The sequence below is a fragment of the Sorex araneus genome, chromosome 2 (assembly GCF_027595985.1).
Source record: "Sorex araneus isolate mSorAra2 chromosome 2, mSorAra2.pri, whole genome shotgun sequence".
Classification (NCBI taxonomy): Eukaryota; Metazoa; Chordata; class Mammalia; order Eulipotyphla; family Soricidae; genus Sorex; species Sorex araneus.
In genome coordinates, this window is record NC_073303.1 from 63,191,615 (window position 1) to 63,263,703 (window position 72,089).

General features: G+C 37.2%; 1 non-coding gene across 1 annotated transcript; it reads right to left on the bottom strand.

Annotated features, from left to right (window-relative positions):
- Positions 1 to 32,436: 32,436 nt before the first annotated feature.
- Positions 32,437 to 32,578, bottom strand: LOC129402965 (small nucleolar RNA SNORA72). Its single transcript, XR_008628974.1, has one exon. It is a non-coding gene; the product is annotated as a small nucleolar RNA SNORA72 (small nucleolar RNA).
- Between the last annotated feature and the right edge of the window lie 39,511 nt (positions 32,579 to 72,089).

Here is a 72,089-nt window from a genome sequence, read left to right on the forward strand (position 1 = left end):
ATGTGGTTCTTTAATATTTATATTGTACTTATTATTTAAAAAAAATTGTACCATACCTGCCAATGTTGAAGGCTTACTCTTGCTTTTGTGAATTGGGGTCATTCATGGCAGTTTCCTTGGGACCATATGGAGTTCCAGGGATCAAACCTGGGGTTGGGTACATGCATAAGGCAAGTGCTTTATCTGATGTACTCTCTCTCAGGTCTCTAATATATTTTTTTATAGAAAATTAGGTCTTTATTAAAATAAATCACAAGTAGAGTTATTTATAATTCATTACCCTTTCTGTTGTCCTCAGACCCATGAGTTCACCCTGGAGAACAATAAAGCTACTTTAGGAAAAATCATTTTCTTAGTTACAGTTGATTCCTTCCAATACATTTTCATGTGCTTACAACAAAAGGATGTCAAATGAATGACCAAGCCATGAGTGCAGTGACCTGTTTTGCACATCATTTTCCCGTGTTGTGTCGGGTTGTTACCTAAGGGTAGGAAGGCAGCAGTTTTGAGAAATTCTACACTATCGGGAGCACGTTCTGTCGGTGATTTCCATCTCTTCTGAAATCACTGCTTATCTCGGGCTTCACCAATGTCTTTCTGCAAGGCAGGATTCAAATGTCACAGGGGCCTGAGCTCAGCACACACAGGGAAAGTCACCTTGTAAATAGAACCACCAGGTGTGTTTGTTGTCAGAAAGCACAGGAAAGGGGCCGGAGCGATAGCACAGCGGGTAGGGTGTTTGCCTTGCACGCAGCCGACCCGGGTTCGATCCCCGGCATCCCATATGGTCCCCCAAGCACCGCCAGGAGTAATTCCTGAGTGCAGAGCCAGGAGTAACCCCTGAGCATCGCTGGGTGTGACCCAAAAAGAAAAAAAAAAAAAAAAAAAAGAAAGCACAGGAAAGTGTTGTACCTAGTGGGGTTCTAAAAGTTCTGAGATAATAGCAGTATATACCTGTACAGATCCTGTGAATCAATTCCTGGTTCTGATGTCAGGGCTCACAGCTGGCGGGGCCCCAGGGATCCTTGGGGGTGCTGGAAAGTAACACAGGACAGAATCTTACAAGGAAAGCACCCAAGTCATTGCATTATCCGTAAAGCCCATTTTTTTCTTTCAATAATCTTAATCGAAATGCTTAGTTTCAAGAAATTCTGTGGATAAATTACTCTGAATCAAGTTCTAGCAACTTGCCACTTCACTTGGGAAAAATTGTCACCATCTCAGTTAATTGATCCTAAAAAATAAGATGATAATTGCCATTTGCACACCTAAAATAATTATTTTTTAAAAAAGAAGAATGGTTGTTTCATTATTTATCTACACACATTCTGCTTCTACACATATTCCTCTTTCTATCATATTCTCTCTCTATTTACGGACTTGTGCAATGTATCTTTATTATTTTGTTTGTTTGAGGCCCACACCAAATGATACTCATGGAATGATATGTGGTGCCAGCAACCAAGTTTGTTTGGTGGTATACAAGACACTGTAATCCTCTACTATTTCTCCAGAAGGAATAAGAATCTCTAAAAAATAAACTATATGAAAAAGTGTTCCATGCTAATAACTCATTAGTCATTCTGAATAAAAAATGTGAGTCCCACAAATTTTCTGTAAACAGGCAGATGAATATGATCAATTATGGTTCATTTCAAGGAACTTATATTTCCCATATGGAAACCTTATAGCATATCTCCTAATATGCAGAAAAGTAAAGAAAACAACAGATTTATTTAATGTAGAAGTGTAGTAAGGCATAATAAGCCTTAGAAATAGAACTTTTTTTTTAATACCTTGTTAGAGCTTTGTGGTAATCGGACCAGGGTCATATATGTCTCTATAGTGCTTTCCACATAGTGATTGGATGTCGTATTAATAGCTATAGATATGAACTACTTGTAAAATAATAAATGGCAGGAATGTAAAGGTTATCTTGTCAAGGTAAACTTTCATTGCTATAGGTTGAAAGGAAGTCAGCGTTCACATGGAAAAACTCTATTTTTGTTGTTTTGTTTTTTGGGTCACACCTAGCAATTCACAGGGTTTACTCCTGGCTTTGCACTCAGGAGTTACCCCTGGCGGTGCTCAGGGGTCCATGTGGGATGCTGGGATTTGAACCTGGGTCGGCCGCGTGCAAGGCAAACACCCTACCAACTGTGCTATTGCTCCAGCCCCAAAAAACTCTATATTTCTTGTATTAATTTCTAATTACTACATTGATAATACTACAAACTTCTCTGCGAGCACTTGACTTTCACACAATCTCCGTACATACTGAGTTTGGTACATCCTAAATGACTCCTATGTTCAGAGAGTTACAGGCAATCAAAACCCCAGTCAGGCTACTTCTCTTAAAAGAACCAAAAAGAAAAGAAATTTCTTCCAAGCTCATTCATGCTATTGGCATACTCCAGTTTGGGACACTGGCTCTCTGTTATTACCACAAACGGATACTTACCAAGATGTAGGAATGCATCCTAAGAGCTTTGGAGGCTAAATATCTGAAATCAGGGGACAGACAAGGTCATACAACCTCTGGGAACTGTAAATGTGGACTATTTCCTTGCCTCTTTCATTACTGGTGGCTATGGGCTGTGCTTTGTTCATTCTTGACTTCCCACTTATTCCCAGTCTCTGCAGCCACAGTCACATTCCCTTAATTTCTTCTGTGGTCACTCAAGCTCTGCTAGATTTCTGTGGGAGATTGCCCTCAGATCCCAGAGGCCTTTATGGTTATGTTTGATTGGAGTCTTTCAACAAAAATCCTTCATCAAACCATCAACTCAAATCTCTACCATCAGTGTTGACGCTAAGCCAGGACATAAGGACGAGTCTCTAGATGCTGTCCTGCAAGCAGGAAGCAAACCAAGACCCCACTTTTCCATTAAGTAGGCAAGATAAAACTTGTGAGTCCGATGATCTGGAGAAGTACAGCATGCTCTCGTATGCCCTCCTGGTTATACATTATCTTAACAGTACAAGGCAGCAATTTTCCCCTATCTTACACATCCTTAAACTAGTTGACCTTCAAGTATCAGTATGAGCCTTCTTTTTGCCCTATGTATAACCAACCACAAGAATGTGGTTGTAGAACCACAATCTGTAGAACCTACATGTCCAGCTTCATATCTTCCATATCTTCCTCTGACATTTTAATCATGACAACATAGCTTTGACAAAACAATGTATACCCTGATGTTCTTTTGACAAATGCTCATTCTATAACTGTAATTAATTCTCTGTAATTAAGTCATTAGGATGTAACTGATAAAATATAGAATAAAAGGAGGCCTTTGGCAATTTCTCTTCACTATTGAGCCTTGGCCCTCCGTGCTCTCTACATTACTCTTGTGTGTCTTGTCTCTGTGCCTCCAACCAATTGATCAATCATTTCGTACAACATCAGTAAGATCCCTCTATATTTCTTGCATTCATATCATTTAGTTGGATTCACAAAGGGTGAATAAAAATAAATTGCAATAGGATGTCTCCCTGTACCTTAAATGGAGGAAATTCATAGTAGGAACTGTCTATCAGAGAATAAACTCCAAATAATCTCCATATTCTCTGCAGTAAACTTTCTTATCAAGAGCCAAAGAATTGATGATTTACTTTATGAATTACATACTTATTAACTTCATTTTTGCATCTCATAATGTTCTTTACCTTTGGAAGGTGAAATATACTTTAGCTGTCTCATTGGAGATGGAGAAGGATTTAAAATTTACCTAATTCTGTTCTGTCTCACACATAAAATAAAATTCCAAAATTTGGCTCCACAAAATTAATAGTATTTTGTGAATTTAAGCCAATATTTGAGTGCCTTTAGTGATTGTAAGATTTTGGTTGAATTAGGTACACTATTATGGATAGAAGAATAGTAGGAGATATGTTCAAAACCTTCTTGCGAATCAACTGAAATTTTTGTTCTTGAAAAACTAATCTTTCAAATTAAATCTAGGTAAGTAATATAGTTCTCCCAAAATCATGTCTAATTGTAACATCACAAGGTGGACTTAGATGGAAATTAGGTCTTTGAACATATAATTGGGTAATATGAAATATTTGGTTAAGTCCTGAGTGGAATATCTATTATCTTACTATAAAGGTCTCATGAAAACAAACTAGGAAGATGAACACGTAATACAAAAGGTAGAATCTGAAATAGTGTATTTCAAATACACTATTTTTGCTTCTTTCCCAGTTAGAAGATTTTTTAAAAACTGTCTCATTATTGAGTTTTGGAGTATATAACTTGCTTTCTAATTTTTCAGGTCAATAGATGGATAGAGACATTTCTCCCCACTAAGGATCAGATTCAGAGTCTCACTCATACATGATTTACATGGTGAAATTTGAAACTTCTGAGGTTGATATCTAGATAAGGTTTTGTATTTAAAGTTAATGGAATGTTATAGGAATTCAGGATAAGAAAAATGTGGAGTTTAGGGAGAGGAGAAAGTAGATATGCTTAGTTTGAATTGAGTCTCCATAAAAAGTCAACTTGTAACCTCAGAATGATATCATATTTATAATTCAGGTCCTTCTAGGTGTAAGTAACTGTACCTTCATTCTGGATTTGGTTGACCTTAAATCTAATGATTGGTGCTCTTATAAGTATATGTGAAGGCGCATAGAGAAGAATGTGTCATTTAATCACAAGACAGAGTAAACTAGTCCTTGATTTTAAAATTCTAGCCTTCTATGGCCCGAGTCATAAATAGTGGGCAGAGTACCTTGCCTTGCATGGGGCCAACATGGGTTGGATGACTGACATCCCATGCAGTTCCCTGAGCATGCCAGGAGTGATCCCTGAGCTCAAAGCTATGAGAAAAGCCAGTTGTGGCTCAAAAAATAAACAAACAGATAATAAAAGAAAATAAAATTAAATTCTAGCCCTTCAAAAAACTACGAGCTAATACTTATGTCAATCTGGGTTTCTGAAATTTTTTGTAGTACTTTCATTTTTTCCTTTTGCTTGTTTTTTGGGTCACATCTGGTGCTGTGCTCAGGGTTCACAACTACCTCAGGCTTCAGAGATCATTGCTGGTGTTGCTCAAGGGACCACATTGGGGTGCTGAGAATCAAGCCCTGGCTCGCTGCATGCAAGGCAAATGGTCTATGCTCTGCACTTTTAACTCCAGTCCCTGTTGTAACAGTTCCAGGAAATTAATAGTCAAACAAACAGGCAAGAATCTTTAAAAATCATTTACTTAGAGGCCAAAAAGACAGTCCAGCAGATAAGGTGCTTGCCTTGCATGCACCTGACGTGGGCTCAGTCTCTGGCACTCCCCTTTGATCTCCTGGGCCTGTCAGAAGTCATCCCTGAGTGCACAGTCAGGAGGAAGCCTGACACTGCCCTGTGAGGCCCCCAAACTTTAAAGTCAGGAAAACAAACTTTTATTAAAAATACAATATTATATGTGTATCCCTTTTGTTTTTAACAGTATATCCAATGCCTATTCTATTTTTTTTTTTCAGTTTGGCCTTCTCCAAATTAAAATCAACAGTTTCTTCAAACAATTTTGAAGCACTACAATTACACCCTTTTTTCTGCACCTCAAAGAATTACAGTTTGTAAAACCCCTATTAAAATATGACAACTGACACTAAACATATTGCATGTGTGAGATCTCCAAGGAAAATAAACCATGTCTGAATTTAATCTCCGAACAGAACAATTCTGTTATCCCCATGTAATACTTTTGTAAGCATTTTTTAAATGTCATGACAGCTTTGAAGCATATTAAGTTTATAATTTGCTAAAACTTACAAATATTTTCCTATGCACTTTATAAAATTCTCATTATTGAGTTTGATTAGCATAATTTTACCAAGAAAGAATGAAATGCATTTTCGTTGTTGTTGTTGTTGTTGCTGGGGTCTGTTAAGTCACTCTCAGCTGGGGTGATCCCAAGAAGCATAATAGTCCCAGAAGCTGCCAGGGGTGATCCTTGAGAGCAGAACAGGGGAAAGCCCTGAGCACCACCAGGTTTGACCTCATAAGGAAGAAAGAAACAAATAAATATTATGGGTATTTGACAAGCTTCACTGATTGCAATGAAAGTTTGGAAACTTGTTATTTAACATGACTGTTCTGTTTTTCTTTTTCAAATTCAGCCTTAATTTCTAAAATGAAGCTTTGTCTCTTGGAATGTTACCCCATCTTAAAGTTTCAACGAATCATAACTTTAATCTTCAGAAAATAACTGTAGGTTTGGTACAATCCTCACTTGCTGTTTTTGTTTTTGATTTGTTTGTTTTACTTTTTGATTAGTTTTGTTTTGTTTAGGTTACACCCAATGACTTAACCTGGCTCTGTTCAAGGATCACTGCTCTGGTGCTCTGGAATTATATGTGATTATAGATTTTTTATGGTATTATAAGCTTTTCAGTTTGTGAACCAATATCTGCCAAAGTGTAAATCACAATGAACAGGGATTAGATTTTACTGTTATGTTAACAATGTTTCGATTTCCTCTGAACAATTATCACCCCCTCCTCGTTTATTTTGCTATGAACAAAGCATGATGGAGATGGAGGTTAACCGAATTCTGATGATTTCAAGGACAATTTGCTTTCAGAATGACCTTTGACCCATATCTTCATAGCACCTAATCACTCTCTTGTATTAAAGCTTTCGATTTTCAGAAGTCACCTGAGAAATGTAAACTTGTGTTTTCTTGTACTTTTTCTTTTAGAGCAATATACTTTCTGAAACTACAGTGAATAGGTCTTTAGTGTCTTGAAATACAATGTTGAAGGAAATTAAAGCTTCTATACACAAACATATTTGCAAAATATCCTTCATAACTCTGATCTCAGTATCACATTTTGTATTACATTATATATCAAGAATAACAAATATAATATATTTCTATTTATAGGGCATAACATTTCATAGAATTACCTAAGTGCAAAACATTTCTCTCCTGAACATCTATTCATGGAATAAGTTTCAGAAAACTTTGAATGAAGCCCTATGCGCTTAGGACTTCAGTATAAATTACGTGATCGTATGATGGTGTTGTTGACATAGAAGTGGTTTCTTTAGGTCTCTTCTAATATGCAAACATATGCCCAGCTGTGGAGAAATCAGTCAACATAACTGCTATCACCTGGCATCTCCAGGAGCCATTGTGCAGGTTGGCGGGAGGCTGAGTGTGATGACTGCCTGGCACGGGATAAAATCACTGGACATTGTGGGCCCCCACACTGGTGCCTCTCTCTTACGGACCTCTTTTTCTACAGCTTCTCAGCAGGTTGGATAAAGCTTAATCTAACTTCAATCCGGTTCAAATCTTACTTTAGCTTTTGTCCTTACCTTTCTTTTTCCAAGTATTAGCCATACATGTTTGCTTCCCTCAAATCCATCTCAGCCTTTCTTTCTTAAAAACTTCTAGTGATAGTCAGAAAAAAAAAAAGTATATCCTAATGTTTTGAAACAGTACACTTTGGAGAAATCAGTTACAGTTAGAGGTTGGAGAAGGCAAAGCAAAGAGCAGAGGCAGTGTGGATGCAGAGCAGCTTAGAGGCATGACCCAATGTGAACTAAACATGTGAATAAAACCATAAAATATGGATGTGCTGAGGTTGAAGCAGGAAGGATAAAGTAAATAAAATGGCTGATTCCAAGGACCAGTAGAGTTATAATTTAACTAAATTCTTTCGGTTGACCTAATGATAGGTCTAAGCAGGCAAAGTTTATCTGGTCTTAGGGAGATGGGTGGAGCCAATCTTAGTTTTAAAGATGACTATGAATTAGGGTTTGGGCTAGATTGTCCATTCATCTTATTTTTTTTTTTGTCTAATCTCACAACTATACTGAAATTACCTTCATAACTAGCTGCAGGAAGTGGTGGTGCTGATTCAGCAGAAATATATTGGACTGAGATTTACATGAAGAGAAGCAGAAAAACATCTATTCAATTCAAGGGAAGATAAAAGAGTCCTAATCTAGTTGTTCTGATAAATAAAATCCTTATATTAGACCTCTGGATGAAGAAAGCAAATGTAAAACCTGACTGAACTGAATTAGTTTTAAAACTACTACCAAAATTAAAATGTAAAATTATTTCTAAAGCAGACATAGATTGATACTTTCACCATAGCATGTTTAGTTAATTCCATAATTCAGGAATTCAAGTATTCAAGATGTTCCAGGTTTTTCATAAAACCTTATTGACTATCAGAGAGTTTCCTTGAACTCATTGTAGAAGTTTTCAAAACAAAAACAGAAAACCCCAGAAACAAACACAAAACCCAGGTAATTTTATAATATTTGAAAATGTTACATGTTTAATTAGTCCTATAACTCAAGAGAGCAAATCTTTGGGGCAGGTATTTTAAAATTGAATGTACGTTGTCAATTCAGAATGTGGACAACTATGCTTTACTTCAAACACTGGGGCTATAATTAGTGGTCTCAGAACCCATGCTAAGTACAGTGGCTTAGCATGATCACCCACCAAGAATACGGTCATGTGATCAAATTGTTGGTATTACCACATGTGCTGAATGTGCTCCTGGCAGCTCTGCTGGTTGAGCCTAGTGGTCTATAATACCCGTCACTGTCCAGTTGCTTCCAATTGCACTATAAGCACGTGTGTGTGTGTGTGTGTGTGTGTGTGTGTGTGCAAACTCAACAAAGGGGTGTGATCCCCTCGTGAGCACTGCAACTAAAAACATAAGCAGTCACCAGTGCCAGGAAGCTTGGCCCTGGGTCAAGTGTGAGGGACACCACAGTGACTCCCACTAAGCACTACAACTGGACCTTGAAGCGAATCAACCAAAGAGTAACGTCTGGTAGGCACAGGTAGGAGCATCTCCACTCAAAGGAGTGTCAACCTTGGTGAGCACTGTGGATGCAAGCATTTTATATGATGGGGAACACCACAGAAAAAATGGCTGAGCACCACAGGCAGGCCTGGTTCTGACTCCCAGTCATCATAACAGCATCTCCAACAGTGAATGGAAGCTGTGGGGCAGAGGGGAGCAACAGAGGGAATTCAAAAATCAAAGCTAGAGAGAAAGCATAAAGGGTTGAGGCGGATGCTTTGCATGCTGGGTTCAGTCTCCGCCCTATATGATTCCCCAACTGCTTTTGAGAGTTACCTCCAAACTCTGAAGCAGAGTACCCCCTGAGCACTCTAGGTGTGGCCCCCTGAAAAACTATAGTGATCGTCTTCATATTTTTTTGAGTTAAGAATTCTTTTTTGCTAGTAGACATGAATTAACAGATAGCATTGAAGACTGGTGAAGTTTAATTATTTTTCTATTCACAAATTACAAGTTAAATGTATTCTTAAGGAAAATTAAACGGGTGTAATTTAATATGATTTCCTTCAAAAAGTTAAATTAATTTCCATTTCAAGTCTACTATCACTTTGCAGTTCATTCACCAAGGATTTCTGTGACTGCAGCCTATGAGAAGTCACTTAATGAAGCACTGTAGCACTGTAGCACAGTTGTCCCATTGTTCATCAATTTGCTTAAGGGGCACCAGTAAGGTCTCCATTGTGAGAATTGTTGTTACTGTTTTTGGCATATCGAATACGCCATGGGTAGCTTGCCAGACTCTGGCATGTGGGCAGTATACTCTTGGTAGCTTACCAGGCCCTCAGAGAGCGAGAAAAAAATTGAACCTGGGTCATTCCTATGCAAGGCAAATGCCCTACCCACTGTACTATTGCTACAGCCACTTAATGAAGACAGAGAATATTAGCTATTGGAGTAATATAGATATAGTAATGTAAGTAGGCTGTTTCCTTGCATGCAGCTCACTCGGGTTTGATCTCCAGCATTCTATTTGCTCAACTAAACACACTAGAAGTGAGCACAGGGCCATGAATAAACCCTGAACACCCTGGGTGTGGCCCAATGCACTCCCTCCATCCCCCCAAAATAAGTAAAACATCATTATCTACTGAGCTTACTTGTTTTTAAACTCAAATTCTGGTTCAGCTTCAGGAAAGACACCCTCCCCCTCTCGCCCCCCCCCCACCCCAGCCAGTATCAAAGTTTATATTTTCCTATGTCATATAACTGTTGCTTTAGATGTCTTGAGGTCAATAAATTCGGGGGAGATACTGAATCTTCAAGAACATATATGGCTTTTCTTAGGAATTGCTTATAAGAAGTAAAATTTTGCTCTGTTCATAAAGATGAATGAGATGTTTTTGTTATCATGACATGAACTGGAAATGAGAAGGAAATGAATCTGACTCTACTACCTCTAAGGCCTCTTCTAATATATGTGAGAATGTATTGTTCCAGTATCCTTATTTATTGCTGTCAAGTAAATATGTGATGAATACATTTGCGTTTGGATGAAAATTAAATCACATAATATTTACAAGAGCTTGCATGTAGTTTGGTTGTTGGTGGTAGTTTTTTTGTTTTGTTTTGTTTTGTTTTTTACTTTGTGGTTCCCTTCCTGGCTTTGCTTGGGACTTACTCCTGGCTCTGTGCTCAGGGATCACTCCTCGTGAGGCTCTGGTGCTGGAACTTGAGCTGTGGTCAGCATGTGCCAGAGAAGCATCTTATCTTTTGTAAAATCCCTCTGGTCCCATTATTTTCTGGGGTTACTCCTGGTGATTCTGAGCAAACAGGCCGGGTGGCTCAATGCTAGTGCCCAAGGACGCAGAGATGTGCAGAGCTGTTCACAGCCTGTGGTGTTGGGGACCATTAGGGCCAGGTCAGCAGTGCTCAGGACTCACTCCCAGGGTCACACCTGATAATGATGGAGTATCATGGAGTTGGAGTATCATGGAGTTTGCTCTCAGACTTCTGAGTGGATGCACCCCTGATGATAATTCACTCTTGCCTAGTCTCCCAAATTTTTAAAGTATATTAAGTAAAGCATAAAACTGTATACTTTACTTAGCCTTTTTGAGGGGCATATCTGCCATTGCTCAGGCTAACTCCTGGCTCTGTGCCCAGGCTCACTCTTATGGGCCTCAGTGGACCATATAAGTTGCCCGGTATCAGACCTAAATTGTCCATGTATATGGCATTTGCCCTACCTGCTGTACTATCTTTCTGGCCCTAAATTTATTTTAACATAAAAATATTCATCCTCATGAGATTATATACTCATGAAGCAATGTAAAAATATTTATCCTCATGAGATTATAGACTCATGAAGCAAATATGAAGAGGTATTTTTTGTATTCATATTTAAAATTTTAATTCGTTTTTTTATTTATAATAATATAAGAAAAATTGTTATAAATTAAAAAAATAATTGGTGAAGCAAAATCATGAAACCCGATTGCATTATAATAATTGGAGACCAAAGTGAAGGCTGCTAACTACAATAAATTTGACCAAAATTATTCCATATTATTGCATGTCCAATATTCTTATTTTGGGAAATATTTCTGCATAGATCTTTTATGTTTCTGAGTGTATTCTAGCAGAAACACTGAATATATTCACATCATTATTTCTTTTGAGAATATTTATATATAAAGCAACATCTCTTAAAAGATAGAGATTGTGTCTCATTCTAAAGCAATGGGCAGGCACACTTTCTGAATTTAGTGTAGATTCATAATGCTCAGTGACTAAATCAGAAAATAACTGATAGCCAGCAGATATCCAAAATAAGACTCAGCAACAATGAAACCATTAAATCTAAACTTTAATAGCCAGACTTAGAAAGGTGCCTGTCAAGATGATAGACCGGGGGTAAAGGGTAGGAGAGGGAACTTTGGAACACTGGTGGAGGGAAGTTGACACTGGTGATAGGATGGGTGATAGGACATTGTATGTCTCAAACCCAACAATGAATAACTCCGCAAATTGTTGTGCTTTAATGTAATAAAAATTGGAAAACTAGAGGAGAGTGACATCTAGTCAGCCAAGTTCATGTTAGCGATGATGTGCTTCATCTGGGAATTCCTTTTGATCTCTTTGGCTAACTTCCAAATCATTATTTCTTGTGTGATGCCCACAAACAGGATGCCTTGGTGGGTTTCTAGAACCTCCTGACATAAGAGTAACTTTGGAGCTATAAAAACATCTTGAACTTTTTGAGCTACAACTCTATGATTCATGATAGTGGATTGGGACATTTGTCAAATGAAGGTAGTGACCAGTGACCATCTAGAATGATTTTTTTGAGGTCATACTGTCTTAGATTATTCCTGTCATCTTGTGAAAACTGAATCCTTAGCCTTTGGAGACTTTATGATCGTCAGTGTGATAATTCCATTTGGAATTTAGATTTAATGACTGATACATGGAAAGGGTTACATAGATCATATATGTATATGATGGACTAATCAAAACTCCTAATAGCTTTAACTGTCACTCCTCTCATAGAGTAGCTGATCATCTCCAACCCTTATTTATTTGAGCAATCTGACTTGTTATAAGTTGGAAAGACTGGATAGCATATGAAGAACCAACCAGAGGTTCTTATTATCTAGTCCCTTTCTTCTTTGTTCCTCCTTTCCTTACATCTCTATGTCTGTTTCCTCTAAACAACTTGGTTACCACTCTCCTTATTCTCCTCTTAAGTCTATCAAACACTGAAAACTTGGTTTAATTATTTTCACCTTTCACAAAAAAAAATTAGTATTTCAGGTGGTCTCAATTCCCATAGCATAACTATTGTTTCTTTGTTTGTTTGTTTGTTTCTATGTGGAAAAATGCCTGATGGCTTGACTAAACAGAAAAGTGGAACGTTTTCTGTTAAGAAGTCCCACCCCAAACAAAGTTAGTCATTATTATTTGAACTAGGAAGTCTGAGAACTAGCAGCTTTATGGGAGGTCACAGCAAAGGCATTGTTAATCAGACATGCCACTTTGATACCACTTGGTATTCCTAAAAATTTACTTTTCTCCAGTAGCACCATGTACACCCTCATAATTCTTCTTGGTATCAACTTACCTTCCTGCCAAACTCATGGTATCAATGACTTTATAAAAGATTGTTAAAATTGTTAAAAACATTTCCAGTTGATTATGTAACCTTTAAAGACTATAAATTAGGCTACCCATGGTAACTCAAGAAAGCATCCATAAGGATAATTGTCTTGCTATCTGCATAGTTATCCCTATGGTGGAAATCATTCAATTAGAAATGATGGTATAAAAATTTATCTCTGACTTAGCTCAAGTGATATCACCTTGGCCCCAAAATATATTTATATCAGCATTAATTTGCTGCCTTAAATTTTTTATGGGTGATATAATTGCCCTAGGCATTCTTGCATAGCAAAGGCAAAGTAAGTGCTAATACTAATATATACTTCTGTATTTGGATTAATCCCTTAGGGAAAATAAAAGGTCAATATAGAAACATATGAAAAAAACGTGTATATCTTTTTAAAATCCTAATGGAATATGGGATTTTGTTAGCTGGTTGAATAGGAATTGCTAGAAAAGTTCTTAAAATAAGTACTGCAGATTGGTCTCACTCTGTGGCTTGGACTTCTATTGATAGAATTCTTAATTAAATGTACTATATAGAAAAAAATTCTCAAATTGATCTCATTAATCACATTAACCTTTTAGTTCTATTAATCAGTGTGATTAATGGGATAGAAAATTTCAAAGAAGTTAACACAAAAGATGTTATAAAAAATTAGGGTGGGTATTGTGACAAGATAGAGATCTTTTACATTTATACTGATAAAAGAACAACTATTTGACAATAATTAAAAACAATTATTTCTTACCTTTTCCCCTAAATATGCTTGTTTGATATGCAGGCTTATAAAGTAGATATACTATTCTTCTATACAAAAAATATATGCATACTACCTTATATGGATATTTGGGTTTTCCAGGTTTAGTGACAATCTTTTACAAATGGGGTTATTACATTTCTCTTATGTACATAGTGTGAATTGTCATTTGAGGAATTTTCATATCATTTAAAATTAAGATAATCCTGTTAGTTCTATGTGTAAGAAAGTTCTTCTGCCTTTGGGCCAAGAGAATAATGTCTTCTGTTAGTGACTAAAATCTGGTAGCAGTATAAATTACCTTTTAAGTCAAATAAAGAACATTTTATAACTGTTGACTATGAAACCATGATTTTGGATAATAGCACAATATTCACAGAATGGTCAATCCTCTGTGGTTTTAGTAAAAATATATGTGAAGTGGGAAACAGTAATTTCTTTGATAGGCAGCTGCAAGGGTGCTAATGTATGGGTAGCTGAGCTCCTTGGGAAGTGGTCCATGTTACTTTGGGTTCCAATCACAAAATTTCTGGAAACAAAGTAGTGTGCACATTTTTCATTATGACTACCAAGTCATAGAGTGAGTCTTGACAGCATAAAGTAGGGAATTATGCTAAGGGATAGAACATTTTTTTATTCTTTGGAGACTAGGAAAATCTTCATGAAAGCTATCGGTAATGTAGGTTGCCAGTTTCAGAAATGATTTGAAGAAGTAAACTTTCAATTAGGTTATTTCAAATAAATATTTAAACATTTGAAAGTTGAATCTGCACTTTATCTACAAACAGAAATAAAGGCACTAAACCAAACAGATGATATTCCACTGCAATCATAAATTTAGAAGTTTAAAACACAGTAAATATTAACAGACTCTAACAGTGCAGTAAAAGTGAAATCCTGATGTTAGGTTGGGACACTATTTCTATTAATTGTACTTATTCATGGTTATACTCAATACTGAGGAGAGAGGAACTGGAAATTCGAACCATTAAAAAACATATTGACTTGCATATAGCTTTGCTTACAATGATGTATTAAAGAAGTGTGTAGTCCTTACCAGAAAATATGTATTCAATTATTATCAGAAAAATAATCTTTATTTTCATAAAGATAAGATATCAAGAGTCTTTCCAATTATTGCTATACATTAGAATTTCATGACTAAAAGAGCAGAGTGACATTAGCAAAATGGTGTCTCATATGAACTCATAAATTAATTAAAATTATTGCTTGAGGTCAGTTTACTAAAATAGACAAAGTAATAATAAAGTTAGTGTCTTACTATCACTTTTATGAAGTATTCTATACTATGAGTACCTTGGTGAGGAAAGGTCTCTTGAAAGTTTAGGTACTTGGCTAGAAACTTGAGGTGACCATGGGAAGAGAAATTACATTCTCAGCAGCAGGAAAATCAAATACACTGCCTCTAAAACCGGCTATCTATGTCTACTGTACCTTTTTTTTATTGCCTTATAGTGATAATGGGATTTTTGGACTACGTAAGGAATCCATTATTAATTACAATACTTATGATTGGCATGTTGTTTTCAAATCATTTTTAGCAACATCTTGCTAGTACTCTCAGTGCAAACATATTAAATTATAGATTTAAATGTGTTTTGGAGGCAGATGCTTAAGTTACATACTCATCTTCAGTGATTCTTATTGTATTTGCTTAATAGTAAATTTAAAGTCATTTTGAGGCTTCCTTACCACACACATACACATAAAAAATACTAAAAATCATCACTGTAGGACTGTCCTCCCGTTTTTCATCAATTTGCTCCAGCGGGCACCAGTAACGTCTCCATTGTGAGACTTCATGTTACTGTGTTTGGAATATCGAATAGTCACAGGGAGCTTGCCAGGCTTTGCCGTGTGAGCGGGATACTCTCGGTAGCTTGCCAGGATCTCCAAGAGGGGCAGAGGAATCAAACCCAGGTCGTCCGTGTGCAAGGAAAATGCCCTACTTGCTGTGCTATAGCTCCAGCCCTTCCCAACTGTAGGTAAGATAAAAATCACTAGCCGAAGTGGTCTCCAGAGGTCAGCAAGGCAATTTTCATTTATGTGCTCTCTACTAGAGAATGAGCTCAAATAAACTCAAGAAATGGGAGGTAAATGATGGGAAATGCTGTACAAAGCAAAAGAGGAAGAGAATGAAGTCTTTAATAATATCGGACAAAATTGAATTTAAGGTAAAGAGCATTAATAAGAGGAAAAATACGTCCCCTTCAAATGGGCTGCATCGTCATGATGACGCGGCCACTGAAAGCTGGCGAGGGCTGGGCATGCTGTGCACTCAGGGCCCGAGCCTGGTCCCCAGCTGGGCGTGGCACTGCAGGCCTGATGCCACCTCTTAGGCCTCCATCCTACAAAAACACTGAAAGGAAAGTCTCATGAACTAGCCTGAGCTAGACGCAAGGGTCTGGGCACGGGCGGGTGGCACTCAGGTCCTGGGCCGGCTGGCTGCCTGGCACCCAACAGCCCACCCCCAGTACTGCTAGTGCTCATATTTTTTTCTTCATTGACCTAAAGTGTTTTTTAGAAGAGGATTTGTATCCCCATGGGAAAAGCACTAAATTGGTAGTGGGAAAATAGAGCTTTCAGCTACTTATCTATTGCCCAATTTCAGAATACTACTTAACCTCCCTGAGGTAATATTGACTTCCTTTACTCACCTCACAGGGCTACTGCAGAGATCAAATTTGAAAATGTATGTAAAAGCATCTGAACTAACTAAACTGTTATCAAAATGGAAGAAATACGGAGACAAATTAAGATATTACAGACTTTGTTTTTCCTTATAATTATTTTGGGGACAATTTTTCCAAAGATAGTTGAATCTACGCTAGACTTTAGGTACTTTCCAAAAATGTATTTTATATAACTTTCACCTGCTATTTTCTGTATTAGTATATTGTTTCTGTTTTCACCTATATCCATCCAATATGTTTTCATATTTTAGGAAAAATGTACTTTATGTGTATGCAACAATACTATTTGATAATTTTCCAGTTATAAAATATGTATGAAAATTAACAGTTAATCTATTACCTCAAGGACACTGTCATCTCTCCTAATATTCACACATCTCCCCAATATTTAGGATTAATTAAGCATGAATACCTTGTAGTTATGTTATGTTAAAAAGAATATTTAATGCATTTATAATTTGTAGAACAAAGTATTCATTGAACTTATAAAATTATTTATTTCCACTTTCTACATACAAAATGAAATATTATAAAAATTCTACAAATAATTTTTGCTGAATCCCAGCAAAGCTTCAGCAACCTAAGCTTCATAGTTTTTTGCAGTTTTGCAGTATAAATGATTGCAAGCTAAACATATTGACTTAAAAGACATATATTGGTTTTCCTCAGGCTTCTCAGTATTGACCAGTTGTTTTTTCCTGGATAGTCAAAAATCTGATGTGACAGCAATGATTACATAATCCTAGGAAAAATGCCTTTGATGAAAAAAAGACATTCATTTCTAAATTAACCATGTAAATGATGTGGACCTCAATATGATTAGAAAAAGAACTATTTTAATTCAAATTGTTTATAAAATGAGTAACATTTTTGAATTCTGGGGGAATCAACAGAATCAACAGAAACATTGGTTATGTTATTTTTCTATAGATAAGATGGGACTGGAGTGATAGCACATAGGGTAGGGCATTTGCCTTGCACGTGGCCGACCTGGGTACAATTTCTCTGTCCCTCTCTGAGAGCCCGGCAATCTACCAAGAGTATCTCGCCCGCATGGCAGAGCCTGGCAAGCTACCCGTGGTGTATTCAATATTCCAAAAACAGTAACAATGTCTCACAATGGAGACATTACTGGTGCCCTCTCGAGCACATTGATGAACAACGGGATGACAGAGCTACAGTGCTATAGAGAAGATGGTATGAGTAAAAACAAAAAGAGGAAAAAAATCAATAAAAGATGATCTGAGTTAATTTATCTCTAACATTATCAATGATAGCATTATGTCATTATCATTATAAGCACAGCCATTCAACAACAGCATCACTTTTCTCTAAAAGGAAAGCCTATTGTCACCTCAATAGTTAATAACTTTATTATTTTATTAAAATAACTTTGGTAGATAGCTATTACCTTTTACTTATAGAAATATCACTTGTATCACTTGTAGTCCCGTTGATCTTCGATTTGCTCGAGCACGCACCAGTAACATCTCCATTTGTCCCTGTTGCAAGCTAGTGTAGCCCAATGATACCTGCTCGCTCCAGGAACAGAAAGAGCCTCAAATCGTTCACTCAGAGATTCGACGAAGAAATCTGACCATCTAGTTGGTGGGTGGTCACGAGGTCTTCTGACGTCCTGTGGAATCGGTCTGTAACAGCTCTAGTCCAACGGTCATCTCTGAATCGCATTACATGTCTGGCCCATCTGATTTTAATGCCTTGGCAAATGAGACAGTATCCCTGATTTTTGACTGTGGACGGAGGTCAGAAATCCAGATTCCTTCTCTCACTTGAGTGAGACATGATATTCCCAGCATAGCTCTTTTGATTCCTCTCTGAGATACCTTAATAGCATTCTCATCCTGCTTGAGTAGGGCCCAGGTCTCTGAGGCATATGTTAGTGCAGGAAGAACGGCAGAATCGAAAAGATGTGCCCAGAGTCGGAGGTTCTTCGTTCTCTTAACCACCTCTTCAACGCTCTTGAATGCATTCCACGCTGCTCTCTTCCTCCTGCGCAGTTCTGGCACCAAGTCATTCCTCATGTTGATTTCTCGACCCAGGTACACATAGCCACTGCATTCGGAGATGTTCGTTCCATTGAGAGCAAATGGAGCTTCAGGGACCAGTTCGTTTTTCATGAACTTCGTCTTGTTGAGATTCAGCTGAAATCCGATCTTTCCACACTTGTGGTCAAAGTCGGCCAGCATTTGTGCCGCTTGGCTAATGTTTGGCGTTATGAAAACGATGTCATCAGCAAAGCGGAGGTGGTGTAATTGCTGACCATCTATCTTCACTCCCATTCCTTCCCATTCCAGCTGTCGCATGATGTTCTCAAGGGTGGCACTGAAGAGTTTCGGTGAAATGGTATCACCTTGCCGCACTCCTCTCTTTATATCAATGATCACTTCCTTGTAGAATGGTGAGATCCTGGTGGTGAATCCACAATACAGCTCTCAGAGGATTTTGATATAGTGAGTTTGAACGCCCTGTTTGACCAAGGCTTCGATGACCGCCTCAGTCTCAACAGAATTGAAGGCCTTTTTAAGTTGATGAATGTTAGACATTCTTTATAGAAATAAGTTCAGGTAATATGACTTTTGGTCTTAAGGCATATTAACAGAATTTATATATTTATAAAAACAGAAATCAAAGATTTATGACTATTATTATTTAGTTTTAATATGCATTCTGTTATACATAGTTTTTCTTCCTATATTTCATTACATATTTTCTGAAAGACAAATTCACATGCTTCACTATAGAGTTGGAAAATGCTAAATACATATAATTAATGCTCAAAATAATATGCATAAGGGCTGAAATTAGATGGATTTTATGTGCTGTGCTCTAGCTGTTAGAAGAATAATTCAGATACAAAAAAAAAGCTATAGGTCTGATAAAGATACATGCCAGAAATTCCATAATTCAACCTTTTTTCTTACATCAGTTATTTATTTGTGGTCACCATTGATCAATGGTCATTTTTCTTGATACAACTGGCATTCAAAATTATCCCTTTAATAGTTTATTCATTAACTACATTATTACTGGTGCTGGAGAATTATTGCTGAGCAATATTACAGTGTGGAAAAGTCTTAATTGTATGGTGTTTTGAAAGAAATGGGAGCTAAAAACTCTTTATGGATATCTGTATAAATTGTTCAAAATTTGAACTAGATTAGAAGGAAAAGAAGGGGATCATATATTAGTAGAGGCTGTGAAGAAGAAGCTTGCCAGGAATTTTTATATTTTTATTTTATTATTATTATTATTATTATTATTATTATTATTATTATTATTATTATTATTTGCTTTTTGCGTCACACCCAGAGATGCTCAGGCGTCACTCCTGGCTCTGCACTCAGGAATTACCCCTGGCCATGCTCAGGGGACCATATGGGATGCTGGGAATCAAACCCGGGTCAGCCGCGTGCAAGGCAAATGCCCTACCCACTGTGCTATCACTCCAGTCCCCTTGCCAGGAATTTTTGGATATCAGAACTTTCATAGTACCAGGAGTAACATGTTCTGTAACAGAAGAGAGTCTGAATGTCAGATCTCTAATTGTATGTGGGGAGGCATGGATTGAGAATCAGATATGTTTAATTTTAATTACAAGTAATTACGAATTCAAACACTTGAATATAAGAAGAATATATTAATTGGTAGCTCAGCTCTGTTTCAGAAGTATTATTTTAGTTGGAATGTAAAGATTGAAACAGATAGAAATGTAGGAACCAGTCAGCAATTTGAAGCTGAAATATATTTGGGAACTTGGAGATAAGCCTAACTTTCTACTATTTCTATGTAGTTCAAAATTTCAAATATATTTGTAGCCCGAGAGACAGTGTGGAAGTGGACTATAGTAATGTACAATTAGTTTATTAAACGTTATCCCCTAGTAAAAGTCAACAGAGTATATTACATGCATCCATATATTTGAAAGGACTATAATATTCTTAGTTTAATAACCCACTGTTGATAGGCATAGGGTAAAATATTATATTTTTGTAGCAAATAATGAATAATGTAAGGCACAGTGTCAGTGTGAAAGACAATTTGTGAGATATGTGAACACCTGTATTTAACTGTTGAAGAATTTGAAATAGCTATTTAGAATTTGAAGACTAGATGCCAAAAAGAATGTTTCCTTTAGGGAACAAGATTGACATAGAACGTTACATACAGGAAAAAAGAAGTGGAGCCTTACATTGATGTACCAAAATTATTCAGTTACATTTTAAAAAAGTATCCAGGGGTTTATATTTTTCTTCCTGCATATTGACAACTAAAATACCTGACTGAATTTTTTTATGTCCTATGGACATAGAATCTGGAAACTTTTTAAATAGAAAATTGAAGTTAGTCAATATGAAGATACCAATGCCCTTTTAAAGTAGTTAAATGGTTATGAAAAGTCAAAGGAATGGCTTAGTAAGCAGGTGATTTACTAGTACTGCTGAAAATGAAACAAAAACTATTATTAATGAACTGATTTGCCAAAAATTTACATTGTGAAGCAGGAACTGGTTTCATTTGGCCAGCCAATTTATAGGTCCAAAAAGTAAATTAGGAAAAATGAATAAAAGCTCAACTTATTCTTTAAAAGCTCATTTACACAAATTTGCTATCACAATGATCATATTATTTGTATTCTAAGGTTGGCAATGCCTTGATGGTGCTTCCCACTTTGCTGACTTGGATTAGTTGTGACAAACTTCTATAAAATGATATCTCTATTTAAATGATCTTAGAGACAATGTTTTCTAAGGATTCTAGATTACTAAGCTCATGTAACATACATTTATTATGGTTCCCACTATTTTTTATTTTGTGTGTGTAGAATCATGTATGTTTGTGTCATTACTAGCTATATGATTTGGAGGGGAAGAAGAATTTTTAGATTTAGATTTTCTGTCTGTCTATAAACTGAGGTTTTTTATATTTTGCAGCAAGTATTATTTATTGTTCTACTGATTCATTTATTCATGGGCAGATATGAATGAATAACTCAACCAGGAGGTGAGTGTGGTGCTAAAGGATAAATATGAAACTTTTTCAGCAACAGCACTATAGATAGACCACAGTGAAAAAACCTTTTTTATTTTTTATAAATTACTTTTCTTTTTTTTTATTTTAGTAGTTTATTTTTTTTTTTAATTTTTTATTGAGTCACCATGTGGAAAGTTACAAAGTTTTCAGGTTTAAATCTCAGTTATACTATGCTCGAATACCCATCCCTTCACCAGTGCTCACATTCCACCACCAAGAATCCCAGTATAGCTCCACCCCGCCCCCCCACACCCCTAACCCCCCCACGCCCCTAGCCCCCCCACCCTTACCCCCCCCGCCTGTGTAACTAATAAATTTCACTTTACTTTCACTTTGATTGCATACAATATTTCAACAAAACTCACTATTATTGTTTGGAGAGTCTCTCCCCTAAAGTCAGACCTGCTGAAAAGGAAGCATTAGACGATTTGTTTTCCATTGCTGAGGATGAAGAGGTATGAGGTCGAGTGACCACACTTAGCGGCCTCTCAGTTTTGGGTTTCTGTAATTTAGTATTTTAGTAACTAAGTCCAGAGAGATATCTGCCAGAAGTTGCATCGTTGCCAACTTGTACTTCTCAGTTACATTATATTCCACATATGAGTGCAATCTTTCTATGTCTGTCTCTTTCTTTCTGACTCATTTCACTCAACATGATAATTTCCATGTTGATCCATTTATATGCAAATTTCATGACTTCATGTTTTCTGACAGCTACATAGTATTCCATTGTGTAGATGTACCTGAGTTTCTTTAACCAGTCATCTGTTTTGGGGCACTCTGTTTTTTTCCAGATTCTGGCTATTGTAAACAGTGCTGCAATGAACATAGAAATACATATGCCATCTCTACTATACCGTTTTGCCTCTCTGGGATATATTCCCAGGAGTGGTATTGCTGGGTCAAATGGAAGCTCAATTTCTAATTTTTTGAGAATCGTCCATATTGTTTTCCAAAAGGGCTGAACCAGTCGGCATTCCCACAAGCAGTGAAGAAGAGTCCCTTTCTCCCCGCATCCAAGCCAACACCGGTTGCTTTTGTTTTTTTGGGATGTGGGCCAGTCTCTGTGGTGTGAAATGATATCTCATGGTTGTTTTGATCTGCATTTCCCTGATGATCAGTGATGTGGAACATTTTCTCATGTGCCTCTGAGCCATTTGGATTTCTTCTTTAGGAAAGCTTCTGTTCATTTCATCACCCCATTTTTTGATCGGGTTGGCAGTTTTCTTCTTGTGGAGTTCAACCAGTGCATTGTATATCCTTGTTATCAACCCTTTATCGGGTGGGTACTGCATAAATATCCTTTCCCATTCTGTAGATTGTCTTTGTACTTTGGTCACTGTTTCTCTTGAGGTGCAGAAGCTTCTTAGTTTGAGATAGTCCCATTCATTTATCTCTGTTTTCACTTGCTTGGCCAGTGGCATGTCAGCTTTGAAGATACCTTTGGCTTCAATGTCGTGAAGGGTTTTGCCGACCTTGTCTTCAATGTACCTTAGGGATTCTGGTCTGATGTTGAGGTCCTTAATCCATTTTGATCTGACTTTTGTACATGGTGATAGGTGGAGGTCTAAGCCCATTTTTTTGCATGTAGCTGTCCAGTTTTGCCAGCACATTTGTTAAACATGCTTTCCTTGCATTTGTTAAACATGCTTTCCTTGCTCCACTTCGCCTTATAAATTACCTTTCACTGAAACAAACTGCGGGGTGGAAGGCTAAAGGGTGGGGGATAGATATCGGTGGATGGAAATGGGACTGATAAAGAGATCGGTGTTAAAACATTGCTTGCCTGATATCCAATCATAAATAACTTTGCAACTTCATGGTGAATAAAGAGAAAGAATAAAAAACCAAATAAAAATTAATTATATGCATTTAAGAATAAAAAATACATATAAGCCACCGTAGCACAGTTGTCCTATTGTTCATCAATTTGCTTGAGCGGGGACCAGTAACATCTCTGTTGTGAGACTTGTTGTTACTGTTTTTGGCATATCGAATAAAACACGGGAAGCTTGCCAGGCTCTGCCATGCGGGCAGGATGCTCTTGGTAGCTTGCAGGGCTCTCTGAGAGGGACGAACCTCCAAGCACCTCTAGGTATAACCCTTGTGATCTCAGCCCCTCTGGGGCCGTGCCTCACTGCACTCTCCAGCAGACTGAGAACTGCCCTGCCTATTTACCTTACCAAGTGTTGCTATCTGGGACCCCAAGCATGCTTGGAAAACGCTGCCCGGAACCCTCCAGCCCAGCAAACACAATTGTTAGACAAAGCTAGTAGCAGACAGAGACATTAACCATAGAGAAACAAACATTGCAATGAATACTAGAACGAATGCTACAATATTAAAAAATGATGTACAGCACAGCACTTCGACATAGAATCATACATGGTTTTCTCAAAGAAATATCTTGATGTGAAGTGGATTAAAAATGTTCCTCAGCTGTGCTGTATGCAAGGGCATATCTGAAGAACAGAAAATAAACAGCATGTGCAAAAGCCTTGTGGGGGAGCAGGCATGACATGACATGATTGTACAAGTGATAGAGCAAATGGACTGTGACCATGGTTCCTGTTGGAAAGGAAGGGCAGAGTCCAATGAGGAAGACATCTATAGCATTTTTGTCACTCAAAGGGATATATCACAAGGAGAGGAAAAATGGCAAAATCAAGTTTGTGTATGCTTACGCATACTCAACCCTCAGATGTTTTATTTATCACTGAAGCAACAACTCTCTAGAGGGAAGGTGGTGGGTTGTATTAGCATGAAGAAATAAATATTTCCAGATAAGAAAAACAATATACAGTAATAGATCTATACATTATAGCAGAACTATTCTATTCATCATGCTGACGGCCCAAAATGCTCCATTTTATATGATTCCACATTTTTTGATGATGACATTGCATTGAACAAAAGAAAACAAAATTCAGCAATTGCATTGAAAACTGGCATTATTAGCACCCTTGTTAGTTATGATTTGTAAACTTTCCTGTGCTTAACTTTTAAGCTTGTTGTCTTCCAAAAAGTAAAAAAACTGCTGGAAAATTTATAAATAATAATAGAAACTATAAGCATTCTACTTTTTTATGCTTTAACTAAATCAAACTGATATGCTTTTCATAGAAAACAGGGCCCAGAATTTAAAGGCATATTCAGAAGAGTAACTAAATATCTTTCTTTGAATGAAGAAATGTAATTGAACATTTATGAAAATGAAAGACAATTATTAAAGTAAAGAAATATTATCATTACATTTTAGAAAATAAATTCAAAAGACATTAAAATATTCAAGAATTTCTAATGATAATGGATAAAAACCTGGATCAAACAAAAAGATAAAAATGCCCAATATGAATAATTTGGTTTATAAATTAAGTATATATAGGAGCCCTTCTTCCTTCCTTCCTTCCTTCCTTCCTTCCTTCCTTCCTTCCTTCCTTCCTTCCTTCCTTCCTTCCTTCCTCCTTCCTTCCTTCCTTCCTTCCTTCCTTCCTTCCTTCCTTCCTTCCTTCCTTCCTTCCTTCCTTCCTTCCTTCTTTCCTTCCTTCCTTCCTTCCTTCCTCGTGGTGCTGGGGATTAAACCAGGTTTGACTTCATACAAGATACATGCTTTACCCTCTGTAGCATATCTCTAGCCCTTTGTTTAACTCTTAATAGTAGTTTTCAAGAAAATAATTTCACAAGATGTCAACAATTAACAATTGTTATCAACAAAACAATTTCGAGTCACATAGAATTGCATACTGCCAGTGGTTCTTTCACAGAATCCATTTAGTTATATATTTAATTTTAAAAGAAAATCCTCTCTTGCCAAACATAATATCAGGAAACAAGCTGCAAGGTACAAAGCAGGAGGTAAGCTTTTTAAACTTCTTGAGTTCAGCAGCGGGATGGAGAGGAGAGTAGGCAGTGCTCCTACCTTGTGTTGGCTACCTGGCTCCTACCCTTGACAGACACCCCATACCATCTCCCAAGGCCCACCAAGAGTGAGCCCCAAGCACCACTGGGTATGGCCCCCAGATAAAAAGCAAACAAATAAAATCCCTCAGTTCAAAAACTAAGTTAAAATGCATTCTAAAATTCTGTACAGCAGTATCAGTTGGTGCTATGGGGTATCTCTTTCATCTGTAAGAGGCTTTCAAATCCGTAGATACCCTTGAGTAGGAAAAAACAGGGTAAATGATTATTGTGACTCACTTACATCTTTTTTGAGCATGGGATGCCAAATATCACGATGGGCCACAGTAGTTACTGTAAGGTTTGCTTGGGACCGGCTGCAACCAGCTGATGAGATAGCGGCATTCCTGGAATCCAAGAACATCCAGGGCGAAGGCAAGAGACTTAGGGACGGTCTGGTGTCAGGAAGTCACCAGGCTGAGTTCCATGCCTCCTCACGCCCACCGCTGGCACACAAGCAAAGGCCCGGCCAAGCTCAAAGGTCCTACTGGTCTCTGTTCCCTTGTCCCGCCCAAGACCACTTCCAGTCCCACTTAATCTCTCCCAGGGCAGCCCAGCCTCACCAAGAGACAGCCGGATCCACTTGGGAGCACACCCCAAGAAACTTCTATTTCTTCACTTTACTCCTCTATGTCCCTCTGCACTGCATGAGGCAGTGACATCTCCAGTCCCGAATAGAGTTGCTCATCGATTTGCTTGAGCGGGCACCAGTAACATCTCCATCGTGAGACTTGTTGGTACTGTCCCTGGCATATTGAATACGTCATGGGTAGGTTGCCAGGCTCTGCGGTGGGGGTGGGATACTCTCGGTAGCTTGCTCTGAGAGGGATGGAGGAATCTAACTTGGGTTGGCTGCATGCAAGACAAATGCCCTACCTGCTGTGCTATTGCTCTAGTCACTATTTTCAATATCAGTGGCAAATAGTAATTTATATAATTCAATCCTCTCATTTTATCCATTGCTTCTCTTACCTCAAAAGTTTTTATTCAACTGATTTCTATGTTCTTCTATTATGTAAAGCAAATTCCTAATACAGTGTTATTGCATTATAGTTCCTTCCAGCTGAGATGGTCTTCACCCAATAAGCAGGCCTCAATTCCTTTAATCTCTTATGCCTGTACAAAATGAATCTCACGTTTCCCCCTGACTAACCTACATAGTAACCCATCCCACTCCTTTTTTCTTTGCTGTGTTAGTATTTTCTTCTTCCATGTACTATAACAAAATTTACTATAGTTATCCCTTGCCTGTTTATATCTTTCCTCCACTAGAATATCAAGTCCATGAAAATAAGCTATGGCTTCCACACTGTAAGAAAGGCAGGAAGGAAGAGAGAAAGAAAAGAATTATTTGCTGCATATCGGCACTGAATCAACAAATATTTTGACCACAAAGCTGAGAAATTTATATGCCTAGAAACTTCTATCTTGGGAGAACTTATTGTAGAATCCAGATAAATTAAGTACAGATTAAGCTCAGACTTCATTCTTTACCTACATTTTAATTATTTTCTATCTCCCAGTTCAGAAAAATGACTAACACTATGGCCTTCCCATTTGGTCTTAATCTATTGGCCTATTTAAATATTACTGCTATATATAGTATTTTTATTTTGGTAAGTTTTTTATTTATTTTCTTTACTTACTAGTCAAGAGTTATTGTTTTATTACTTAATACCTACAGAGGATATTCTGTCCAAGTCCTATCTTTGTTTAATAACTTTTTCAAAAACAATTTTTTATACTGGATATGAAAGCAGAAATAACTATGATTCATGAGTGCATGCATAGATATGGAGCCACAAAGATAGAATTTTATGCACAATAAAGTCATAAAGAATATTTTTATTAGTGGCATTAACTGTATAATTCAACATCTGGAAACATCTCTTCATTATTTGTACTACAACTTGAAAGCCCAGAAATAGAATCACCATATGGAAAAAGAAATGGAACAAAAATAGAAACCGTTTTTAACACCAATGATACAAATAATATTAATTAAAAGAAATCACAAAATAATTTCATAAAATAAAATATATAGCATATGGATCCTCTCATATAAAGTCCAAAAATAAGGCCAGAGAAATAGTACAGGCAGTAAGGCACTTGCATTGAATGCAGTTGACATTGGTTGGACGCCCTGAGCACCACCAGGAGTGGTTTTTGAGTAGAGTGTCAGGGGAAAGTCCTAAGCATTCCTGGGTATGGCCCCCAAACAACAACAAAAAAGTTTAAAATTAGCAATATATGCTTATATCGATAGATATTAGAATAATGTTAATATTTGAGCTCAAGATATAAACATCCACTGGTGTGTGAAGAATGCATTTTGCTTTTAATGGCATAGAACTGTGCTTTATGCATTTTTCTATATGTTGGTTATAATAAATTCTTTTATGTAAAAATCAACCTGTATGCACACACAGCAATAATAGCTGTATGCTGGACTGAATGGTAGATTTAGTGAAAATATCGCCCTCTGTAAACTAAATTTGAGAAAAATGATAAAACTACCAAAGAAATATTTAAATGTATCATACAGTAGCAGATCACTTTTAGAAACTAGAAAACAGATCAATGAAAAATAAGTAGTAAGTAGTATAAAATAAGTTTTTTAAGTCATAAATAAAACTTAATGTAATCAATTAGCAGCTAATTGACATCAAATACTCACCAAGCAAACAATACTTCCATTCTCAGATCCCTTGCTTCTCTGCTCACCTAGACAGATGTTCTCTTTCTACTCACTCAGGATGACTTATGCAGATTATCTTTCTACACACATATTCTGTCTTTAAAAATAGCTCAAGAATCATCTGCATATTTCATCTAAGTAAGTTGAAGTAGAACATCCATCTAGGTGATCTGAGAATAAGAGGATATAGGTTGGATATACTATATTGGAAATACGAAGATTAAGGGACTGCTTTTGAGATTGTTATCTTTCTTATTACATCTGGCTTGAAAGATTGCTAGCAGCAGACAGGAAATTGGAGAAGACTCTCGGGTACCTGAGAAGTTTGGAGAAAAAGAATCAAAGATACTAGCAATAACTTTCCTTAAAAAAAAATATTTCATTTGTTATCCAACTCTAAAACTGATAGTCAAAAAAAATTCCTTTCAATTAACATAGCTACTAAATATTATTCAGTCCCTGACAGAAGTGGAGTGTAACTAATGGTAAAAATGAATATGTAATAAAAGGATAAAAGAGGAGGTTAAAAGCTCAGCTAATAGTTAATGCTTATTTTGATTAAGTAGAGAATATGAAAGGAGAATTGAAAACGTATTAAATAACATTCTGAGTGGGCAGTACCTTGATGTCAAAGATAGAGGAAATTTATACTTATTTTTAAAAATTTAATTAAATTTTAAAAATTGAGGTAACATAATTTACAGTAGTATTGAAATCATTATTTTCTAGTCGCAGAGTACTACATCCACCACCATTTTCCAATCACTTTCTCCTTCCCCCCACACTCCCCCATTTCTAGTTCTAATGATCATGTCTAAGGGTTTTGTTTCCACAGGGGATTGTCTAATCCTTTTATTAGTTTTTTATAGTCTGCATGTGAGCAAAATTATTTGATATACATCTTTTACTTTATGACTCACTTCAACATATCATCCAATTTCCTCCAAGTTGCAGTATTTTTTCTCTTAGCTGCATAATATTCTTTATGTATATATATATGTACATACACACACACACACATATATATATATATAAATATACACACCACATTTCATTTACCCACTCATCTAATGTGGGACAATTGTGTTGCTCCTAATCTTGGCTACTGTAAATAGTGTTATAATGTATGTAGCTGTACATATCTTTTTGAATTAATGTTTTTGTATTCTTCTGATAATTTCCCAGGGTCAAATGCAAAGTTCTATTTATAATGTATTGAGGAATCTTCATACTGTTTTCCAGGTAGGCTGAACAATGCACTAGTCATAGGTGAATGAAAATTCCTTTTTCACCACACTTCTGTCAGGAAAAAAACATTGTTTACAGACTTTTTCATATAGACCATTCTTGCTGGTGTGAGGTAATAAAACATCATTGTTTAAAATTTTCATTTCCCAATAATAAGTAGTTTTGAACATTTATTCATGTGTCTATTGGTCATTTTTATGATGTCTTTGAGGTTCTTTCAGTTTATCTCTCTCCCCATTTTTTTTTTGATGTTTATTTATTTATTTATTTATTTTTAATTTATTTATTTTTAATTAGAGAATCACCGTGAGGGTACAGTTACAGATTTATACACTTTTGTGCTTATACTTCCCTCATACAAAGTTTGGAACCCATCCCTTCACCAGTGCCCGTTCTCCACCACCCGTAAACCCAGTGTCCCTCCCACCCTCCCCAATCCCATCTCCCCCCCACCCCACCCTGCCACTGTGGCAAGGCATTCCCTTCTGTTTTCTCTCTCTAATTAGCTGTTGTGGTTTGCAATAAAGGTGTTGAGTGGCCGCTGTGCTCAGTCTCTAGCCCTCATTCAGCCCGCAACTCCCTTCCCCCACATGGCCTTCGACTACAATGTAGTTGGTGATCGCTTCTCTGAGTTGACCTTTCCCCGGAACGTGAGGCCAGCCTCGAAGCCATGGAGTCAACCTCCTGGTACTTATTTCTACAGTTCTTGGGTGTTAGTCTCCCACTCTGTTATTCTATATACCATAGATGAGTGCAATCTTTCTATGTCTGTCTCTCTCCTTCTGACTCATTTCACTCAGCATGAAACTTTTCATGCCCATCCACTTGACTACAAAATTCTTGACCTCCTTTTTTCTAACAGCTGCATAGTATTCCATTGTATAGATGTACCAAAGTTTCCTCAACCAGTCATCCGTTCTGGGGCATTCGGGTTTTTTCCAGATTCTGGCTATTGTAAACAGTGCTGCGATGAACATACATGTGCAGATGCCATTTCGATTGTACTTTTTTGCCTCTCTGGGATATATTCCCAGCAGTGGTATTGCTGGGTCAAATGGGAATTCAATATCTAATTTTTTGAGAGTCGTCCATATTGTTTTCCAGAAGGGCTGAACCAGTTGGCATTCCCACCAGCAGTGAAGAAGGGTCCCTTTCTCCCCACATCCTCTCCAACAGCGGTTGCTTTTGTTCTTTTGGATGTGTGCTAGTCTCTGTGGTGTGAGGTGGTATCTCAAAGTTGTTCAAACTTTACTACAAAGCAGTAACAATTAAAACAGCATGGTACTGGAACAAAGGCAGAGCCGTAGACCAATGGAACAGGGTGGAATATCCCTACACACAACCCCAAATGTATGACCATCTAATCTTTGATAAGGGAGCAAGAGATGTGAAGTGGAGCAAGGAAAGCCTCTTTAACAAATGGTGCTGGCACAACTGGACAACCACATGCAAAAAAATGGGTTTAGACCTTGACCTGACACCATGCACAAAAGTCAGATCAAAATGGATTAAAGACCTCAACATTAGACCACAAACCATAAGGTACATTGAAGACAAGGTCGGCGAAACCCTCCACGATATTGAAGATAAAGGTATCTTCAAACGTGACACGGAACTAAGCAATCTAGTAAAAACAGAGATCAACAAATGGGACTACATTAAACTTAAAAGCTTCTGCACCGCAAGAGATACAGTGACCAGAATCCAAAGACTATCCACAGAATGGGAAAGGATATTCACCCAATACCCATCAGATAAGGGGTTGATATCAATGGTATATAAAGCACTGGTTGAACTCTACAAGAAGAAAACATCCAACCCCATCAAAAAATGGGGCGAAGAAATGAACAGAAACTTTACCAAGGAAGAAATACGAATGGCCAAAAGGCACATGAAAAAGTGCTCTGCATCACTAATCTCCCCATTTTTTGAATGAGGGTTTTCAACTGCTATTGTTGTTTTGTTATGTTTTGAGCTTTATGTCAATTATTATTTCATTTTTTAATAAGAATTTTATTTTATTGAATCAGCATGTGGAAAATTAGAATGCTTTCAGGCTTAAGTCTCAGTTATACAATGCTGAAACAATCATCCCTTCACCAGTGCCCATATCCCACCACCAAAAAAAAAAAAACCCACACAGTACACCTCCCATCCTGCCCCCCCACCTTGTAACTGATAAGTTTTACTTTACTTTCCGTTTACTTTGGTTACATTCAATATCTCAACACAAGCCTCACTATTATTGTTAGGAGTACCCCACTAGAGTCAGATCTGTTGTGAAGAGAAATGAGGTCTCTTTTTGGATTTCTATACTTTAACAACTAAGGCCAGGGAGATTTCTTCCAGATATTGGATCATTGCAAGCTTGTAAACCCCATCTGTGGTCGTCATAATATGGCGGTTACCATGCCTTTCATCCCCGGAAAGGAAGAGGCGAGAGAGAGAAATACCTTTCTCCTCCTGGGCAGGCATGGGGCCGCAGCTTAGTCCTCAGGCTGGAGACATTATGCGAGGAGCTGCTCATGCCGAAAGTAGTTTAGCTGGGTCTGGATTCATGCTCGTGCAGTGGCGGAGAGGCCGCACACACGTGCGGACCCTGGGATCACACCTTGGCGGCTTGTTATTTCATTTTTAACTTATTTTTTATTATTGAGGGAATATGACTTCAAATTGTTGATAACAGCTTCCTGCACACACAAATCCAACACCACCCCCATCACCAGCGTACCCACATCTTTCCCCGTAAGATCTCCATATGCCTTCCTTTCAATCTCACACTAAAAAATGCAGCTCTCTCATTGTGTTGCCGTTGGCCCTTTACTGCTACCTGCTCTGTGTCTTTAAGTGCCACATATGAGTCCAGTCATTTTTATACATATCCCTTTCCTTTTGACAACTTCACTCAAGATAATCCTCAAGTTTCATCCAAGCCATGGCATTCCATTCTATTTTTATATCTATCTATCTATCTATCTATCTATCTATCTATCTATCTATCTATCTATCTATCTACCTACCTATCTATCTATCTACATATTCATCTATCTCACAAATTTTTACATAATTGTATTACCAACATTTATAATACCAGACCCATGTAAGTCTGGAGATATATATATATATACATATAAATATATGATCTTATATAGTACACATTTTAGCCTGCTCTGATTATTACAAAACCAGAAAAGTTAAAATATATGCAATGTACTACAACTTCTCAATCTATTCATCTGTAGTTGTGCATTTGTGTTGCTTCCATGTATTGGCAATTGTACTACCTGCTGTGATTATCATGGTCTGTGCATATATCCTTTTGAATCAATGCTTTTGCATTGGGGGATAGATGCCAACAAGTGATATTGCTGGGTGCCATGGGAGTTCTACCCCTTTATCTTTTGAGAGAGTTCCATATTGTTTCCCACAGAAGCAGAACCAGATGACATTCCCACCAACAGTGGACGAGAATTACTTTTGCACAACGCTTGCCAACACTACCCGTTTTCTAGACTTTTTGGTAGGTGTCATTCTCTCAAATGTGAGATGATGCCATTTTTGTTTTATCTCTTCCTTCCTTCCTTCCATCCTTCCTTCCTTCCTTCCTTCCTTCCTTCCTTCCTTCCTTCCTTCCTTCCTTCCTTCCTTCCTTCCTTCCTTCCTGATTCTGTGTTTTTTAATACTGTTATAACTGTTTCCTTTGCACATAATTCCAACACCACACCCATCACCAGCGTATCCATCTACCTCTCCCAAGTAGCCCAATGTCCCATCCTTGTGTGGACCAAGAATTTATTAGTTGTCTTTCTTTCATGGTGTGTGTGTGTGTGTATGTGTGTGTAGGGGTGGGGGGGATTGCTTTAAAAATATGTTACTGAACAATAAATATTTTGAGTTCCAATAAGTAAAAGATTTTTCTTCTTCTTGAATCATCTCTTATCTTTCATAAAATTGAAAATGTTAGATTAAAAAATTGAGATGTGTCATCTCTCATTAGGAATAAAAAATATTAAACTGAGAATGGACTAATTTCAGCAATTTTGTAGTAAATTATGTCCTGTGAGAATAGAAGTCTGCCACAAAATTGCTGAAATTAGTCCATATTTTATATTCTATCCTATCAGAATAGAAGTCTGAAAAAATAAAACAATGGAAGTGGGGGTAAGGGGTGTTGAGAGATAGTACAACAGGCAATGTGTTTGTCATGCATGCAGCTAATCTGGGTTCAATTCCTGGTACATCATATAATCCCTCAACACTACCAAGAATAATCCCTGAGTCCAAAGCCAGAAATAAGACCTAACTACCACCAGGTGTGATCCACAAACCAGAATTTTAAATCTTAGCAAGATTTTCTTTATTCTACATTTTTAAGGTATGACACATTTAACTATCACCAAGAACCCTGGTGAATGATCATAAGCAACAGGGAAAATTAACATTGTTTAAAAACACACACACACACATACACACACACACACACTGATGCCATTATTGACTTCATTGTTATATATTCACTTCTGACAAAGAGATTAGAAATGCAAATTTTGGTTTGTTTGTTTTTGTTTTGGGGACCACACCTGGCTGCACTCAGGGCTTATTCCTGGCTCTATAATTAGGGATCACTACTAGCAGTGTTCTGGGGACCATATCGGGCACCAAGGACAGAATCTGGGTCAGATGCATGCAAGGGAAGCTTCCTAGCTGCTGTAAAGGCACTCTTGCCCATGATTTGCAACTTTTGCCTATCCAGTTTAAATACATAGCGTATTATTAATACATAGCATATTTTACTGTGCTGGAGACAGTGTGCTTTGTTAACTTATCCTCAGATATAAAAAAAACAATTCTTCTTAAAATTTCTATCCATTCCAACTGTTGTTTTGTGCAAGGATATTCCAGTGGTGGAACTCGAATGCTGGCTGAGAAGTAGAGATATTATTCAACTGCTTTGAAATAAAATGAAAATGAAACAAAAAAAATCCTTGGTGGCAAGGTCTCTTACTATTCAAATCATACATTGAAACAAACAAGGTGAAGCGTAGTATTAAAAAATGCAATCTCTATCCCTATAATTTGTTACAGACATTTTTTTTTGTCTAAGACAATGATACAAGCTCCTGTTCTACTACTTTCATTCTAAACCAACAAAAGCCATTGTCAAAAGAATCCATGCATATGGTATTTATAAGATAAGTGTAGTTTACTTCATATGATTTTATTTTACTCTGGACTTCCTGCAACTCAGATAGTCTTCCTTTTCAATTACTGGAGATAATTTAATAATGCTGCTTTTCTTAGACAAAGAACTATTCATTGTTTAAAATCAAAGGACGACTTTAGGAAATTTCAAGGATGAATAAATTACTACTTTAGCTTTTAGAATTTTGGTCTCACTTTATGGTACTAGGCCTAAGCTGACAAAGTGCCTCTTTCTTCAGTTTTTGGGGTACTTTATACAAAAGAATAAAAGTCACTGCAAAAACTTGAATATTTCATTCTACTGAGCATTCCCACTGTTGAAATATAGAATTAATATGTAAAACACTCAGATTTCTGTCTTTTTTTCTTAGTTTGAAAATATGTCCCTGGCTAAAAAGACATAGACCAAACATACAGATCAGGCAGGTTTACAAAGAGAATTGCAGTAGCTATAAATTCTGGGAATTAGTATATAATGCACCATTTCTAGGGAAGAGTTTAATAATTGCAAACTACCTATGAAGAAATTAAAATATTTGAAATCTGTGAACTAAGAAATGGTAGTAAAAGAAAAAAAAAGTATGTCTTGAGCAGAAAAGCTCTAGTGATTGATAATTTCCCAAACAAAAATATGTATAAGGGTATGTTATGTTAGTGTGATGGGGTTTATATGTAATATACAACCAATTAGTAAAAAATATCAGATATTCATAGGATCATCTTCCTTTCAATGATTGATTAAGGAAGAAACTTAGGCTGTTATCACAACACAAAGCATATGACCCGCAATTTCAGAAGAAATTATAAAGTTAGGCAGTTTCTACAAAAAAAAACCCAATTTTGATTATATTGATCTAATCTTTAACTAAATCAAAATTTGTTGTTAGGAGGAAATTATTTAATTTTAGGAAACCTATGAGAAATGTGTAGCCTTCAAAGTAAATGGGGAAAATATAAAGTTACAAAGCCAGGAAACCTCTTTGAGACTCTTCTGATTTCCGAGTCATGTGGAGTTTCTCTGCCGTGAAGATGACTGTGCTGGCCTCCCCGGGTGGTAGGGCACAGCTAACAGCACTGTGGTTTACTGTCTGGTGCCTTCAAGGGACAAAAGGTCACCTTGTCTGTTCAGAATTGCAGGAAGGGAAGTGCTTCTCTAGTTCAAGGGAAGGCAGCGCCATAGTGCAGTCTGCTGATTCAAGAGAGAACAATTTTTAACTGGTTGTTCACTTAAGGTTTCCTTAATTTTGAGAATTTTCCTCTAATCTGAGTTCAACGTTTTGTTTCTAAAGAAAACTGGAGTCAGTAGTGCTTCAGATTCCTTCTTATCATCAAATTTTCCTACAGCGGTCTCGTTGCAATTATCATTCAATACACAAAGGCAGTTTAATTACGTTTCCCAATATAGCTACATTATCATTTCATATAGCTGTCATCTTAATCCCAAAATAACCATACTCTGTTTCTTGTGAATGTTAACATATAATCAACAATAACTCCCATATAGTGACCCGTTCTTGACCCAAAGCTGAAATGCGTTGGTGAGATGCAATTTCATGCCCAAAAAGCTCTTTTGAAAATTAGCAAACTATTGAGAATAAAAGCTTTTGTTAGTGCCATTGTCTCAAATCCCGCTGTGTATTGTCCAAAAAGTATCACAGATTTACTGAACTGGACAAGCAATATCAGACCACAAGATATTGCAAAATATGGGTTCTCCCTTCATTTTTACTTAGCATGCAAAACTATTTAAGAATTCAAATGATCCTGAAGATTTAGGAACGTGGGTTCCAGAGCCAGCTTTGCTTCCTGTGGTGGTTATTTCCTTGACTAGCTGAAAAAAACTACACCCGCACACCGATCCATACTGTCTTTGCTTATGCCACTCTGCAGCCTTTTTATTTTGTGTGGGTGACTCACTAAAATTTGCTTATTATTTTACTTCCGTTTTAATAAACACATATGGAAAAGGAAAATCCCCAACAAATGAGCTTCGACAGAGAAAGCAATTTTTAATGCTAGTCTACCTTGTATGGCATTGAAAATATTTTTCTCTCTGTTGCTCTGATTACACAATGAAAACGAGGTTTTCAAGGGACAGAAATATTTCTTCATGGTTTTTAATAATGTGGGAGGGTAATTCAATAAAGATATTGAACACAGAATTACAAGGCATAGTTAAGTGATGTTCTGTTTGTACTTCAAATACTGGCATGCATCTTTGGACCAGATAAGGGTTTTGCTTGTTGATTGTCTTATTTGATTTTACTTTAATGGATTGCTATTACTCTTTGTGGTTGTTGGAATCCTGCTAGGTACCTGTGAGCCTCTCTTGGGCTGGCGATTCGGTGCTGGAGGCAGAGAATGTAGCACTGGCTTGGTCCTGGCATGCCTGGAGACCTGGAGGGCCATTCCTGGCAATGCTACAGGTTACTGATGAATGTTTTATCGGATCTCTCTGTCAGCTAGAAAATAAAAGGTTTTCATGAAGCCCGCAGTTGGACATTCTTTAACTCCTCTTACTGCTCTCCTTTTCTCAACAGTTCGTTCTTTGTTTTCTCTTTTGGCCTCATCTGCAATTTGCTATTGCTGACTCTAGTTTATAACCTATTAGTATAATGGTTGGCCTCAAAAGCTCCCTCTTATTTTTCAGGGCCATAGATATAGTAGAGTGGGTAGGGCACTTCCCTTGCACATGGACAGCCGTGGTTCAACAGCACTTGTCTCATCGGATCCTCCAAGCACCACCAGGAGTAATTCCTGAGCACAGAACCAGGAGTAAACACTGAGCACTGCCAGATGTAACCCCAAACCAAACCAAACCAAATTAAAAAAAAAAAGAGAAGCCTCCCTTTTATTTCGTATTATACACACATGGATACTGTTTATTGTGTTTAGTTTTATATGTGAATTTAAAAATTGCTATGAATATCTCTATATAAGCTTTGAGCATTTTCACAGTTTCATGTTTATATTATTTGTGCTGTCATACATGTGTATATATGTGTGTATATATACATATATATACATTTGCTTCCAATTTCTACTTAATAATCTATAATTTTTGCAGTACAGTTTAGTACATGCTTTCAGTACTTGGTTTCATTCAAAATCTATCAACTCGAAGTAAATGGAAAGCAGTTGTGGTACTGAGTGAAAATACAGAAAAACGCAGATTGATTTTTAAAAATTAGTTTTGGGGCATGTGGAGTGGTGCTGAAGGGGCTGCTACTGGCTCTGCTCTCAGGGATCATTGTTGGAGGGAATCGGGCACCACATGAGGTACCAGGGATCAAACCCAGGTCAACCACGTGCAAAAGAAATGCTCTAATGGCTTTACTATTGTTCTGGGCCCAAACACATAGGTATTTTTTCAAATGGTTGCCACTATTTCATTTCTCAATAAAAAAAAATGACTTTTTCATTTTTCATCATCTTCATTAGTACATGGTATTATGCATTTTGTCTCTTTTGGCAAAGTTTTGTCCAAAGAAATGCCAACAGGAACAAAATTGCAGTGGAATATCAAATAATTATTCACAATTCGCGGATCTCTGTTTTAACCTCACTCATTGATTTTTATTAGATTTCCACTTTCTTGTGATTAATGGAGTTCAAGTTATATTCTAACTATTTAATTATTTTTGTTTCATATATAAATGCATACTATAGCTTTTGGTTACAGTGGGTGTTAGTTGTTGAAGACTAAAATAGTAAGGATAGAGCAAACCCTGTTATAATCAAAAATGACCTGAAAACATTGCTGAATTAACATGTAAAGTTTGATTCAGTTCTGGGCATTCCCCAGAACATCATGGTTAGAATAAAACTTTTAGGGTCTGAAATACTCTAATCCATTGGCTCTATTTCAAAATGTGGTTTCTATTTTAGTAGATGCAAGTACAGTGATGTTTTAATCCTAGTTTCCCTAATTATCTCTGACAAGGAAAAATGCATATTGCTTTCACATAAACCCACTGACCAAAACAAGACAGAAGTTTTCTATATATATGACAAGCTAATACAAGTTGAAGTATTATATATGCATATATATAGTGATTCACATGTATGCACAAAATACAGTAACAAAACAAAATTAATGCATTAAATTTAACCTTATGGTTTTATGTAGTAAATTGTTATCATGAAGTATATCTCTAACAGAGTTATTATCCCATTATTTTAAATGAAAAAACAACGTATCATGTTCTATTAATTTTATGGGTATAGCACTTGCATTTATGTTTTAAGCTAATAGAAATCTGTTTATCTAATGGCAATATAGTAGTCTTTCCACGTTTATTCTGGATTTCCTAACATTATTGTTCTTATCTCTTATTTTGTCATTGCTATATGCTACCTATCTTTCCATCAGTTATTATAAAAAAGACATAGTTCTAAATTCATTTTATATATTTAATTAATATTCACTGAAAAATTATTAATAATAGTTTGGAATTGTATTATAAAGCTATAGTGATCAAAATGCATGGTACTGGAATAAAGATAGATCCCTAATCGATAGGTCAGAATCGAATACTCTATGACAAAACCCCATATATATGGGCAGTTAATTACTGATAAAGAAGCTGAGAATATTAAATGGAGCAACAAATGGTTCTGAGAAAATTGAATAACTACATATAAGGAACTAAAACTAGATTTATATATTACACCTCACAGAAAAGTCAATTCAGAGTGGATCAAAGACCTTGAGGTTTGACCAGAAACTCTGAAATAAGTTGAGGAGAATATAAGCAGAACACTTCAAGATTTGGGCCTCAATATACCTTCAGTGATCTGATACCACTGGTGAAGACAATAATATAAAAAAATTAAAGAATGGGACTACCTAAATTTAAATAGCTTCTGCATAACAAAAATCACAAAAACCCACAGGGACTAAAACTAAAAGACAACCAACAATGGGAAAAAAATATTTGAATTCAACACATCACATAAAGGTTTGATATCCAGAATATATAGAGTATTCCTAAAAATTCAAAAATCATAACAACAAATGGGGAGAGAAAATGAATAGACACTTCTCAGAGGAAGACAGGCAGATGGCCAGTAGGCACATAAAAAAATGCTCAGCGTAACTTATTATCAGAGAAATCCAATCCAGATAACAATGAAATACCATCTAACACCAGTGAGAATGGCATATATCAAAAATAGCAGGAACAATCTGTGTTGGCGGGAATGTGGTGAAAAGGAACTTTCCCACTGCTTGTGGGAATGTTGTCCGTTACAACCCCTATGGAGAATTCTCAGTAAACTTAAAACTGAAGTGCCATATCACCCAGCAATTCCACTTTGGGGCACCTATCCCCAGGACATAAAAACACTCTCTAGAAAGGACATACACACACCATTATTTATTGTGACACTCAGTATAATAGCTAAGATATGCAATGAAACTAGGTGTCCAATGACAGGTGAATGGATTATGAATGTGGTATATATGTATAATGGAATATGATGCAGATCCAAAGAATGATCAAAATTGCACAATTTGTTGCAACCTGAGATATCATGTGGAGTGAAGTAAGCCAGAAGAAAAAAAGACAAATACAGGGTGATCTCATTTACCTGTGGAATGGAGAATACTGGATGAGGAAATGCAGTAAAAAGGGGATGCCTAGATCATCCTGGCTCTGTTGTTTATACTGGAAACAGAGAAGGAAAGAAATCCAGTGGGGGAAGGAGAAGGAGAAGTAATGGGTCACACCTGGCTACAGGGGTTACTCCTGGCTCTGCACTCAGGAATTACTCCCGGCGGTGCTCAGAGGACCATATGCAATACTGGGTATCGAACCCAGGTAGGCCACATGCAAGGCAAACGTCCCACCAGCTGTGCTATCACTCCAGCCCTGAGCTTTCACATTATTTTCATTCTTTTTTTCATCATTTAATTAGTGATTGATTACTTGGAAATTAAAATAAATATGTACAAATTTGATGTTCAAATAAAATAAACAAAAAATGAGCACCAAGAAGTAAAGATGTAAAGGGTTTTTTTTGTTTTGTTTTTTGTTTTGGTTTTTAAATTTTCTGTTTAGTTTTTCCAGACAAATGAGAGAGCAAAGCAATACATAGAACAAAGCTTAGCAAATCATGCAGAGTGTAGCAAAGTGGCACACCATCTCCCTGTGGCCTTTAAGAAATAGTCACTATAAATCTTTGGAACCTCTTTCCACTTCCCTAAGGAAAGTTAAAAATGTTTTCTGATGCCATAAAAAAGAGACTAAGCACCTATGCTGCTACGAGAGATAATAAGTAAGTGAGAGAAAATTCTGCTGGAAAAATTCTTTTCACTCCCTTTGATATTTAATCCTCATTAGAATTAAGATTCATATGACAATTTGTATTTCCAATCTTAGGAGCTTTTACTATTAATCTTTTTCTCAAAATTACTATTGCCACATTAATGTTAACAATATTAACATTACTTACACCAATTTTATATTTATTTTAAATTTAATTTTATAATTATTTTAAAATTGAAGAAGACTCTGATTTAATGCCATACGCATATTACCTGTAATATTTAATGCTATAAGTATTAGGTTTTTAAGTCTGTGTGAGTTTAAAGAAAAATAAAACTTACCTAAAACTACAAAAAGTAAACACCTTTATTTTGTGTGTAAGTCTGTAACTGATTCATTAGAAAATAAAAAAAATAATAAAAAGAGAAAATTATGCTTGAAAATCTTTAGCAAACTTCATTTGGAACAGGTTTCATTGTGCATCACTCCATTTCTTTCTCCAAACTTTCTGGACTGCCAAGAATTTGTCTGCCTGGGAATTCCCTTAACTTGATCAGTGTTACTGTTTATTGATTCTTCCACTTTATAAATTATCTTTGCTTATTAAAAGTACCTTTGCGTGTGTGTTGAATTAAGCTTTATTTACTTTTTTATAAATTTATTTCCCCCCAATTTTTATTTTATTATAGCACTGTGAGTTAAAAAGTTTTTTACAGTGATTTTTTGACACACTGTTTTTGACATTTCATCACTGATCCTGCCACCAGTGTCAATTCCTCCTACCAATGTTCCCAGCTTCCCTCTTCTACTCTCACCCTAGTTTCCACCTGCCATCCTGACGGGAACATTTTTGTTTGGCTATTAAAGTTTCAGTCTCATGATTTCAAAAATAATAGAATAAAATACCAATCACACTTTTCCCACTGATCTCCCATTTTTGTTTTCTACTTTTGAATAACATAAATTATAAGGATAAAACAATATTTCTATTCAAAATTCAAATAAAGTCTAGCATTAAAATATTTTTTGTGTATAGGTATTATTCTTACATATTAAAATGTATTTTTGTTACTTATTATTTTCAATCTAAACACAAATCACTGTTATAAGTATGTGTAATATTTTGCATGTAGGAGATTTTATTGCCTTTTTCTCATTGATAGTACTTTAATATAATCTTCAGTTTATACTACTGAATATCTCCATTGAGAATAATTAGAATTTTTATCTTAAGAAACATGACCTGTTATCTTTTTACACATTAATTCTACACAAACTGAAATATGACTTAGTCAAGATAATTAATTAAAGTAAAAAATATGCCAGATATAGCACAATATTATAATAATGAAAGATTATAAAGTTTTCATTTATTTATCAATTAATTTTTTAAGTAACATCTGAAACAAAAAATGAATTTAGTAATTTTATTACTGAGTCACTGATTAGTCTTAAGGACAATTATTTGTTAGAGTGGTAACTTTTGCTTGCTCAACTAATTTTCATAAAATAACATGATTCCTTAAAACTAACAGGTAGAAAAAAATATTGATCTATAGTCTTTCCGTAACTTGTTCTTATTTGTTTTATGTTTGGCAGGCTTTGGGATTATGTAAACATAAATTAACTGAATTTTTTGTTTGAAAACGTTTTTTAACAGTGACCAATTTGGTGCTCAGACTTGAAATTAAAAAAAGACTCTTGGCCCTGTTGAGTTTTTACATGAATGAATCTTTGACTTGGACGTGGTGAACCTGGGTTCCATCATTGTCATATCTGGTACCCTGAGCAGAAGCAAAAATGATCCCTAACCATGGAACCAGGAGTAAATTCAGAGTAATGCTAGGTGTGGTCTCAATCCCTCCCAAAAACACAAAAAGAAAAAATATAGTCATTTATAATAAATAAGAATATTGCTATTCCTAACAAAGATGTTTGTGGTCTATGTTATTAGAATCGTAGGTTTGTCTGCCCATTTTTGGTTTTGAAAAATAAATAAAAAATGACTTATAATTAGGAAATACAAGAGAGTCTCTTGCCCCTGTGCCTGGCTGTCTTCCCCGGGTCCCCTCAGAGGGGGTGGGCTTCTTCTCCCTGCCCCGAGCAGAGCTCCTGTGGCTGAAAACCTCCGGGGCCTAGCCACAGACATGCTCAAGGCCTCTCTCTACACGCTCGGATGAGCCTCACACATGAAGGAACCGAAAGAGGAACCCAGGTGTGTGAGTTCCTGAGACCTCCAAACCTGCGCAGATTGGAACTGGGCCTCTTAGCCCAGATTCCCCATTCTCTAGTAGCTAGGCGGTCACATCCAGGGACTGCCCTCGGCAGCGTATAATCCCACCAATGGCCAACGTCCAGAGACTATAAAACCAAGCTCCCAGAAGTGCTCGGCTTGCAAAGTGGGCGCAAAACATCTTATGGCCTAGTTCTCCCTCTGGGAGAACCTGGCAAGCTACCGAGAGTTTCCTGCCCACATGGGAGAGCCTGACAAACTCCCTATGGAATATTCATATGCGAAAACCAGTAACAATGCTGGGTCTCATTCCCCTGACCCTGATAGAGCCTCCAATGTAGCACCATTGGGAAGGACGAGTAAAGAGAGGCTTCTAAAATCTCAGGGCTAGGACAAATGGAGACATTGAGACCACTCGAAAAATTCGATGATCAATGGGATGATGATGATGATGATGATGATGATGATGATGAATTGTATAAAAATTATAATATTATATAATATTTTATTTCCAAACATAGTGGAGAGAATATATTACAGTAAACTATACAGTTAATATTTTTTAGAATTTATAAAAAACTTAAAGATTGGCAATTCATTCAACTAATTTCAGCAGAAAATTGTTATTTATAAAATGTTTTGATGAAGAATATTGTTCATTTTTTAATTTTACTTAAATGTATACTCTAATGTCATCAAGACAAAATTCTTAGGCTTTAAAATTTCAATTTGGAGGCTGGAGCTATAGCACAGCGGCTAGGGTCTTTGCCTTGCAAGTGACTACCCAGGTTCAATTTCCAGCATCCCATATGGTCGCCTGAGCACTGCCAGGAGTAATCCCTGAGTGCAAAGCCAGGAGTACATCGCCAGGTGTGACCCAAAAAGCAAAATAAATAAATTAATTAAAATAAAATAAAATTCCAGTTTGGAAAAATAGCTGGAGAAATTGTATTTTAGGCAAATACATTTTAGCTGAAAGAAATACATGAATTTTAGTTTTTGTTTAGACGTGTCATGTGTGAAGTTGCATTTGGTCAGGGCCAAAGCAATCGTACAGTGGGGAGGATGCTTGCCTTGCATGCTGTTGACCCAGGTTCAATCTCTGGTACTCCTTCTGTTCCCCGACCTCTGCCGGGAGTGAAGCCTGAGTGCAGAGCCAGGGGTAAGTCCTGAGTACCACTGGGTACACTCCTCACCCTCTGTGCCACCCCCCACCCAAAATGGCATTTGATAATGGCACTAACTCTTGCATCTCCTTTGACTCATTGATTTTTTGTTTTTCTGTATTGTTGAATTCTTGTGAAATATTTTGTTTATTGTTGAGAATGTCTTCATGATAATCAATGCCTTGAATTTAACTTAATTTCTCTCCATTATGTATGGTACAAAATAGAGCAGAACTTGATTCTCTCTTTTTCTTTTTAATGAAAGTTCAGTGATTTTTTGAAGGATTAGTCTTGGAGTAGTTTAAATAGTGAATAGCACCCATTCTGTTCATAGCTGTGCATATTGTGCATTTTTTGTTGCTGTTCTTAATTAAGAAGAAAAAAATAGGGAGGTTAAGACTTATGGCTTGAGTTGGCATATCATTTTCACTTAAGAGAATGAGGCATATCTACATATAAATATCTATGCCCCTTGTAAGGATAAATTGTCAATCTGTGATTGACATTCTAGTCATACCACAATCTAAACAAATAAAGGTGAAACACAGTATTAGTGCCAAAGGCAATATTTTTACAAGAAAGTGGTGAAGATAATAAATTCAAGTCAATTTTCTGTGAAGAATGCACCAATAAAGTCTAGTTAGATTTCTTTTTGGTGTTATTGGTTAAGGGAATTCAAAATTGGGCATACAATTTGTGAAAGGTAACCACACTAGCTTGAGGGCAAAGTTAATAAATTGTCAATTCGGGATAATCTTGAAGTATCTTAACATCCCAAGTCAATAACAATGAAAATAAGTTTAGAAGAGCCCAGTTGCTTTGCATTCATTCATTATAAAATTAAAATTTAAAGTTGAAAGTCAGGGACAGCTTTTTATCAACATGAAAAACGTTCATTTATTCAAGGACATCTTCTAAACTCGAATACTATACCCTCTCTTAAATTTATTATCTAAAGTATGCTTTACGATTCTAACATTTCTCCTCCAGTTTTATACTCAGAACTCTACTTCAATGCCGCCTCCTCCATTAGAATACATTGCTGCACTCACTTTAGATACTGATCAACTCCCTAAGAGTCTACTGCAACATATTACATTACTTCATGAAGCCTATTATAACAATGAGCGTCCTCAATGAACTGAAAAGAGAATTTTTCTTTCCAAAAGTTCCAGAAGTACCATAGTAACTGTGTCTAAATAAATTGCATAATTTGCGGAAGTTTAGCCATCTAAGTTACAACATAGAAGACTAAAATTTATCAACAAATTTGGGTTACATGGCTAATGTGGTGTCAGGAAATCCAATAAAGTCAAGCTAAGGAACCAGGGGGAAAAATGGTTGGCATAAAGTGTCATTAAAGAAATAATCACTATCAGTATGTCCATCATTTGTTTATATTCAACATCCCCAAAGTTAACAAGAGTCCAAAAATGTTAGAATTTTACAGACAACAGAAAAACTATCTTCTGTAGGAATAACATCTCCATGAAAGTTATGAGTTCTTCATAAAAGTATATTGACTATTGTGGCGCATACAACTTCAGATTTATTTTATATATTATGTGAAAAATAATATTAAAGCACAGCTGAAGTTTGAATTTAGATTTTATTTCAGGAAATGTGAATCTAAGTTTAAAGTGTTATAGTTATAGCTTTTCTCCATTCTGGAAAAAATGTTCTTATTACCTAACAAATTTAGGGTAAAGTAATACGTTAAAGTGCAACTTGGATGCAATACCAGCTGGTGTTTTCATACTTTATTGCTCACATGTTGAAAATATGTTTAACACTTAAGCATATGATAGTTTTCATTTCATTTTAGAGTTTTGGGAGCTAGTAATGCAACTAACATCTTGACAAAGATGCAGTTATTGAAACACATATCAATTTAGTAATTCAATTAGATTGACTATGAATCTCACACTTTTTATAAAACCTCTTTAGGGACTATATATTTTTTTCTAAGCTAACATAAGTGTATGTTTTATATTACACTGTAGGGTAGCAAACTGCAAGCTAATTGACTTTGCTTATTGAAAAGAAATTCTGATTGTTTTTCTCTTAACTTCAAAAAAATCTCTTCTGTTCCCTTACAATTATTTTGAACAGATTTTGGTTCTAGTGTGATTGACAAATAGTTGGAATCAGAATATCTTGTTAAAAATTCTGTTTATACTTGTAAGTGTAAAAGAAAGAAAGTACAATTTTCTTTCCACAGAGAGGAGTATGAGTTCTTCCTCCGAAATACAACATCCTAGGTGCAGTTTGGAGAGGAATCAATATCATTCTGTGAAAATCAGCAGTGAAAACATTAAGAAACCAGAACAGTGAAGCGGTGAGGGCCATCAATCCAGATCATAGGAGATAAGGATTTTTAGGAACTCTTAAGTGATTTTACATCTAAGTTTAGCAAGTCTTTGATTTTGTGTTCTTTTCCCCCGTGATATATTCTCTGTTAAAAATTTAACTCCTAGAAAAACCTATGGGCGTATGTAAGAGTCAATAAACAGAAAACAGACACCTAAGTTCAAATCAAACAATGTAACCTTTAATAAAGCAGTCATACTTATTACATGCTGGATCTACAAATACTATGGCTAATTACTATTTTGCCTTGACTTCCTGCAACGTTTTTGATTGTTAAGATTTAGTAGAGTGTTTTTCTCCTTCCATACATCTTGATGTGTTGACTGCTGTGCTGAATGTAACCAGAGCAGAAATTTAGTCACGTTCAATAGAGATCACAGCGTTTTTAAACCAGCCCTGGACAGTAAACTGAAAGAGTGTTAAGTTCCCTTTGCGACTTTGCCAGCAAGCTTTGAAGTGGAATCCTATCAAGGGAAGCACGGGGCCTCGTCCATAGAGGAGATCAATTGTACACTGGTGGATTATTTAAAGGTCATTTTGTCAGAAGGAATTTTGAACTGTATTCAATACTGCCATCCCCCAACTCCCTCTTAAATGATGGGGAAATGTCCCTGTCCTTTTTGTTTTTAATTATTGTTATTATTTTTAGAAAGGACTTATTCCTTGAATGTATATCCTGAGTATTATGTTGTCAACAAAATGTCTATAAACATCAAAAAGAAGAGAGAAGCAACCACAATAAATACAAAACATAGATAGTTTTTGAAAGAAAGAATAAAATGCAAAGAAGTCATTTCTAAAAATGGTATCTCTTACTGGACACAATAGTTTCGAAATCATAGTTTTGAAGTATGGGTACTGTGTCATTATCTTTAGACCAATTCAGACAAAAGCATTGGTTCCCTGTAATAATGTGGCTTCAAAGGAACATAATTATATGTGCTAAAAAAGAAACAAAATAGCATAGTATGTACCTTTTTTATAAATCATAAAGTTATATGTTTTGAATTTATAAAAAAAATGAAAAAATAAAAATGCCTTTATTATTTTTATTGAAGTTAACTGTTAGGATACAGCCTGCCATATATTTTGTCTTTCAATGAATTAAATTAAGATTTTTATTCTATACAATTTTGACTGAGGTAAAACAAAATTTTCATATTAGGAAATAAAAGAATAAAACTGGCTACACATGAAAATTTCCATAGATACAAATGTGACTAGATTAAAAAATAAATTAAGAAAATTAGTCCAACTAATAAATACAGCTTTTTTCCAGTTATCAAGATTTTTAATAGTGATATAATAATTCTGACACACTCTTATTTAATTCTCTCTAATATAATACAGAATAATCACTTTACATATATATACTTAGAATTTAATCACAAATTATTGCATATTAGGAAAACTCCTTTAAGTAGATCTTTAAGCTCTGCACTGAAGCAGTTTCTTTGAATCACCAAAGAATTGCATCTAGAACATTAAAATGGTATCCAAATATTTTATTGATTTGATTATTGACTTCACAGATAAAGATTTTTCATTACTGTGAACATAAATAAAAATAGATACTATGTGCTTCTGAATAACAATAATATAAAACATTTTTAACATTAAGAAATAAAGGACTTGTTTAAAAGTTTCTAAATGATGACACCGAATAAGATGAGAATTCAATATCCATAACTGAAGAAAATATATGTTCGACAGACTCTATGAGGTTATTTTTAGCTATATCCAAGTAAAATTACAACTATATAAATTTTCTGATTGCTTTATTGACACTTAGATGTATATTGTTATTTGATTTTTCAGGATTAAAAACTCTTTATTGATATAAATATTACAATTTAAGATATTACTAAGGATGATTTTGTGTATGCATGATTTCAACACCACACCTATCATGAGGGTCTCTGATCCTGAGAGGTCCAAAGTCCTGAAATACCCTCCATTTAAAACACTCCCTCCAGCACCAAGAAACTCATTTCTGTGGATCAACTCCTTTATGGTTACTGTGTTATGAATGTTAAGACCCACATATAAAAGAGAACATTCTGTATCTACTCTTTTCTTTACAACTGACCTCACTCAGCATGATCTCCTCTAGTTCCATCTATTTAATGACAAATTGCATGATTTTGCTCTTTCTTAGAGCTGCATAGTATTCCTTTGCTTATATCTACTACAATTTCTTGATCCATTCATCCATATATAGGCATTTGGATTGTTTCCATGTTGCTACCATATTCAATGCTGTAATGAATATAGGTATGTAACACAATCTTCCAACACTGCCAATACTGGATGTTGCCCCTGCAATATCTTATCTCATCTAACTTCCGACACCCCAAATTTAATAAAAATGGGTTACTTAATTACTTCGGGGAGTGATGAATGCTCCACCCTCCTCCTGGAGTAGTGAAAAATATTTAAAGACCACTACAAGTACTGCAGTTAAAAAACCTCTTCATTTTTTTTTTCTGAATGTTCCCCTCAACTTAACATAGAGTAAGTGATAAAACACCAATGGTAAAGCCACTTATTTATTGACATCCCATGGAACTAATATTCTTTCTTTCTCCCTTTTTTGAACTTTTGGAACAAACCCTGAGATATGCAGGGTTTACTTCTGGCTCTGCACTCAGGAACTACCACTAGTGGATTTAGAGGGCCATATACGTGCCCTGGAACAAACCAGGTCATCTGCTTGTAAGAACAAGTGCCCTACCCACTGTATGACCACTCTAGCCTTGAAACTACTATTAGGAAAATAATTGGAAATGTTGAAAAATAACAATGAAAACTAGAGGTTGTGGTGGCATAAAAGATAAATTTAAAATAATGTGGTTTTCCGGGGCTGAGTGATAGCACAGAGGGTAGGGCGTTTGTCTTGCACGTGGCTGACCCAGATTCGATTCCCAGCATCCCATATGGTCTCCTGAGCACCACCAGGAGTAATTCCTGAGTCCCTGAGTTCAGAACCAGGAGTAACCCCTGAGTATCTCCAGATGTGACCTCTCCAAAAAAACAAAAACAAAAATAATGTGATTTTCCCTCAAATTTTTTGTCAGAGAATTGCCCATTTCCTCTCCTCATTTTTTGATAGGGTTTTGGATTTCTTTGATTTTTGTTGATCTTTGTGAGAATTTTACATGTCTTGAATATTAACCCTTTATTTGTTGTTTTGAGTGTGACTATTCTCACTTATTTATTTGGGTCTTTTAAGTTTTTGCCTATGTTTCTTTAGCTATGCACAAACTTCCTCATTTGATGTAGTCACATTGTCTATTAATGCTTCTTTGAAATAATCATTAAAAACATCTTTGAGGTTGAACTCTTGAAGTATTCTGCTTATATTTTCCAAAAGGTATTTTACGAGGCTCATCCGAACGTGTGGAGAGAGGCCTTGAGCATGGCTGTGGGTAGGCTCCAGAGGTCTTCAGCCGCAGGACCTCTACCTGGGGTGGGGAGGCAAACTGAGGCCCACCCCCTCCAAGGGGACCCAGGGAAGACAGCCAGGCGCAGGGACAACAGACTCTCTGCGTCACTCTCTTCTGGGAGCTTGGTTTGTTCGGACGTCCCTCATGCATGAAGGTACCAGCAGAGGAACCCACGTGTGTGGGACCCAGGGCTGGGACCCCCAAACCTGCTCGGATCGGGACTGGTCCTCTTCCACCCAGATTCCCTTTTTTCCAGTACCTAGGCAGTAACACCCAGGGACTGTCCCCAGCACCGTGTAATCCCACCAATGGCCAACATCCAGAGACTATAAAATCAAGCTCCGGGAAGCGCGCAGCAGCCATCTTATAGCCTAGTTCTCCCTCTGGGAGAACCTGGCAAGCTATGGAGCGTTTCCTGCCCACATGGAGAGCCTTGCAAACTCCCCATGGCATATTCATATGCCAAAACCAGTAACAATGATGGGTGTCATTCCCGTGACCCTGAAAGAGCCTCTAATGCAGCACCATTGAAAAGGATGAGTCAAGAGAGGCTTCTAAAATCTCAGGGCTAGGATGAATGGAGACTTTACTGAGACCATCTGAGAAAATCGATGATCAATGGGATGATGATGATGATGATGATGATGATGATGATGATGATGATGTATTTTACGAATTCTGATTTCAGGTCTTTGACCCAATTTGAATTTACTTTTCTATGAAGTGTGAGTTATGGATGAACATTCTTTTTTTTACATGTTGTTATTCAAATTTACCAATGTTATTTGATGAAGAAGCTATTTTTGCTCCCTTTCTTGTACCCTACATTTTGTCAAAAATTAGTTCAATATAGATCTGCTGATTTCTCTTTGGTTACTGAATTTAAACCCATTCATCATAGAATCTTATTCCAGTGCCATATTGTTTTTATCACTATTGGTTTAGAGTATAATTTCAGTTAGAAATGAGATACTTCCTAATTTCTTATTTCTCTGTATGGCTTTCACTATTTGGGGTGTTGTATTATTTTATAAAAATTTTAATCTTGATTGTCCTAATTCCTTGAAGAATGTCATCAGAATTTGTATTTGGATTGCATTGAATCTAGATAATTTTAGGTAAGTTGGTCATTTGACAATATTGATTTTTTTCATCCATGATTGTCGAATAGTTTCCATTTCTTAAAGTCTTCTATCTTTTGGTTAAATTATTTATAGGGTTTTATTTTTATTTTTTGTTTTGTTGCTTGTTTGGGGGTCTCTCCTGGCTGTGCTGAGGACTAAATTCTGGCTCTCTGTACTCAGGAACCACACTTAGTGGGCTCAGGGGACAATAAAAGGTGCTGGAGATGGAACGTGGGTCTGCTGCAAGCAAGACAAATGCTTCACAGCAGTACTGTCTCTCAGTGATCCATGAATTCCAGTTTTAATCTTATCGCTATCTCACATCTTTTGTTAATTTGGTCGCTAGTTACTTGATGTTTCAGGGTTTTGTTTTATCATTTTAAATATTACTATTTATTAGAGTAGAACTGAAAGCAAGTTTCTGGGGAGAACTTCATCCACTGTTAGCAGAGAGACACATGAACAGGAGTATTTCATTCTAGCAGACAGACAGGCACGGCCACTCTCCGCCTGGCTCCTAATGAACAAACCAGACTGCGACACCCGGGAAGCGCAGCCGATTAGCAAGGAGGCTCCACCCCTGTGTTCTCCTGTTGGCCCAGAGCTGGCCACCCTGTGCTCCCTGACAAACTCAGAGTATGCTCAGTTGCCAGCTGGGACTGAGGTCTCAGCATCCACGGAAACCCACCTGAGCGCAGGTTTTTCCAACCACCAACATCCATGCGATCACAGTCACAGTGAGTCTGCCAGAAACACATTAACCTCATCCCTTTCAAATTTGAAACCCTGCCACAGCCAGACACACATGACTGCATATCCCTCTCCCGCATTCAGCCATGCTTGACTTTGACACAAACTTGGCCCCAGAAAATTGCAAACTCAAATGTTCGGTTGCCTCTTAGGGCCTCTCAAACTCAACAATAGCTGTCACTTGGCACGTGTGACCATGAACCACTCAATGCTTCCCAGATTTTCTTGAAATTGGAGTTACAGAAGCCACCATGGGTTTTTGACTTTGATCCCCTCAGTCTTTGCTCGGGCCTGTGTGTCACCAAATCCGCAACGGAGAATGAAGAATACTGAATACCCAGACACGGCCACGGCTGGCTCCAGCTTGATGCGGGTTCTGCAGTACGCAGCATCGTAAGCCGTGGGTGACTGCCAAGATCCACTTGACCTCAGTGCTTAAGCTGCTGCCAGATACCAGTGACCACAAAACCCTGGTCACCACCCAAGCTTATCTGACCTTAGTACACCCAGAATTGTGAAATAGTCATGACCACAATCCCAGAGTGATCAACCAGATCAGAGCAACAGCTGCTGCCTGGCACTTACCATGTAAATCCTTCTCATTGATCAGGCTCAATCCCAGAATCTGATCCTTCTCCAAGGTCCTCATGTAATACCAGACTGAATAAAGGAAAGAAGGGTCCCACCACAATGATGGATGAAGACGAAAGTCTGTTCATATTCCAAATATAATATAAATTCTCCGAAAAAAAAGATTTCTAAGCAACAACCATAACAATGTTTATGAAATGACAAGCTCAATGAAAGAAAATTTCTGTTCAGCTAGGAGGGAAGAATATAATTAAAGGAGAAACAGAAATTAGAGCTAAATAATAAAGTAGCTCAACAAAAATCTAATAAAGGCACTTGACAATAGAAGGCAGAAATACCACCGACGCCTATATTATCGCATGTTTCGAGGAACAGTTTTTCTCTAGAGTTGAAAATGGCGTGATGTGATTGATGCCTTCTTGTTTTGTTCAGACCAGTGATGTCATACTTGATCTTTTGCACTTGCACTTTCAAGTCCTCGATGGATGCTTCCGATGCCAGTGTACATGCCTTGAAACTACAGCCAATTATTTTAGTCCTTCTTCGTTTTGGCAGTCTAGTTTGTCCCTGAGATTTTATCAGGCTCTCCTTGCTCATCTTTCTTAACACTGCCATATTGGGGGCTCATTCAGTGTCCGGGGAACGAGATCCATTGTTGTTACTATTTGGGGCATATCAAATACACCATGGATAGCTTGCTGGGCTCTGCCATGTGGGCGGGATATTCTAGGTAGCTTGCTGGGCTCTCCGAGAGGGATGGAGGCATTTATGGCGGACTCTAATCGCCCTTACACATGTTCCTATGGTTCACACCATATACGAAACATATGAACCTCATCAAATACAGTGTTTTAATTATGAAAAATGTGTCTTACGATGTGTCCGGAAAGCGGCCTGGAGTGTGGCAGTGGCTGGGTAGTGGAGTGGTGGAGGTCAGCCGATGGGGTATTTATCTGTTGCCGGTTAGAGTGGGGTCATCTGACTAGGATCCCTGGGGCGCCGGAGGTTGGGGGAAGCAGGCAGAAGATCTCTGTTCCCGTGTCCCATTGATCCTGGAGTCCAAGGTCACAAAGTTCTGATTTACCTGGTTCTGTTGGGCTTCACTCATGCATGAGGCTTGGAACAAGTGTCTAGAAAGTGACCGTGAGCATGGCTGTGGCTGGGTAGTGGAAGATGTAGTAGGTTTGAAAACATAAAAAATAAGATAAGCATAAAATTTATATTTAGTGCAATGGGTAGGGTGTTCGCCTTGCACACAGCTGACCCAGGTTCGATTCTTCTGCCCCTCTCAGAGAGCCTGGCAAGCCACCAAGAGTATCCTGCCCGCATGGCAGAGCCTGGCAAGCTCCCCGTGGCGTATTCAATATGCCAGAAACAGTAACAACAAGTCTCACAATGGAAATGTTATTGGTGCCCGCTCTAGCAGATCAATGAGTAACGGGATGACAGTGACAGTGACAGTGATATTTTATGTAGCAAGAGAACAAATAAGAAGTCACATAGAAGTGAATCCCACAAGACTTTTGGTACATGTCTCAATGCAGGCCAGTAGGGGATGAGATAAAACTGACCCAAAGTTGTCTGCCAGCTCATTCAGATTTGAAGGAATATTTACAGGAAAAAAAAATCTTTGCAGAAAAAATACCAATTAACTGAAATCATGGCCACTAACTTCAAAAATAATACTAAAGGGTTTTATTTAAGAGTTTAAAAATTATTACTCCAGGGGCTGAAGCGACAGCACAGCGGTAGGTCATTTGCCTTGCACTCGGCCAACCCAGGTTCGATTCCCAGCATCCCATATGGTCTCCAAGCACTGACAGAAGTAATTCCTGAGTGCATGAGCCAGGACTAATGCCTCTCCATCTGCCCAGTGTGACCCCAAACCCAAAAAGAAATTAAAAATTACTGCTGAGAAGTCACAAAATGCCCAATAAATATAAAATATGGAAAAGAAGCTAAAGAATGGGAAACAGTATTATAAAATTGATATTCACTTGCTTTCTGTTTAAAATAGGATATTAGTTCATAAAAATGCTGGATATAAACTTCACGGTAACTTCAAACAAATACATGTAACAGAAATGAATAAAAAAGAGGCGAAGTCGATCACTAAATAAAAGACAAATATCAAAGAGCAATAAGAAAGAATAAGAAGGAAAAAATAAGAGACAAAAAGATACTGCAATACAAAATTCTTGTAGAATAGTACTTTTTTTCTTTGTTAGTTTTTTGTTTTATTTTTGTGCCACAGCGGTGGTGCTCAGGGCTTCAAGAGCACAGGCTTGGGGAGGTTGTAGGTTTGGGAGGGAACCTGGGAACATTGGAAAACGGAAGGTGACATCAGTGCTGGGATCAGTGTTGCAATAATGTCTGTCTAAAACGCAACTGTGAATCATGTAAATCATGGTGCTTTAATAAAATGCATACATTAGTTTAATAAAAAATAAAATTATAAAATTGAAAAAATTGAAAAATATTCTGTGGGTGGGGTATTATATAGATGCCTTTAAAAATATTTACATCAGGGCCAGAATGATAGGGCTGCAGGGAGGACATTAGTCTGTCACAAGACCAACCCGGGTTCAATCCGGGGCATTTCATATGGTCACCCAAGCAATGCCAGGAGTAATCCCTTGGGCAGAGCCAGGAGTAACCCCTGAGTATCGTTGGGTGTGACCCAAAAAGTCAAAAACTAAATAAAATTTATATCTGTTAAAAATCATTCTTTAGTTATAGACATAAAACATTCCATAGTTATTGAAGCAAAACCTTACCAGAGTTCCTTTTCTAATTGGGTGCTTTTGGGTTTCAGCAAAGTCTTCTTTAATCTACAGGTAGATATGGCATAAAACTCCAGTATTATATTGTCACCGTCACTGTCATCCCATTGCTCATCGATTTGCTTGAGCAGGCGCCAGTAATGTCTTCATTGTGAGACTTGTTATTACTGTTTTTGGCATATTGAATATGCCACGGGTAGCTTGCCAGGCTCTGCCGTGTGGGCGAGATACTCTAGGTAGCTTGCCAAGCTCTCTGAGAGGGCCGGAGGAATCAAACCCAGGTTGGCTGCATGCAAGGCAAACGCCCTACCAGCTGTGCTATTGCTCCAGTATTATATTAGGTGATAGAAATTCTAACCATTTCTGGACACAGTGTGGAGGATAAAGGAAGTGAGGATTTTATCCGATGTTATTTGTAGAAATACTTAAAGCATTAAACATTTCCAAATGTATTTTTGAATAAAGTTTTGTGTCGTTAATGTGAAAAAAAATCAATATATCAATCAACAGACACAGAGTGACCGTATAGCTTAGGGAACAAAATCCAACCGTACGTGGTCTGCAGGAACCCAGGTGATCTCCAGTCTCAAAGTAATGATGTTAAATAGCCACCCATTCATCTAGTCACCTAAAAAATGTTAGGAAAAACTTACATTAGACAGAATAGATTTAAAGCTAAACCGTTGGTAAGAGAGAGGGATGGAAAGCATATAATAATTTAAGAATACAATCAACATTCGGGCATAACACATACCCCAAAAGCTAAATAAAATTTGACTTTCATTTATTCATGGAATAAATGAAATAAATTTATTTAGACACAAAACAAGTCTCAAATATGAAAACAAAATAATTTTGTGACTTTTCAGATCTAAAATAACCAGCCATCAAACCTAAATTGAAAACCTAACAAAGTCATTAACATTTAGACTAAACAACATACTACCGTGTAATTGCTGTAGGAAAATTTAAAAATTCCTGGAATCAAATGAAAATGAAGACAGAAGCTATCAAGATATATGGGATAAAGAAAAAGCATTGCAAAAGAAATCAATAAAATTTAATTTGTGATGATTTATTGCTATATGATTTTAAGCTATAAAGAAATCCAAATCATTTATATAGTATACTTTCTGTTATCATTTATATAAGTGCATCTTCAATTATTTTCTAAACTCTTTTATGAAGTCTTCTCTTGCCCTAATTATATACATTTGACTGCTAATTTTTTTTTTGTATTGCTTATTTTGGAGTCATTCCAGCAGGGATGGGGGATGTAGAGATGGTTGGTGCTCATATGTGTGTGGTATCAGGATTGAACTGGGATTGGCTGTCTGCAAAGTCTTAAGTGCCTACCCTATCCCCCCCCATCCTTGACTAATATTCTCTAGAATTAAAGTGGTATATCATAATTTATTTTTGTGATGAGTGAAAAAATTATAAATTTTGATTATTATATCACTCTTCTGAGACCATACAAATTACAACTTGCAAACTGTGTCATAATCAGCTTACAAATATAAATGCTATTTGTAAGTACTTGTTTCAATTTATTTACTGACTGTTATGTGCCAAGAACAGTCCTGAAATGCTTTGAAACATTTCTGTTCTAATTTTATGTTCTCACCACTATGTAATAGGATTTTAATGACATGTCATACATCTTTCAGGAACCACTTTACATAAATGTAGGCGTGGAAGCCCTCAATGTGAAAGCCTGATTTTCACTAGTATGTTGTGAGTTATACATAGTGTCATTGGTAGTTTTCTTGCTAATAATTATTTTTTAGGACAATTACAAATTTAGGATTAATTTGATATTAAGCAACATAGTTATACATATCACATTGTTGTACTTATATTTATCATGAAGCTAGAAATTTTCCTCAGTGAGGTAAAATAATAATATATCATCTAAACTGGTTATAAAACACGTTCAACCATAGTTGCTACTTTTAGCCTGTTTTCAAATATCTCTTTCATTTGTACACAAATAGAAAAAAATAGAAAATATACCAAGAATTTTAAATTTATAAATGGTGAGATATGAGACAGATTTCTACAACAGAGAATGCACTTCTGATTAGAAACTTGTCAATCAAGATTTTAAAATATTTTCTTATATTTTCCTGTTGTTTTCTCTGATAGAATACAAGACATATACCCAAGGTTGCTTGCATTTAAACAGACATTCACTTTGATATGCTTTATTGACCAAGAAAGTCATGTCCAATTTGCAAGTGAGAGGTGGCAACTTATATTTTCTCAAGATATGTACGGGATAATTTTAAAAATAAATCTTTTTACTGTTTATTACTCCTCTTGCTTTTACTGAGTATGTCTTTGTTGTTCTGTGTCTTTGTAGGCAGGGGTATATAAAAGATGCTTGATAAATGGAGGCATTAAAAGGTAAAGAATAAATGCAATGCAAATGACCAAATATGCTTATTTTCTTCAAATGTTGTATAGACCACTGGAACCTAGCTACAGCCATGCTCGAGGCCCCTCTCCACACGTTCAGACAGGCCTCACGCATGAAGGTACCGGCAGAGGAACCCAGGTGTGTGTAATTCCATCAATGGTCAGCACCCAGAGACTTAAAAGCGAGCTCCCAGAAGCAATATCTTGTAGCCCACTTCTTCCTCTGGGAGAAACTGGCAAGCTTCTGAGAGTTCCCTGCCCACATGGGACAGCCTTGCAAGCTTCCCATGGTGTATTCATATGCTAAAGCCAGTAACAAGCTGGATCTCATTCCCCTGACCCTGAAAGAGCCTGCAGTGTGACATCTTTGAGAGGGCCAGGTCGAGAGAGACTTTTAAGATCTCAGGGAAAGGACTAATGGAGAGGTTACTGAGCCTGCTCAAGAAATCGACGATTAATGGGGATTTCGTGATTCGTGATTTGTGATTCGTTGTATTATATACTACTTTAAGAACATTTTCCATTTACTTGTATAACCATACCTTAATTCAACAAATATTGAATATTAACCCTATTCTTGGGTCTGTCATATAACTCAAAAAAATTCTTTAAAATTGAAGTTTGTACAGTGCCAAATACTGTTTTCACTCGTGGAGCCCCAAAGGAGGGCGGGTGAGAGTCCTCCCTGCCCCAGGAGACCCAGCCAGGCAGCTGACCTCCACTACCCCACCACCGCCACGCTCCAGGTCGCTTTCCACACCCTCGGTCAGAGCCTCACGCATGAGTGAAGTCCCACGGAACCCAGGCAATGCAGAACTTTGTGATCTTGGACTCTGGGCTCAACAGAACCTAGTAGCAGAGATCCTCTGCCTGCTTCCCCTAATCTCCGGCGACCCAGGGGTCACACCCATAAACCACCTCCTGCCAGCACCAGATAATCTCATTGGCCACCATTCAGAACTCACAGCTGCTTCTCCTGGAAGGGAGCATAAAATGAGGCCCCCATAAACATGGCACAGGACTCCATGCCAAGCTGTTTTCACTCAGGGCATCCCAGAGGGGAGTGGGTGAGAGCCATCCCCGCCCCAAGAGACCCAGCCCCTGCAGCCAACCTCCACTACCCAACTGCCACCAGGCTCCTGGGCACTCTCCACAAGCCTGGGCTGAGCTTCACGCATGAGTGAACATATTCCTAGACAAATCATCATAAAGGGAAATATATATATATATATATATATGTCAATCACAATCACAATCAATCACAATATCCCGTTTATCACGGATTTCTCGGGCCGGCTCAGTAACATCTCATTTCGTCCTTTCCCTGAGATCTTAGAAGTCTATCTCGACTCAGCCCTCCTAACAATGTTGCACTGGGGGCTCCTCAGGGTCAGGGGAATGAGATCCAGCTTGTTACTGGATTTTGCATATGAATACACCATGGGAAGCTTGCAAGGCTGTCCCATGTGGGGAGGAAACTCTCAGAAGATTGCCAGTTTCTCCCAGAGGGAGAAGTAGGCTACAAGATATCGCTTCTGAGAGCTTGCTTTTAAGTCTCTCTCTGGATGTTGGCCATTGATGGGATTACACACACCTGGGTCCCTCTGCCGGTACCTTCATGCATAAGGCCTGTCTGAACATATAGAGAGGAGCCTCCAGCATGGCTGCAGCTAGGTTCTGGTGGTCTTCGGCCGCCAGGAGCTCTGCTTCGGGTGGGGAGGGAAGCTGAAGCCCATCCCCTTAGAGGGGCCCCAGGGAATACAGCCAGGCATGCAGGCAAGAGACTCTCTCGAATGAGCTCCTCATGGCTCATTCGATATGCCAAAAATAGTAACAATAACAGGTCTCATTCCCCTGACCCTGAAAGAGCCTCCAATTGTTGGGAAAAACAAATAAGGAGAGGCTGTTGAAATCCCAAGACTGGGACAAATGGAGACATTACTGGTGCCCTCTCGAGTAAATTGATAAAGAACAGGATGACAGTGATACAGTGATACAGTGGAAATACAAGTAGCTAAGCAAAAGGTAATTTGATTATAATAAAAAACATACTATAGTATATGTATATATACACATATACACATATGTACATACATATACATATAATATATCTAGATATCTAGAAATAATCTGAGCATTTAGCATACAGAAAAATTAGAAAAATAGTGGTAATTGTTGCATAGTGTCATGGATGACAGTGCCCCCTGTCACTTTCCAAGAGGATAGACCAAGAATGGGTCAACAGGCTGATGGTTAGTGACGACTTGATTGAGATCAAACATTGTAATATAGGGAAAGGGAAACTGCTACTTGCCAGGCTAGGGATAAATGGGGGAAAACTGAATAATTGATTAATGGACAGGGAAAAAGTAAGACACAAAGGAGAAGTTAGACATAAGCACCAGGAAATTGGAAGTGTCACTGGGGAGTTGGGAGTGCCCCCAGGGGAATTGGGAGAGGCCCTGGGGAATTGGGAATGTCCCTGAGAAATTGGGAGCATCCCTGGAAAATTGGGTGTGGCCCTGGGGAATTGGGAGTGCCTTAGGAGTACCACTGTGGGTAGGAACAATAGTTGCAAGGTGACAGGTAACTCCATTAACATAAGCTCTCAGAGAAGGAGCAAAGGCCGCCCAAAGTCAAGCCTGAGCTGCCCATAACTATGGAGGGGCAAAGGATTCAGCAAAATTCTGTTTAATGAGCTACAGCTGTCACAAATAATGGGGAGACTGCGCTCCTTTGGTGTTGTCCTTCCCCATCTCTAAAGCAGTGTCTCCCAAGCCCTCTCACCTGGAGGAGAATCAACTGGCTGGCCCTGACCAGGCTGTTCAGGAATAGGGCCATCTGGGATTCTAACGGCATAATATTTAAAACTAGAAAAAAATAAAATTTGGAATGAAATTGTGTTGTCATTAGTGGTCTAATATCAAAAAGTTTTATTTTGTAGAGATTACTAAAATAAATATGCCCCAAACAGTAACAAGTCTCACAATGGAGACACTGCTGGTCCCCACTCAAGCAAATCAATGAACAACAGGAGGACAGTGTTGCAGTGCTACTAAAATAAAAGGTGGTTGATAGTTACTTAGCAAAGATGGCAAACTAATACTCTAGTGTATGTACACCTTCATAAATCCTTCCAGACCATTGTTTATTACAGTTTGAAAAGATCACACTTTATAAGATTGACTTGATTTTCACTATGCATGTAATAAAAATCAAATCAGCATTGTAAAGTGTATTTTTATACTTTATAAAATATGTAATAGATATATATGTTTATAGCCTTTTAAGAAAAGTTTCTGTAGAATTACTTTTGTCTTATTATCTCGATCAACATTTCATACCAACTGATTGCCATTCTAATTCAAATTTTATTTTCCTTGAGTTCAATTATGGAGTAGTATTCCATCAGATACTGTTTGAACAATGAGCAATTTTCCACTGGTTAGCTTCACTAGAGATGAGATAACATGGTCTGGTAGCAAGTATCTATTAGTTATGTGTATGATGTAATATTGCATAGTGTAGTGTAGTGTTGTATATAGTGTAATATTGCATAGTGTAGTATCTTGGATATAGCAGAAACATAATATATATAAAAAAATTACTAACAGAGTTTTTCTACCCTATTTTTTTTCTTTAGCACTATTAAGAATTAAGACAACCATGGCTCACATTACTATTAATATTGGATGCCAACAGATATTATTTTGGTGGGTAATAGTTAAATTACAAATAACAAATCGTCTTAACCTAGAATTGGAATTAGAAGACATTGATTTAAATCCTCTATATTTTTCAGAGTATAAATTTAAATAAGTAATTTTATATTTTAAACACTGAGTTTAATAATAAATTTTAATAAGTCCCACACCAGCTTTTCTCAGGGTACCTGGGAGTATTCAGCCAGTGATGGAGTCTGACAGACAGTTTAGTGTTTAGAAATTTAATCATTTCATAGTTTTCATTTTAGTCTTGCTCTTCAATCTCGGGTTCTCCCTTGAACATGAACCCCTCTTGCTTCTCTCTATCTCTGCTTATTTTCTTCCTCTTTAGAGAGCCCCTATTTTGTCTTAAACACGCACTTCCACTTTTTCTCTCCCATCACATATTTCTAAGTAAATTTTATAAAATAAAAATTTGGAGCCAGAGAGATAATTCCGCAGGTAAGTGTAGGATAACATAGCCTCACGTAGTTTAGGTTTATTTGGTTACTCCCGTTACAGTGCTCCTATTCCTCTTTGTTTATTTGTAGCTTCTTTCTTAGTGTTCTGTTGACTTGTAAATAATGTTTTTCTCTTCTCCATGAGTCCTTTGCATAGTTTATTCAGAGCAAGTCCTTTTTGTATGGACACAGGAAGACTTAACAAATGCTATGCTTTTGTAACCTGGGAGTCATTTGACTCTACATGATATTTTCCTCCAGGGCATCTGTTCTCTTGACCTAAGCCTCAGCTGCCCTTACTTCCTAGCACCCCCAAAGCACGGTCCTGAGACGTGGGACAAGAAGGACTCAGGGCAAGCAGTGAGTTGTGTGCTACCCTGGCATCGAGATGGGCCTGGCCAAAGTGCCTAATGCTTAACTATAAGTTAAGAGCTTGATCATGGACAAATGCTGTCATGATCCAAACAGTGATACTAGATTTGGACCCTGCTAGGGTGAGGAATGATTAATCTGGCCCGAGTGCTGTGGTCTGAGCCTGTGGCAAGATGTTGCCAGGAGAGCTGCCTTGCAAGCCTCAATGTATCCCTTGCTATGTCCATACAAAAATAACTAGTATTAAGATGTTAATAAGTTCCTGGACTAAGGAAAAGAAAAAAAACCTTAAGAGTGAGGAAGGGCTTTGGAGTGCCCTGCCCTCAGGAAGGGCTTTCTTATGTTGATTTTGCTACCTGGCTGGGTGTAGCCTAGAGGGCAAGGTGGGAGAGACAAGTAGGAGGAGAGAGAGAAGCCAGAGAGAGGCAGCAGTTGAGAGTAGATCCAGAGAGAGGCCTGAGCAGGGAGTGCGGAAGATGAGAAAGATGGAAGATTGAATAAACGGTAACTAATCAGCAACTAGCTTGGTCCTCGTTCTTCTTTTGCCTGTCCTTGACCACCGGCCATCCTGATCCAGCCCATACACCGTGGTTCCAGGGCACCGAACTTGGGCGGTGAGACAGAGCCGCCTAGAGAGCCCGCGAGTGCACTCGCCCCTCGGCGAGCTTTAGTTTTTTACAGTAAAATGCTTGCCTAGCACGAGTCTGACCGAGTTTCATGCCCCGCACCCCATGATGTTCCCGAGACTTGACAGGAGTGGTCCCTGAATGCAGAGACAGGCCTAGACTCTGAGTATCACAAGGTGTGGCCCAAATCAGGAAGAAATAAATGATCTTCCTTCATTAATAAATAAATTTGTCATTTAAAAGTGGAGTAGTAATATTTATTCTCTTCATTGTGATGAGAATTTTTAAGAGATAAAATATAAAAGTCTTTTAAATTATGATTCACACTATCATCTAATATGATAGTGATAATAATCACTTTAATATTATTGTTATGCTGATAGTATATTGCCTATCCATCTCGGCAATGGATTCATTAGGTAGTAATGGGAATAAAAGGGAATTGGAGCTCCAAAAGTAACAGTGTTTTCCATTTTTCAAGTCGGACAATTGGTACACAGGTGATACCTGGTGTTAATCATTGCATAGTGAATATATTTTATAACTATTTTGTATCTGACTTAAAGATTTTTAAGCCAAAATTTTAATGAGCATCAAGTAGCTCTTCCATCCACCATTTAAAACTGCCATACCTTGGTGGCACTAAATATTCTTTATGAAACAAAGGCCCCTACATGGGTGTAGTCTCATATAAAGCCACATACAATCGGGGAAGCGCAGCTTAGGTGAGAGCCAGATTGCTGATTTAACGCATGAGAAGCGAGACAGCCGCATTGTATATAATCACTGCTGTTGCTGAGCTGAATTTGGACAACTGTAAACAAAACAGACAACGATATGTCAAGATGCCATGAGATGGCCTAATCTCTTCCTTTATTATATAAATGAAGTCAGGTTTACAGATTGTTAGGTTGTTCTGCAGATATTTTCTTTTTATTTCTTTATTGAAGTTACTGTCTTTTCCTACTACAGTATTCTATACCATATAAATATTTATCATTATTGCTAAGTAAATCAGAAATTTTCTAAGTTTTCTATAGAAAGAAATCCCTTGGGCAAAGTCTTTGTGGCAAAATTAATACAAATTGAAATAAGATTCCCCAGAAAAGTTGTTGTCTGGTAATTGGTTAATATCAAAAGTAGTTCCCAGTAAAGCTTCTTTAAATGCCTAGTAAATGGTTAATCTCAAAAGTAATAATTTTGGATTTTACATCGCACTGTGTCGTGTTCACGCCATACTGGGCTGCGCATGCTCCTTGAGTCTACACTGAGGAATCACTGCTGGCCATGTCCGAGGGGGGGGGGGGTTAGATGGAGTGATGCGGATTGAACCCCACGCCAGGCAACATCCAAGGCAAAGTGCAAGAGCCTTCCTCACTATGCCATCTTTCCCGGGGTCAAACCCAGGTCAGTCTCATGCTCAGCGTTTACTCCTGGCTCTGTGCTCAGGGATCTCTCCTGGTAGTGCTGGCGGTGCTGATGTGGTACCCAGGATGCAACCAGGACGGGCTGCGTATAAGACAAGCACTTTACCTGCTCTACTACCTCGCTGGTCCCAAGGATGTAAGTCTTTTTGGTCACAACTCTTGGCCAACAATTTGTCATAGCATAAGTCTTTATGTGTTTGTTGATTGACTGTATACAAAAATAACTAGCAATTTAAGAAACAGGAAATAATTTCTAGTCTCTGAATTTTACATGTAATAGGCGAGTAAACTTTCAACGAATCTGTCCAGTTTTGTACTCTAAGCATATTCATTACTAGAATTCTTTTTTCTTTTAAATATTTCTCATTTGGCAATAGACTATAGATGATGTCATTTACTGGTGACAAGCATTGGGGCACACAGGCTTTTTGCTAAAACACCGAAGTCTCCATAAGTTTCGTCTTACCTTAATGAAAAGCCTGAGGGAAAACTGATGCTATAAACCGCAGGTTGATGTCTTATATTAGTCTTTTAAAAATTAATTCTGGAGGCAGCAGAGAAGATGAATTGTAGTAAGGAGAAAGTTGGGTTGAGAGTATAATCTAATTAACTAAATGGGAATGCTCAGGGCCTTGGGTGATAGGAAAGAAGCTATATTTAAGTAGGCCATCTTTTGTCCTGTACATTTCATCAGTTCCTGCAAACAATCAACTAGGCCCTTACCAAAGGTTGCTGATTATTTGCTAACTATAGTGAATAGTATTATGACACTTATCTTTAATACTTCATTTAAAAATTGTTATTTTATAAAATTTTTATATATGTGAACACCATTTTTTACTTATAAAATTATAACAGAAAAATTTATCAGACAAGTTAAGCAAATTCTAACAACTTCTTTCATTTATTTCAACGAATAAAATAACTCTTAAATAGCTCAATGAAAACAAATAATAAACGAAGGTAAAAAATTTTTACTTGAGGTAAGATATATATTTCTCTTAATAAAAGCAATTTATTATTATTAATTTTTTGCTTTTTGGGTCACTCCTGGCGATGCACTGGGGTCACTCCTGGCTCTGCATTCAGGAATTACCCCTGGCAGTGCTCAGGGAACCATATGGGATGCTGGGAATTGAATCCAGGTCTGCCGCTTGCAAGGCAAGTGCCCTACCCATTGTACTATCGCTCCAGACCCCAAAAGCAAATTTTTGAATAATTATTTTTGTACTAAGCAATGAACTAAACCCGATATTACCTATTTGATTGAAAAGTTCAATTGTAAAATTTCCTTTTTTAGAGCAGTTTAATCTGGTACATTATGAAACAAAAATTTTGCAAAGAGCAGAAACTACCAAAACAGTAGGCAGACTCTAAGATAAATCAGATTAAATTTTGTTGCCAAAATTACTCAATCTATATATGCATGCAGATGTAAGACAGAAGAAAGGAGTAATAAATGTAGATAGTTGAATCTTCCAAAATATGTAGAATATTTACATCATGTGCCTTATGTAGGTTTTATATATATATATATATATATATATATATGTGTGTGTGTGTGTGTGTGTGTGGTGTGTGTGTGTGTGTGTGTGTGTATTTATTGTAAACATGATTCAAAGGAAACTATACAGACTTCCAGGTTAAATCATCTACAAAGAACATTTGAAACGCATCCTTTAGAAATTTTAAATAGCCTGCGCACATGAAACTTGTTAAAGTTTTCATCAATGCAATAGCCTTTGCAATTAGACATCAGGGGAAAATATCTCTCTCAATTAGATCCCAGTACACTTTTTCCTTTTAAGGGAAGGAGTGAATAGCAGGGTATAACTCCTCCTGCCATGTAGAGCCCACTAAAAAAGCAGAGGCTGAAGACCAATGAAGAACACTCTCTGAATGTTCAGTTCTTAAGGATTCTTAGCATAAAACAGAATAGAATTGGAAATGTGAGACATTTTTGTTTTCTCTTCAGACTTGCAAATAAAACCAAGTGCATGTTTAACTCAGTGAAGAAAGAAAGCAAGGCACCCTAAAGCAACATGAAGTACATTAGTGCGGATTTTCACTCAGAGGTGTAATTTTAATTTAAGTTTAATGACTCCACAATGTATTCTTCTTTCCCTGCTGTGTATAATGGTATTGAAAAAGAACATGTGCATTATACAGACTGTTTTGGAAATTTCCTGAATTAGAAGAGTTATGTGGCTGCCTCTTCAACAGCCAAATAAGTGTTAATTTAGGAAGTTTAGGACTCTCTGAGGAAAGGGTGATAGTGAGAGTTAAGTATTTATTCTCCTCTCTCCTCTCTAAATCTCTAAACATGAATGCTGTCTCCCTCCCATGTGTATGATTTAATGAACTCCCAAAAAGTGGTTAGGGAATGGTTTTGTTTCTGTAAAGCAAGTAGATAAACAGTATAAAAATGAAAATCTGGGCATACACAAAAGAAAATAAAAAGGAAAAAGAAAAAGAAACAAAGATAAAAGAAAAAGCAATCATACACATGATTTCAAGAAATGTTTCCAACATTAAGCATTAGTAAAATATCTCTTAGGCACAAACTGGGTCCAGCCCCTCCGAGATCGTGTCTGATCCTTGACAACACCAACCACAACCAAAATGCGTGTATGTCAGTTTGCTGCTCAGTCACATGGGTGGGAAGTGGTCTGAGAAGGAATTTTGTTTCTCTGCTCTTATTTTCTTCTCAAACCTTTCAGACAAAATACTGGTCAAGTCTCTTCCAATGCTTCATAAATTTTTATTGCAATTTGAGTCTAATCCAAAACAACCAAAATGTCCTAACTGCAGGTGTGGCACTTAGAAAACTTACTGCTTCCTAGGAGTTAGTAATAAATGTTAGTAAGAAATAAATTTTATTCCAGGATTTACTATAATTTCTGGACCCATGAAAAATGTGAGACAGCTTACATGAAATATATACATATATATATATATATATATATATATCACTTGTCACTTGTAGTCCCATTGATCTTCGATTTGCTCAAGCGGGCACCAGTAACATCTCTATTTGTCCTTGTCCCGAGCTAGTGTAGCCCAATGATACCTGCTCTCTCCAGGAACAGAAAGAGCCTCAAATTGTTCATTTAGAGATTTGATGAAGAAATCTGACCATCTAGTTGGTGGGCGGCCACGAAGTCTTCTGATGTCCCGTGGAATCCAGTCTGTAACAGCTCTAGTCCAACGGTTGTCTCTGAATCGCATTACATGACCAGCCCATCTGATTTTTGATGCCTTGGCAAACGAGACAGCATCCCTGATTTTTGACCGTCGACGGAGGTCAGAACTCTGGATATATATATATATATATATATATATATATATATATACACACACACACATATATATACACATATATACATATATATGCACACACACACATATATATGTATATATATATATATATATGCCTGTCGCAGGAATCCCTACTTCAGATGAAGTCTGTGACTTCTAAATGAGCAGAAAAACTGCATGACCTATCTGATTTATCTAGAGAACAGCTCTCCAGAAGCTTACATTGGACGAATAAGGATATTCATATCCTAATGGCAAGGACCTTGAATATGTTTTACACACAGCCAGAAAAGAATTTAACTCTCAAACTAAACTTTTCAACAAAGAATTGTGAAAGGAAGTGGTAAATCGGAAGACATTGAAACAGATATGCCAAATATAATCTTGGTACTTGAATGCGGAAGAAGGGAATAGAAAAGTCAGCGTTGAAGTGACGTAACACTGCAAGACTGCACTGACTTTGCAGGTAGAAAGGGGCACGGGACATTAGGATTTCTCAAGAAGCTAGAACAAGCAAAACCATCATGTTCCCCTCAATGGTACCTGAAAGAATGCTTTTCATGACACCTATTATCACCCAATAGCACCCATTTCAATGTTTTAATCTATGGACTTTTAAAGTCATAAATTTATATTGTTCTAATCTAATACATTTCTGGTAACCTGTTTAAGTGGTAATAGGAAGTTAAGTTTCCTAGGTACCTGAATATTTGTCTTAATAGATCTTCAAATTTTATTTTGTTTGGAGGCCTTACCCATTGAAGGTGAGGGATGCTCTAGGCTCTATGGGGGCCCTGGGGAGACTTTACAATGCCAGGGATCACACTCTAGCCTCTTGCGTACAAAGCATGTACACAGCTGGTTGATGGACTCCTCTCTCCCAGATCTTCCATTTTATTGGGGAGGTTGGGGTGATCACACCTGGGAGTGCTCACGGCTTACTCCTGGCCTTGTGCTCAGGGATAATTTCTGAGGATGCATATCCTCAAGTGCCATATGCATGTCAGGGATCAAACTTGGCAACCACATGCAAAAATAGTTTGTACTAATTCCTGTAACTATCTTTCTGTCCCCAAGATCTTCAATTATTAAGGGTATCACTGTATTACTGTATCACAGTCATCCCATTGTTCATTGATTTGCTCCAGTGGGCACTAGTAACATCTCCGTTCATCCCTGTCTCGTGCCAGTGTAGTCCAATGGCATATTGAGGGCTCTTTCAGAATCAGAGGAATGAGGACCATCGTTACTGTTTTTGGCATATCGAATTCACCTTGGGTAGCTTGCCAGGCTCGGCTGTGTCCAATTATTAAGGGTAAGTTTAAAAATTCTTATGTACTGTGTTAAGGTACATGAGAGTTATTATGATTTGTTTTATTTTTTTAAATTTTCAGGTGTATGTCTTAATAGAAGTCATGCATATCTCTAAATATGCATAATCTTGAATGATAACTTATAGATATATTTTCTCTTTCAAAATATATTTGTGAAAAAATAAAGATTTATCACAGTATGTAGGAACTTGGTGTAGTACACAGCAAACACCAGAAAGAATAGAGATAAGAAGAGCACATATTCTCAATATCCACCAGCAAATTATCACCAGGAATTCAATGGGAGTCAAACTGGGGTTTTGAACATACTGCACCTTCATTAAGGGAGACTACAGACTGAACAGAACCAGGGAGGGACTTACTATAAAGGAGGAAAGAACCGTATTAAAACCAGTGGATTGGGTTGGTTTGGGGAAAAGCTTAAAAAATGGACAGAGAAATATTCTCAATTCTATGATGTCAGAAGTTGGTCTCTTGGAAATATTGACATTATAAAAATAGAATATGAGGGAGAAAGTTACTAAGGCACCACATTGCTTTTCCAGGGATCAAATCAAGTGGCATACCTTAATTTGATCCCCTGGCAGAGCCTGGTCCCCAAGCTCTCCTGGGGTCAGAAGTATACCCAGCTGAGGTGTAGCTCTAAGCATCAATGTTTGTGACTCAGACCCTCATTTCCCCCCCAAAAAAGCTCGTGAAGGAATACTAGTTAATTAGCAAATGAATATTCTAAAATTATGTTTAAATATGTTTGAATATTTTTATTTTAGCATTATACTAAATGTTAAATTTTACTTAAAGTTCAAAATTTAAGAATATTTTAGCATCACTGTCATCCCATTGTTCATCGATTTACTCGAGTGGGCGCCAGTAATGTCTCCATTCGTCCCAGCCGTGAGATTTTTAGCAGCCTCTCCATATTCGTCTTTCCTAATGATTGGAGGCTCTTTTCAGGGTCAGGGGAATGAGAACTGTTGTTGTTATTGTTTTTGACATATCAAATATGCCACGGGGAGCTTGCCAGTTTCTGCCATGCTGGCAAGATGCTCTTGGTAGCTTGCTGGGCTCTCCAAGAGGCATATATATTTATTTTCTTCTATGATGATGTTTTCAAGGCCACGTGGTCTAGGAATATGTTCACTCATGTGTGAGGCTCAGCCTGAGCATATGGAAAGAGGCCAGGAGCATGACAGCGGTTGAGTAGTGGAGGTCAGCTGCCAGGGCTGGGTCTCTTGGGGCCGGAAGGTCTTGAGACATGGAGATCTCTTGCCTGCTCCCCTCTGGGGGCCCCCCGAGTGAAAACAGTCTGGTGCAGAGTCTAGTGGCATGGTTATGGGGACCTAAACAAAGTAATTTATAAAAAGAAGGAACTAATGAAATCTAAAAATAACTTAAAATTTAATGGGATTTAGGCTTGCTCTTCAAGCTTGTGTTCTTGCTTGAGCTTGTATGTGTTCTCTCTCTCTCTCTCTCTCTCTCTCTCTCCTTCTTTCTCTCCTTCTCTCTCTCCCTCTCTCTCTCTCACACACACACACTCTCTCTTTCTCTCTCTCCCTTCTCTCTGTTTTGTTGTTCTGTGAGCCACACCCAGCAATGCTCAGGGGTAACTTCTGTCTCTGGGCTCAGGAATCATTCCTGGTGGGGCTCTGGGAATGACATGGGATGCTGGGGTGTAAGGCAAACAGCTATCCACTGCAGTTCACTCTGCTGACCCCGCCTACATTCTCTCTTGAAGAAATGCTTCTCCCTTACACTCATCTTACACCTTTCCAAATAAGTTTCAATAAAAATTGTCTTGCTTCACAAAAAGAATAAAAGTTAATAGATATTAGGTGACATGGTGACAATATTGTCATTTATTATTTTTTTTAATTTTTATTTTTATTGAATCACCATGAAAAAAGTTTTCAGGTTTAAGTCTCAGTCATACAATGTTCAAACACCCATCCCTGTACCAGTGCACATGTTCCAACACCAAGAACCCCAGTATACCCCCCTCCCACCCACCCACCCACCTGTGTGGCCAAAGATCTTCACTTTATTCTCTCTATACTTTGAATATATTCAATATTTCAAAAGAAAACTCACTATTATTTTTTTTAATTTTCCCCCAACAATCAAACCTGCTTGAAAAGGCATCATTTGATAGTTTGTTTTTTATTGCTGAGAATGAAGAATATATGAGATCACAGCCATGCGGTTTTGGATTTTTGATATTTTAGTAATTAATTCCAGAGAAATTTCTGCAAGAAGTTGCTGAAATAAAAGGCTGAGGGAGAAAAACCTTTCTCCTCCAGGGGTGGTATGAGGTTGTACCTCAGTTCACAGTCTAGATACATTCCTATAAGAAGCCGCTGGGTACCAAAAGTGGTTAGTAGGCCTCCGGGATTATAGTCTTTTTGGAGCAGAGGAGCCGTTTCATGTGGAGCTGCTCCAGATCTCGTCTGGGTGGAGAGCTATTATGTTTTGTTTTATTTTGTTTATAAACAGAGTATTGCCCTTTCACTATCACCAAAGTGCTTCCACCACTAACCTTGCAGTATGTCTCTTCTATTTCTAGTTTGTCTCTTTCTCATCTGTTCTCTTACTACTTGTGAATCTGATTTTGCAAAGACCAACGGTTTACCTTTATTAGTTATTGTCTATTTCCTTTCATTGTTTCTCTCTATACCATAGATGAGTGAGATCACATGATATTTTCTCTTCCTATGACTTCACTAACATACCTATCAGATACAACCAAATATCCCCTAAGTGCAAAATTTATCTCCTTTACAGCTGTATAGTATTCCACTGTGTTTAGAAGCCACTTCTTTATCCATTTACCTCCACTTCTTTATCAAATCAGCTATTCTGTGATCCCATATTCTAACTATTGTCTTAGCATTGTAATGAACATACATGTGTTCTTCTTCTTGAATTAATACTTTTTCAGTTCTTGTGATACAAGAACTAGGATTATATGTTCTTAGGAAACCTCTACTTTTATTCCTTACAAAGTTTCCATACTGTTTTCTACAAAGGCTGAAGCAGATGGCATCCCCACAGTACGGGTTTTGTTTGTTTGTTTGAGCACACCTGCCAACTCCGCTTGTTTTCAGTCTTTCTAGTAAATGCCATTCT